Genomic DNA, 72,089 nt, shown 5'->3' with positions numbered 1-72,089 from the left:
AAAGTTTATGAAAATACACAGGTATGGGATGATTCATCATCCGACTGAGACAATAAACCACTATAGTGGTTTATTAACATTAATAGTATGTTATAGGAGATGCTGAAGCTTCAATACTTTGACCACCTGATGCTAACAGTCGACTCACAAGAAAAGACCCTGATGCTGGGAAAGACTGAAGGCAAAAGGAGAAAAGGGTGGAAGAGGATGAGATGGTTGGATAGCATCACTGACTCAATGGACAGAGACTGAGGAAACTCTATGAGACAGTGAAGGACAAGGAAGCCTGGCATGCTGCAGTCAATGGGGTCGCAAAGAGTTGGACCCAACTTAAGTGACTGAACAACAACAGGAGCGCCCAATCCGTGGTGCTGCCTTCACCTCAGTGAATATTAGTTCAAATCAGCCTAATCACCATCTAGCAGTTATTTTAGGTGCTTCCGTACAAACTACTGAACTACCGTGGGTCCGAAGACCAGAGTTAACTGTAAGCTATCGTAACTGTTACAGCGTAGCAGAACAACCCATCAGAACCATTTAGCTATTCAATCTGAAGTTTTTCATTTTTCACAACTGATACATTGTTTTACAATAGCACACAGGATATATCCCTTGTGTGCCTTTGATCTCTCCAGCTCACAAGTAAAGACCAAGGCAAGGCCTTCAGTTCAGTTCAGTTCAGTTCAGTCTCTCAGTCGGGTCCGATTCTTTGCGATCCAATGAATTGCAGCACGCCAGGCCTCCCTGTCCATCACCAACTCCCGGAGTTTGCTCAAACTCATGTCCATCGAGTCAGTGATGCCATCCAGCCATCTCATCCTCAGTCGTCCCCTTCTCCTCCTGCCCCCAATCCCTCCCAGCATCAGAGTCTTTTCCAATGAGCTAACTCTTCGCATGAGGTGGCCAGAGTACTGGAGTTTCAGCTTTAGCATCATCCCTTCCAAAGAAATCCCAGGGCTGATCTCCTTCAGAATGGACTGGGTGGATCTCCTTGCTGTCCAAGGGACTTTCAAGAGTCTTCTCCAACACCACAGTTCAAAAGCATCAATTCTTCAGCGCTCAGCTTTCTTCACAGTCCAACTTTCACATCCATACATGACCACTGGAAAAACCATAGCCTTGACTAGACGGACCTGTGTTGGCAAAGTAATGTCTCTGCTTTTGAATATGCTATCTAGGTTGGTCGTAACTTTCCTTCCAAGGAGTAAGCGTCTTTTAATTTCATGGCTGCAATCACCATCTGCAGTGATTTTGGAGTCCCCAAAAATAAAGTCTGACACTGTTTCCACTATTTCCCCATCTATTTCCCATGAAATGATGGGACCATGATCTTAGTCTTCTGAATGTTGAATTTTAAGCCAACTTTTTCACTCTCCTCTTTCACTTTCATCAAGAGGCTCTTTAGTTCCTCTTCACTTTCTGCCATAAGGGTGGTGTCATCTGCATATCTGAGGTGATTGATATTTCTCCCGGCAATCTTGATTCCAGCTTGTGTTTCTTCCAGCCCAGCGTTTCTCATGATGTACTCTGCATAGAAGTTAAATAAGCAGGGTGACAATATACAGCCTTGACGTACTCCTTTTCCTATTTGGAACCAGTCTGTTGTTCCATGTCCGGTTTTAACTGTTGCTTCCTGACCTGCACATAGGTTTGTCAAGAGGCCGGTCAGGTGGTCTGGTATTCCCATCTTTCAGAATTTTCCACAGTTTATCGTGATCCACACAAAGGCTTTGGCATAGTCAATAAAGCAGAAATAGATGTTTTTCTGGAACTCTCTTGCTTTTTCGATGATCCAGCAGATGTTGGCAATTTGATCTCTGGTTCCTTTGCCTTTTCTAAAACTAGCTTGAACATCAGGAAGTTCATGGTTCACGTACTGCTGAAGCATGGCCTTGGTTTTCTATTTAACATAAACTTTACCACTAAGCATCTCAAAAGCCAAGAAGCATGCTGGCCCAATGAGGTAAAACTGTGGAGAATATGTTCTAAATTATAGGTGATACTTATTTATGCCCTTGAGAAGCTCTCTTATCAACTGAGGTAATAAATCTGCATTGGAACCAATCAAAACAAAAAAAAATGTGGCAAGTTACAGATATATTTAGAATTGGTCAGTTCCTCAGGAATTAAAAGCAAAGGAAGGTTTAAAGAAGGTTAGTAAGGAAAAGAGAGCTTAGAAGGGCTTTGAAGTTAAAGGACAAGAACAAAATCGAACCAGTAAAGCAGACAAGAGACGAGAAGACCAGCAAGGACAGACCAGGACTCGAAGCTGCGTAGGTGAATTCCCCGAGGACAGGAGTCTATTTCAGTCTCCCAACTGCATCAGCTAGTGCCTAGCATACAAAAGATGCCCAGTAAGCATCTTTAAGTTGAAGCAAATTCTAATACTAGCCTTGTGATTTCAGATAAATCATTCTGTCTCAAGTTTCCTTGGTTTTAAAATAGTATAGTATTCACTAGGTATAAATAAATAAGATGTAAGGATATAATGTAGAACAAGAAGGAATATCCACAATATTCTAACTTTAAATGGAGTATATAATCTATAAAAATGTCAAATTGCTATGCTGTAATCTGAAATTGATATAAATCAACTATACTTCAATAAAATTTTAAGTAAATAAAATAGGAATAATACCCATGCTTTGACTATTTTCATACTATTAAGTGTATATATGAAAGCACTTACTACAATATGAGGATGTTATCAGCAAGACTAAGACTATTGAGTGGACTGTACACAAAAGACTGGACAAGACTGGAGAGGAAAGTGAGGCTAGATACAACAAATGGCTTTGTTTGATAAACCAAAACTGAGATCGAATCTGACAGGAAATCACTACATGTTCCCAATGACATTTCGTTTTTGTTTTTAATAGCAGCTTGAGATATAATTCACAAAAAAATCACTTTTTAAAAGTATGCAATTCAGTGATTTTCAGTATAATCACAGAATTATACAACCATCAACACCATATAACCATGGAACATTTTCTCTCAACGACATTTCAGCCACACGATATTTGCAGGTAAGGAGGTGAAGACAGGGGACACTAGCAATACCCTATGCAGATTTATATGAAATACAGTTCTAATGAGTATATACCTAGGAAGGAAACTTCTGGGTTACAGAGTATGACTGTGTTAAACCTCAGCAGAAAAGGCCAGTTTTCCAAATGACTGTAGCAACTGACATGCCTACCACGTATGATAGTTTCACAACCTTGCCTTCATTCAGTGTTGTCAGTCTTCTTAATTTTAGCCATTCTGGGAGGAATGCAGTGGCATTTCATTGTGATTTTAATGAAAACTTCTTGATTACTGCCACAGAAACTGAACCACTTTATATTCCTACCAGCAATAAATGAGGGTTTGTGGACAGAAGTTTTAAATATTTGTTTTGTCTCATGCTTCTTCAGGGCTTCCCTTGCAACAGTTGGTAAAGAATCCGCCTGCAGTGCAGGTGACCTGGGTTCGATCCCTGGGTTGGGAAGATCCCTTGGAGAAGGAAACAGCTACTCACTCCAGTACTTTGACCTAGAAAATTCCAGGGACTGTATAGTCCATGGGGTCACAAAGAGTTGGACACAACTGAGCGATTTTCACATGCTTCTTCAGGGTCTCTAATTATACTAATATGAATTACTCTTTCCCTATCTTTTATATCCACAATTTCCTCTTAAATTCTTTTTGTTTTCCTCTTGCTATACTTACTGTATTGCCTATTTTTTTTATGTTCCTTCCAAATTAGGCTCCATTCTAAAATAATTTCCCCCTATTTTTCCCCAAAGTTCTGCAAGTATTCTTTTTATTACTTTATTTCTGAGTTTTCCTATCTCTGAATCATTCTGGTCTATTCATAGATGAATTAACAATATTAATTTCCTTTAGTTTATATTTTACAGTTTCCAATTGGTTTGTAGCCTTATTTCTCTAACATGCTTTCATTGTCTCTGACATATCATTCTATTCATTTCTACTTTTTTTTGCATATAGTACATTTATATGGGGTTTACAGAAAAGCCTTTTCTGTTACTCATGTTGAAATGAAATGGGTTTTCATGTAGCACCTGTCAGGGAGGAGGAGACTTCCATGTTGGGGTTTAAGGTGAGCATGGGTAGCTTTCCTAGCTTCAGGCTAGTGGGTACCTCCCCTGGTCTTAAAGTGAACTTAAAACCATGGTCTCTGTGGCCAGAACCACTGTTTTGAAACCAGACACCTATGTATGTATTCCATCCCTAACAGGAAAATAAACTCTCCTCCCTTCAGACTTCATGTTTCTGCCCTGCACAAACAGGATTCTATTTTTTAGCAATGTTTCTTTACAATTGGACCTTCTTTCTCAAAAGCGATTTCGTTAGAAATTTCTGAGATTCGTCAAGTCCAGCCCAGTACTTTCTAATCTTCCTGCAGCTTCTTTGTGTCCCCGTGGTTGTTTTGCATTCCTCTGCAACCTGGAGGCAGTTTTGCCAGTTGTTCTCAGGCCCTGTGTTTCCCATCCAAAAGGATGTCTTCTCCTTTTGGGCTCTGTTAGTGACCTCTGTGTCTGGGTCCCCTTACTATTCATTCCTTCTGCCACACAGGTGCTCAGTCACATGATTTGTGTGGGTCCCATCACTTCATGGGAAATAGATGGGGAAACGGTGGAAACAGTGTCAGACTTTATTTTGGGGGGCTCCAAAATCACTGCAGATGATGACTGAAGCCATGAAATTAAAAGACGCTTATTCCTTGAAAGGAAAGTTATGACCAACCTAGACAGCATATTCAAAACCAGAGACATTACTTTGCCGACTAAGGTCCGTCTAGTCAAGGCTACGGTGTTTCCAGTAGTCATGTATGGATGTGAGAGTTGGACTGTGAAGAAGGCTGAGCACCGAAGAATTGATGCTTTTGAACTGTGGTGTTGGAGAAGACTCTTGAGAGTCTCTTGGACTGCAAGGAGATCCAACCAGTCCATTCTGAAGGAGACCAGCCCTGGGATTTCTTTGGAAGGGATGATGCTAAAGCTGAAACTCCAGTACTTTGGCCACCTCATGTGAAGAGTTGACTCACTGGAAAAGACTCTGATGCTGGGAGGGATTGGGGGCAGGAGGAGAAGGGGACAACAGAGGATGAGATGGCTGGATGGCATCACTGACTCGATGGAGGTGAGTCTAAGTGAACTCCGGGAGCTGGTGATGGACAGGGAGGCCTGGCGTGCTGCGATTCATGGGGTCGCAAAGAGTCAGACATGACTGAGTGACTGAACTTGAACTTGCTGCCTCAACTGACCCATGTTCTGAGGCTTATAGGACACCCTCTCTTCATCTAGTTTTGCTTAAGAGGCTATGACTGGATTTCTTTTTTCATAATTCTAGTTCTTCTGTTTTTACAAAAGATGTTTTAAAATTTAAAACTTAATCCATTGTGATCTTTCTCAGACCAGAAATCTTTATCTCACATTTTCACTGCAACAGAAAAACTGTGACAGGCTAGATCAGTACTGCCTAAGATAAATTTAATATGAACAACATGTGTAATTTAAATTTTTCCAGTAGCCACATTTAGAAAAGTAAAATTAAACAAGTGAAATAAATTTTTATAATATAAACCTAAAGGTTTAATCAGATTTACAGTCAGCTTTCTGTATCTATGCATTCTGCATCTACAGATTCAACCAAATGTGTATCAAAAATATTTGCTGGGAGTAGGGCAGGGGGAAACTTCAGAAAGTTCCAAAAAGTAAAACTTAATTTGCTTCATTCTGGCAACTATTTATATAGCATTCATAGCATTCACATTGTATTAGGTATTATAGGTTAACTTAGAAATGACTTAAAATACATGGGAGGATGTGCACTGCTTATATGCAAATACTGCAACATTTTCTATAGGAGACTTTAGCTAGCATCCATGGATTCTGGCATCTGCAGGGGAGGGGCTAGGAAGGCCTGGAACCATCCCCTACAAATACTGAGGAATAATGGTACTTAAATATTTGTGGCAAGAAGTACATTATGTGTTTCAACAGGTATGTATTGTCTGGTTTTCCTGTTATGATTTATGTTTCAAATCAAAAGCCTCATTATTTATTAATAGCTGAGCAAAACTTCTGGCATTAATAAAGATACAAAGAAGCATAAGTGGTATTCATGAATTAATTTAGCAGGATATCTTGGGATACTGGGCATGCATGCTAAGTCACTTCAGTCGTGTCCAACTCTTTGCAACCCCATGGACTGCAGCCCGCCAGGTTCTTCTCTCCAGAATACTGGAGTGGGAGGCCATGCCCTCCTCCAGAGGATCTTACCGACCCAGGGAAAGAAGCTGGGTCTCCTGCGTCTCTCGCATTGGCTGGCGGATTCTTTTCTTGCTGAGCTACTGGGGAAGCCCTAGGTTAGCAGATTAATATTCAAAAGGCCTCCATACTGCCCTGTTGTTCCTGCAGCATGGAGGTCTCCTGAAAGTGGCCTACTATAAACATGAACTCTTCATTAAGTGAAATAATTTCTCAAGAGACTGCTCAACTTTAAAAAAATGAAGGAAAAATTCTTTACAAAGCAAGGATGCAGTAACAAAATTCAAAGCCCAAGTTGTTTCAGGGTATTTCAAATTTACTCTAAATTTATTAATATTTAAATAAGTCTTGTCTATGATATAAACATTTTGGCTGCTAAGAAAAGTTAGTGATACATTTTATGTGAAGATTATAAATTTCCATATTTTATTCAATGGCTACCCTCCTAATACAACAGGATTTTATAATCAGAGAGATCTTAGAGAACATAAAGACTATGATTATGATGATTACTATTTAGATAACAAAATCAACACCCATCAAAGCTGATTTTCTTTCTAAGGCTATCCGAACAGACAGTGGTAGAACAGCCCTTTGAACCCAATCCTCACTCCTGGGGCAAGGAAGCAGATGTGTTATCAAGCAGTTAGCTGTAAGGAAAAAATGTTTCTACTGCTACAATACCTATTTAACTTACTAACAATATTCACAGTTACCACAAAACAAGCATTTACCTACCATATGGCAGGCGTACATGTACCATGTGTCATTTGTAATTCTTATCATCATTCTTTCTCTCTCTCCTTTTTTACTAGTTAAGGAAACTGGAAATCAGAGTTTAAGCAATTGGCCCAAGATCACACAGCTAGTAAATAAGACTCACAACTAGCTTGACCATAAAAATACACCTGAGCATCTTTCACATCACTAACCATGGCCATGCAATAACCAGAAAAGAACGAAAATTAAAAAATAGTTGATTTCAAACTTCAACTCTTACATTTCTACACTGATATCTAAAAAAATCTTTTAAAAAGCAAAATCAAAACCAGTTAAAGATTACCTTACATACAGACTTTATTTGGGATTCATTCTTTTCACTTTCCTACATTCAATTTTGGACTCATTCATGGGAGGAAAAAAAAAAAAAGCTGACCATTAGGATATTCTTTCTCTAGAACTCATAAAGAACAAAAAGACTTCACTCTAGGAGGATCTCTAAGCCTTAGGTCCTTGACTTTCACTTAAAGGTCATTTAATCAACCAATGGTGAGATTTTCTAAGGCAGTGACTCTCAAATATATTCCCTGGATGCCCATTATCAGCTAGAATGGAGAGGGGAGATGTATGAGAATTCTGGGCATATTCTGCAATATAAGAATGCAGTATTCTCAGGAATGAAAAAGACAGAAAGACAGTGTATCTAAATAACTTTTTAGGATTTTTTCAGGATTATCATTACCATTCATCTGTATATGTAGTCATTACTATTCTATTTCTTACCTCAAATTCTTTTCCATCAATTCAATTCCTTTCTAATTCTTAACTACTGGATTCCACTCTGTGGCACCAAAAATCAAAGCAATTTTTTATTCAGAGTTTCCTATTATTCCACACTGTCTAGACTTTAACCCTCTGTCCACACAATTTTGTAAAAATGTACAACAGCTGTACTTTTTATTTCTACTCGTAGGCTAGTTTCTATTTAACTGTCTTATGGATAAAAAAGGCAATTACTTTACCTTAAGCATCCCCCCAAATCTCCTGTTCTGGGGAGGATTAAACTAAGACGAGAAATGAGCAAATATCCAACAGCAGGGAACTTTGATCCAGGTCATTCATTACTTTGGGCATTTTGTACAGGTCTTTTGATAAAATTTTACAAAGTCTAAGCTAAGAATCTAAATTAAAAATCTGGTAAAACATTTTTATTTTGCACATGAAGAATTGAGGTCCAAAGAGATTAGGTGAGTTGTGCTAAATTCAAACTGTATGGGATTAAAACTCAAGACCTCCTGGCATCCTTTATAACTCTGGCAGTAATAGGAAAAATGGAAAGGAAGGAGTCCGTGAGTTCCAAACGAGATCACATCCCAAATCTCAGAATTAGAGCTCTACGCAAGAAACTACTCTGAACATACACCACATAGTCAGCCTCACCCCCCAAATATCCAAATGCATGTGCACACACACATACACAAACACACATGCAGGCATGGACAGGCATGCACACAAAAGCACACACACTCAGAGTTGTTCTTTGTAAGAATTACAAAGAAAACAGTTGACTTCAAATAGCAATTTGACTGCTGCTGATAAAGACCACATTTCCCTGCAAACACTTCTGTACTTTGTTTTAAAATATGTGTATAAAATGTAATTACATCAGTAAAAAGAAACAATTATGCTTTTAAATGTATGTTTTTACTATTTGGAAATGCAATTTAGGATGAAAGTACAGATTGGAATTTAAATCTCCAGCAATAACACCATTTAATGTCAAAGTCTAAAATTTATCACTATACCCAACTACTTTCCTCAAAGGTTTTAAAGCTCATAAGATCAATCAAACAAATGTAAAAAATAAAAATCATACACTGATGGTGGGATATGACTGGTAAAGATAAAAGCCTTACTACAGTTTATTGAGTATTAAATATTGAGCTTCCTATTAATAGGAGAAACTTTACAGATTATATAATTTTCCTTGCCTCATTTAAGCAAACAATGCTATTTTATCCAGTAAGACTGTCTTTTTTCCCCCAGGGTCTAAACTTTTAAAAGAATCTATCTTTCTTATACAAAAGGTCGTAAGCTACCTGACTGACAAGAGCATCATTGCTTCACATGGCCTTTTCCCCTCTGTGACAAGAATCAAGGGGATAATGTTACTAATGAAAGCATTTTGATCCATTCTCTTTCTTTTCTTCTACTTCTTCAAAATAGCCGAACAAAGTCTTACAGCTCATTTAATTTAACCCACACCTCTATAAAGACTCTTTCTCTATTTTCTCTTTTCTTCCTGTGACCAGGATACTTGGCGCTGCTCTAATATCCAAGATTATAAAAAGCCAATGAGTCCTGTTCTAAAGCAAAGACTGTGACCAAACAGAAAATATATTCAAAGGTTAAACATGAAGCTCTGTTAACTCAAGACAGGAAATAATATTCTCCTTTTAAATTACATATCAGCTCTTGAAACAGTACGTTCATCTGGCTTACAGAAGTTCTGTGAGAAAACTCTACCTCTCTGCTGCAATTTCCAACCCAAGCATAAAGACCCCTAACTTCATCTGTCATCACTTCTCCCCAAAGTATTCTACAGCCATTTTTAGTCTCCCACATCATCACACATTTATTCAACTATTCATTAAGCACCAATATATGCCAGGCAGTGGGCTGGGCTCAAGGGATACACTGCTAGATGAAACAAATGTGGATCCTGCCGTTCAAAGCTTAGACTGGCCTTGCGCACGAGACGGCTCATACAGAAAATGAATGACATATATAATAATAGCACTAACCATGTGCCAGGCACTGTTGTGAACAAACTCATGTTTTAATTGTCCTAATCCTCACAATAATCCTCAAAGATACTTTTCTGTATGAAGGTAAGTGAAGCAGAGAGATTAGGTAACTTGTCCAAGGTCATTACAAAGTCAGTAGTAATATACATAATTAAAAGCCATAATAAGCTGTCTGAAAGGAGCTAAACAAAGACAATTAGTGGGGTGGGAGTGTATGGCTATCCTTCTGGGAACAGTTCTGGGAACAGCTGCAGTTATTATAAGAGCAGCAGTTCTCACTGGTCTGTGTGACCAATTCAGAGCCAAAACTATTTTCGTAATAATAAAGTATTATTTGCCCTTTTCACTGTGTTGACATTCACTCCAAAGATGTTAAAGCAATAATGACTAGAAGGCTGACAACACATCAAGGCAGTGCCACCAAACTACCAGTAGTCAATGTATGCTTCACTAACATGCACTCCCAGTACAAAACAAAAAACACTTCAACATGTCCCAATAGAGCAGCAAAATTATCAATTTCTAAAAATCTCAACCCTTGAGTAAGTTTTTAATGTTCTGTGGGATGAAATGCGAAGCATGCATAAAGCATCCCTGATGCTTCCCCGATGGCTCAAATGGTAAAGAATCAGACTGTAATACAGGAGACTTGGGTTCAATCCCTGGGTCGGGAAGATCCCCTGGAGGAGCAAATGGCAACCCACTCCAGCATTCTTGCCTGGAAAATTTCAACAGAGGAGCCTGGCGGGCTACAGTCCATGGGGTTGCACAGAGTCAGACACGACTGAGCGACTAAAACTTGCCTTTTCATTTTCACTTTGCTGTGTATCAAACTATTTTTTCTCAAGAAAAAAGCACTTATGCAACTGCTTAAATTGCAAATCTTGGAACACATTTTTATTTGAAAGAAGAACAAACTGTGGTTAAGACTGATATATCTGGCAGACATGTTCTTAAAGATAAATAAAGTGAATCTGTTATTCCAAGGAAAACAACTGACAGCATTTGTTGCCAATGGTAAAAATTTACACTTTCAAGTGAAATTTAGAATTTTGGAAAATCTGAATCCATAAACCTGACAGCATCCCAAAAATTTCTCATGTGATTGGAGTGATTTTTTGATACTGTATTATGAGGTGTGTCCACATTTCGAAGATCTGGATAACCCAGCAAACCAATGTTTTCAAAATGACCACACAAAACGTTAAAATCATGCCTTGGTAAAGATTCATTCAAAGGCTACAAGAGATAGACCAATGTATTTTAATGTGACGGTATATAAAAAGTTCACTGATAGTTTCATACTCCACATTGTAACTAATCTTTAAGTAACTACCTTTTACTATCAAAGAATATCCACAATTATCTGAAATAGCTATTAAAATACTGCTCCCTTCTCGAAGTACTTATCTCTGTGAGGTCAAATTTTCTTTCTATAGCCAAAACCACATATCACAACTGTCTGAATGTAAAAGCAGATACAAGAGTCCAGCTATCTATTGAGACAGACTGTTTTTTTAATGTAAAATAATGCTACTCATAATTTTGGGGGAAGTATAGTTATTTTAACTCAGATGACCATTATATCTACTACTGCGGGCAGGAATCCCTCAGAAGAAATGGAGTAGCCATTACAGTCAACAAAAGAGTCCAAAATGCAGTACTTGGATGCAATCTCAAAAACAACAGAATGATCTCTGTTCGTCTACAAGGTAAATTATTCAATATCACGGTTATCCAAGTCTATGCCCCAACCAGTAACGCTGAAGAAGCTGAAGCTGAATGGTTTTATGAAGAACGACAAGACCTTTTAGAACTAACACACAAAAAAGATGTCCTTTTCATTATAGGGGACTGGAATGCAAAAGTAGGAAGTCAAGAAACACCTGGAGTAACAGGCAAATTTGGCCTTGGAATGTGGAATAAATCAGGGCAAAGACTAATAGAGTTTTGCCAAGGAAATGCACTGGTCATAGCAAACACCCTCTTCCAACAACACAAGAGAAGACTCTACACATGGACATCACCAGATGGTCAACACCAAAATCAGATTGATTATATTCTTTGCAGCCAAAGATGGAGAAGCTCTATACAGTCAACAAAAACAAGACCAGGAGCTGACTGTGGCTCAGATCATGAACTCCTTATTGCCAAATTCAGACTCAAATTGAAGAAAGTAGGGAAAACCACTAGACCATTCAGGTATGACCTAAATCAAATCCCTTATGATTATATAGTGGAAGTGAGAAATAGATTTAAGGGCCTAGATCTGATAGATAGAGTGCCTGATGAACTATGGAATGAGGTTCGTGACACTGTACAAAAGACAGGGATCAAGACCATCCCCATGGAAAAGAAATGCAAAAAAGCAAAATGGCTGTCTGGGGAGGCCTTACAAATAGCTATGAAAAGAAGAGAGGCAAAAAGCAAAGAAGAAAAGGAAAGATATAAGCATCTGAATGCAGAGTTCTGAAGAATAGCAAGACGAGATAAGAAAGCCTTCTTCAGCGATCAATGCAAAGAAATAGAGGAAAACAACAGAATGGGAAAGACTAGACAGCTCTTCAAGAAAATTAGAGATACCAAGGGAACATTTCATGCAAAGATGGGTTCGATAAAGGACAGAAATGGTATGGACCTAACAGAAGCAGAAGATATTAAGAAGAGGTGGCAAGAATACTGTACAGAAGAACTGTACAAAAAAGATCTTCACGACCCAGATAATCATGATGATGTGATCACTAATCTAGAGCCAGACATCTTGGAATGTGAAGTCAAGTGGGCCTTAGAAAGCATCACTACGAACAAAGCTAGTGGAGGTGATGGAATTCCAGTGGAGCTGTTTCAAATCCTGAAAGGTGATGCTGTGAGAGTGCTGCACTCAATATGCCAGCAAATTTGGAAAACTCAGCAGTGGCCACAGGACTGGAAAAGGTTAGTTTTCATTCCAATTCCAAAGAAAGGCAATGCCAAAGAATGCTCAAACTACCGCACAATTGCACTCATCTCACATGCTAGTAAAGTAATGCTCAAAATTCTCCAAGCCAGGCTTCAGCAATACGTGAACCGTGAACTCCCTGATGTTCAAGCTGGTTTTAGAAAAGGCAGAGGAACCAGAGATCAAATTGCCAACATCCGCTGGATCATGGAAAAAGCAAGAGAATTCCAGAAAAACATCTATTTCTGCTTTATTGACTATGCCAAAGACTTTGACTGTGTGGATCACAATAAACTGTGGAAAATTCTGACAGAGATGGGAATACCAGACCACCTGACCTGCCTCTTGAGATATCTGTATGCAGGCCAGGAAGCAACAGTTAGAACTGGACATGGAACAACAGACTGGTTCCAAATAGGAAAAGGAGTACGTCAAGGCTGTATATTGTCACCCTGCTTATTTAACTTCTATGCAGAGTACATCATGAGAAACGCTGGACTGGAAGAAACACAAGCTGGAATCAAGATTGCTGAGACAAATATCAATTACCTCAGATATGGAGATGACACCACCCTTATGGCAGAAAGTGAAGAGGAGCTAAAAAGCCTCTTGATGAAAGTGAAAGAGGAGAGCGAAAAAGTTGGCTTAAAGCTCAACATTCAGAAAACGAAGATCATGGCATCTGGTTCCATCACTTCATGGGAAATAGATGGGGAAACAGTGAAAACAGTGTCAGACTTAATTCTTTTGGGCTCCAAGATCACTGCAGAAGGTGACTGCAGCCATGAAATTAAAAGACGCTTACTCCTTGGAAGAAAAGTTATGACCAACCTAGGTAGTATATTCAAAAGCAGAGACATTACTTTGCCGACTAAGGTCCGTCTAGTCAAGGCTATGGTTTTTCCTGTGGTCATGTATGGATGTGAGAGTTGGACTGTGAAGAAGGCTGAGTGCCAAAGAATTGATGCTTTTGAACTGTGGTGTTGGAGAGGACTCTTGAGAGTCCCTTGGACTGCAAGGAGATCCAACCAGTCCATTCTGAAGGAGACCAGCCCTGGGATTTCTTTGGAAGGAATGATGCTAAAGCTGAAGCTCCAATACTTTGGCCACCTCATGCGAAGAGTTGACTCATTGGAAAAGACTCTGATGCTGGGAGAGATTGGGGGCAGGAGAAGGGGACGACAGAGGATGAGATGGCTGGATGGCGTCACGGACTCAATGGACGTGAGTCTGAGTGAACTCCAGGAGATCGTGATGGACAGGGAGGCCTGGTGCGCTGCGATTCATGGGGTCACAAAGAGTCGGACACGACTGAGCTACTGAACTGAACTGAGAGTTATTTTAATTAATAATTATATTAACACACAATGGGTTTATTGTTGCTTTTTTAATATATACATTTTATTGAAGTATAGTTGACTTACAGTGTTTCACATGCACAGCAAGATTATACATGTTTATATAGTTATACACATATACATATATTATCTTTGAAATTATTTCCATAATAGGTTATTACAAGATGTTGACTAGTTCCCTGTGCTATATCCTGTCACTACTTTTAACTGATATAATACTAGGTTGGCCAAAGGTTCATTTGGGAAACACTGAATCAATCTTTTCAGTTCTGTTCAATTCAGTTGCTCAGTCATGTCTGGCTCTTTCCGACCCCATAGACTGCAGCATGCCAGGCTCCCCTGTCCATCACCAACTCCTGGAGCTTGCTCAAACTCATGTCCATAGAGTCGGTAATGCCATCCAACAGTCTCATCCTCTGTTCTCCCCTTCTCCTCCTGCCTTCAATCTTTCCCATCATCAGGGTCTTTTCCAATGAGTCAGTTCTTCGCATCAGGTGGCCAAAGTGTTAAGAGCTTCAGCTTCAGCAACAGTCCTTCCAATGAATATTCAGGACTGATTTCCTTTAGGATTGACCAGTATGATCTCCTTGCAATCCAAGGGACTCTTGAAGTCTTCACCAACACCACAGTTCAAAAGCGTCAGTTCTTCAGTGCTCAGCTTTCTAGCTCTCACATCCATTCATGACCACTGGAAAAACCACAGCTTTGACTAGACGGACCTTTGTTGGCAAAGGAATGTCTCTGCTTTTTAATATGCTATCTAGGTTGATCATAACTTCTTTCCCAAGGAGCAAGCGTCTTTTAATTTCATGGCTGCAGTCACCATCTGCAGTGATTTTGGAGCCCCCCAAATAGTCTCTGTTTTCGTTGTTTTCCCATCTATTTCCCATGAAGCGATGGGACCAGATGCCATATCTTAGTTTTCTGAATGTTGAGTTTTAAGCCAACTTTTCCACTCTCCCCTTTCACTTTCATCAAGAGGCTCTTTAGTTTTTCGCTTTCTGCCAAAAAGGTGGGTCATCTGCCTATCTGAGGTTATTGATATTTTTCCCGGCAATCTTGATTCCAGCTTGTTGAATCCTTTGGCCAATGCAGTAAATATTTAGTTTTCTCAGTTTTAATTTCTAATACAGTAAATACCAGTAGATATAACCTGTATTTCTCTTTTTCATAAAAAGCTCTCTGAGGACCTTATAATTGTAAAGGAGTCCTGAGACCAAAAAGTTTAAGAATTATTGTTTTAGTTTCTGAAAGAAGACCCATGTGGACTGGGCCATACAGAAAAAATGGGAAGAATGATAAGATATGACACTGGAGAGCTACCCAGAGGTCAGATGCCAGAGAGCTCATCAGTGATAAAGAATCTGAATTAACTCAAAGTACAACTGAGGAATTTAAAACAGAATGATATGACCATATTTATGTTTTTTAAAAGGCAGCTATGTGTAATATGGGAGGCAATATGACTGAACTAGAGTTAGGGGATCTGAAATGGAAGAAAGTAGTTAAATCTGTGGTGTATTTTTAAAAGTTAAAGTATTTTAAACCTCAAAATGAAGTTCCAAACAATATCAAAATGCTTTCAGTTTTCATTTTAATGTAAAGAATTCAGTTGCTCTATGATCAAACTGGAGGTGGAGTGAAGAGAATGAACCTACCCAATATATTAGAAACATTACAAGTACACTAAATCCATACTCAGTACTCTAATACAGTGACGTTTAAAGTTACTTTCAGTCAGCTTCAACTTGTTCTTAAAATGGAATACCATGGAATAGTAACTCAGAAATCATATCTTTGTGACTGATTCAGTCATTCAATAATGTGGTGGGCACCATCTTAGACACAATGGATAGCAGAGTTGCCCAGAGAGACACCATTCCAGCTCTCATGAAACCTGTATTACAGAATGATTACTGGTAATCTCTGAGGATTCATGGCAGAACAAAATAAAGTTGTTTCAAATGATTTACTCATTCAAATAAACATTTGTAGAGTATATACACTGTACCAGGATCTGGAGGAAAAAATGGGAAGAATGATAAGATTGATAAATTGATAAATAAGACATGGATTCTGCCCTTGAGGATTTTATGTCTAACAGAATGGCATTAAAAATACATTTCCAATTATGATGTAAAGTGTTGTAAACACCTGTACAGAGGCATGTGTGATGTACCAATTCAAGAAGAAACAAAGGGAGTCAGAAAGAAGGGAATGCTGAATGGAGATCAGCTAATACACAGAGAAGGGAAAGGTCTGAGATACGAAAACCCCTAGCAGGTGACATACAGAGACAAGCAGGTCAGAAAGGTTAATATTTAATGTATGAGTTCCAAATTTCCAAAAATTGGCCCCTGAAAGGGGCCAATTCTGTGATCCACATATATAAGTCAATTTGATAACCACACTGAAAAGAATTATTGACTTCTCAATATGATGTGGGAAGAACCATGGAGAGAAGAAACTATCAACCAATTTTCAGAAACCAAAATGGGTTCACAAAGGGATACTGTTACCCTCAAAAGTCAGCTTTCACAAGCATTTGATAGTTCAGATAATCTCACCTATAACAAAATCTTGACCTTCAAGGAGCTTACTTTACAGAAGTAGAGAAATGTGGCAACCACTAGTTACAGTCCAATGCAACAAATCTTATAACAGCTTGAGTTTCAAGGTGTTATGACTAAGGCTTGCTGGGTGAGGAAAGCCTTCAAAACAAATGGTGATGTAAGCGGTGTCTTGAAAGATGAGGGTGTTTGATCCTCTAGACAACGGGGACAGAGAAGTTACTATACACAGAAGTCTATGCCGAAGTAGAAATGCCAAGAAAGAGCAGGCCTACTCAGAGAAAAGAAATTAGAACAGTTTTACTGAGGGACAAGCAGCTAACACGGGGTGAGGAGAGATAAGGACAAACAGACTGGGCACTGATCAATGCGCCAGCATATGAATTTTAGCCAGTAAGTGATAATGTGGCTGCTAAGTCACTTCAGGCATGTCCAACTCTGTGCAACCCTATGGACAGTAGCCTGCCAGGCTCCTCTGTCCATGGGATTCTCCAGGCAAGAATACTGTAGTGGGTTGCCATTTCCTCCTCCAGGGGATCCTCCCAACCCAGGGATCTAACTCACGTCTCTTATGTCTCCTGCATTTACAGGTGGGTTCTTACCACTAGTGCCGCATGGGAAGCAGTGATAAGGAGGTATCCAAAGAGAGTAACAGAGTCAGAGCTGTCTTTTTTGATATGAACCTTAATATGAATCACTTTAGAATGAATTCTGGCAACAAAAGGATGATTTGGAGGGGTGAAGAATTAGGAAACCACGTTGCTGTGCTGTGCTTGGTCACTCAGTTGTGTCTGACTTTTAGCGACCCCATGCACTGTAGCCCACCAGGCTCCTCTGTCCATGGGATTCTCCAGGCAAGAATCCTGGAGTGGGTTGCCATGCCCTCCTCCAGGGCATCTTCCCAACCCAGGGATCTAACCCAGGTTTTCCGCATTGCAGGTGGATTCTTTACTGTCAGAGCCACCAGGGAAGCCCAGGAAACTATGTTGGGAATATGCAAAAAAGGATGAAGATCTTAACAACACACAGACTCCTAAATGCGACCCATTCTCTTCTCTGCCAGTCCTGCTCCATCTTCTGGATTCCTTACTTCAGTGAGTGGTATCAGTCTCCTACGGGTGTCCTAACAAATTACCACAAACTAGGTGGCTTCAAAGAACAAAGCTTCATTTTCTCACAGCTCAGGATGCAGGACCCTGGAATCCAGGTAGTGGCAGGGCTCATGACTCCTGGAGACCCTGAAAGAGAAACTATCCCATGCCGGTCTCCTAATGCCATGGCTGTTTGACTTGTATGCCTGTCCCTCTTTAGTCTCTGACTCCATCCTCACATAGCCTTCTTCTCTGAGTCTCTGTGCATCCTCTGAGGATACTCGGTCACAATCTGCTATGACCTTATCTCCATCCTTACATTAGTTACATTTGCAAAGACCCTATTTCCAAATGAGGTCACATTCTGAGGTTGTGTGTGTAGACATGAATTTGGGGGAAGCACCACTCAAGCCACTACAGGTATCAACCAATACATTTCCCAAACAGGAATGGGATGCCACCCACAACCCTTCCTCTTCCTTCACATCTACGTGATTATCAAATACAGGTTATACTCCTTTAGAGATTATCTCCTTTCTTCATCCCCAATACCATTTTCATTTCAGTAACACTCTTGTGTGTACAGCAAACTTCCTGCTATGGCAGTGGATGAATGCAATTATTACTCTCATTACTATGTATGTTGGAGAAGACCCTTGTAAGTCCCTTGGACTGCAAGGAGATCCAACCAGTCCATTCTGAAGGAGATCAGTCCCAGGTATTCTTTGGAAGAAATGATGCTAGGGCTGAAACTCCAGTACTTTGGCCACCTCATGCGAACAGCTGACTCATTGGAAAAGACTCTGATGCTGGGAGGGATTGGGGGCAGAAGGAGAAGGGGACGACAGAGGATGAGATGGCTGGATGGCATCACCGACTCGATGGACGTGAGTCTGCGTGAACTCTGGGAGTTGGTGATGGAAAGGGAGGCCTGGCATGCTGCAATTCATGGGGTCGCAAAGAGTCGGACACGACTGAGCGACTGAACTGAACTGTTTGTATAACTGGAGAAAGTCATACAACAGGGCAGACTGGTTGTACCGTGAATTTATGGTAATTCTAGATTACCTCAGCACTGCCTGGCAGTCCTTCTATGTGACTGGCCAACTTGCTATTGCACTCTCTCATTACTATTTCAGATTTTGCTCACTGTCCTTGGGCTTTTACTTTCAACCACTTCCAGTTGTTGTCCCAGGCTGCTATTCTATACAGAATAAAGACACCATCACACAAAACACTCCCTCCCACTTCTGTGCTCATGATCTCTCCTTTCCCTTTAAGTGTAACAGCTGTCTTTTCAATATGACATCTGTCTCTCGACCTGTATTCTGACCCTCATCTTCATTTAGAAAGCTGACTGCTACTGATAATCCCCTTTTTCCCCTAGAATATTCAGATTTTCCCTCAACTAGATGCTGTTCATTAGCTTCCAAACATGTTTAACTTTATTTTTCCATTAAAAAAAAGTGAAAACAGTACGTCCCCTGAACTCCCCCTCCCGGCTATCCAGCCACACTCAACTGCTTCTGGTTGCTTTTCTCTCTACCTCCTTTCCCAACCACAGATAAATGTGTTTTTGGAGAGATTGGTTTTTCGTATTCTGTAGTCTTGGGCCCCTTACTTAATCCCTGTAAAATGGGAATAATAAACCCACCCCACATGACTTCTGAGAAATAGGTAAATCAATACACATAGAAGACATAGGACAGAGCTGGGCCCATAGTAACTGACCAGCAGTTAGCAATATAGTCATTGCTGATAATATCTCATGTCCTTCCATTTATCCAGCCAATTGACACGGTGGAATCATCCTGAATTCCCTCATCCCGCTGTTCCAACCCACCCCTAGACTCTGTTTATTTTCACTTCTCAAATCTCTCTTGTTCTGAACACTTTCCTCTGTCTCTGCTATCCTACTCCCATCATCTCACATGGATCAGAATTAAAAGCCCCCAATGGTTTTCTGCATTTATTCATTTTATTTCCACAAACTCTCTCCTTATCACAGCCAGAGTGAACTATTCTAATTTCCTATGAGATTACCACCTAACTTAAAATATTTCCTATTTTTATGATAAAGTCCTCAAATCTACTACATGGTCTAGAAAATCATAAAGATGTAGTCTCCTAGGTACTTGTTCAAACTTCTTTTGCTCTCTGCTTATAACACATTATCAACTCTCAGTTCTTCAAACAGATTAGCACTCACCTATCACCGGTGCTTCCATTTCCTGTTCTCTCCACTGGAATGTTGAATGATACTCCTATTTCTCTTGGCCTAATTAATTCTTACTCATCCTTTATGTTTTAACCAAATGGTCACTTCCTCCAAAGAAGCCTTCCTTGATCTCCTAGAACAGGTTCTCATTACTCTAAGTTCCTCAAAGTTGGAATTTCACATTTATATGATAATTATTTCAACAAATTCCCCCAACAGAATCCAAGTTTCCTAACAATGATGACTGTATCTGTTTTTGCTCTCCATTGTATACCAAGTGCCCAACACAGCACATGGCACATAGCACTCAATAAATATATATTGGATCAATATTAAAATTCAAGTTCAATGCTGCAAACAGTCCCACTGCTTGTTTAAAAACAAAATACTTCTGCACTAGTCTAGAATGCTGCCCAGTTTATCCAAGTATGGAATATGGTACTAAAGACTAAATATGGATGGCCTTGGGCAAAGGGAAATCAATGTAGTAATTACTGAAAAGAGCAAGGATGGGGAATTCCCTGGTGGTCCTGCTGCTGCTACTGCTGCTAAGTCGCTTCAGTCGTGTCCAACTCTGTGAGACCCCATAGACGCCAGAGCCCACGAGGCTCCCCATCCCTGGGATTCTCCAGGCAAGAACACTGGAGTGGGTTGCCATTTCCTTCTCCAATGCATGAAAGTGAAAAGTGAAAGTGAAGTCGCTCAGTCGTGTCCGACTCTTCACGACCCCATGGACTGCAGCCTACCAGGCTCCTCCATCCATGGGATTTTCCAGGCAAGAGTACTGGAGTGGGGTGCCATTGCCTTCTCTCCTGGTGGTCCAGTGGTTAGGATTTGGTGTTCTCACTGCCAGGGGCCTGGGCTTGATCCCTGGTCAGGGAACTAATATCCCTTGTAGACAAAACAAAACAAAAAAAAAAGAGCAAGGATGGACAAGTGAGAATGGGGGCAAGATTTTTTGGTCCGGGGGAAAGCTGGTTACTATTTTTGAAACCTACCATTTTATGGCACTACAATTGTTCATGAGCAGTTAACAGCCAATGTTAAATAAACTACAATAAAACTGATGCACTTAAAAACAAAAGAACTAAAAAGGAATAGCTTTAAAGCAGTAAAACGACAGTATATCAGTTCATTTTCAGTGAAGCTCTAGATGGCTCTGAATGGTAAATCACTTTAAAAACGATACTGACTCAGCAATTGCTGAGGGAAAGGAGGATGTGAGAGAAGATGTGCGGTGTAGCTGTTGTTTTAAAGAAGGGGTGAACAGGCAGAAAGCCGTGTTTCAAGGCAGAGAGGTGAGTTTTCATAAAGCACAGGTTGTTGACCTTTGTTCTCCAACACCCACTCCTGCAGCTCCTACCACTACTACTGTCCCAGCCAGTTCCTGTGACTCCCCACAGCTGTTCCCAGTGGCTCACCATAGCAGGGACTCTCAAGCAGGTGGGAAGTATAAGAGAGACGTGAGTGATTAAAAATGGCACTACCTCAAAATATTCTGAATTCTTTGCCCTCCCCTTCCCCTCTCTCCAAATACAACTTATGGAAAAAAGCGGTCATATAGATGCAATTTATGTATTTTTTTAAGTGCAACCTCTGATTTTTTTTTTTTTGTAGAACTGTTTTCCTAACTACTGCTGCTGCCGCTCCTGCTAAGTCACTTCAGTCATGTCCGACTCTGTGCAACCTCAGAGAAGCCCACCAGGCTCCTCTGTCCCTGGGATTCTCCAGGCAAGAACACTGGAGTGGGTTGCCATTTCCTTCTGCAATGCATGAAAGTGAAAAGTGAAAGTGAAGTTGCTCAGTTGTGTCCAACTCTTAGCGACCCCATGTAGCCTACGAGGCTCCTCCATCCGTGGGATTTCCCAGGCAAGAGTACTGGAGTGGGGTGCCATAGCCTTCTCCATTTCCTAACTACTATATTAATATTAAATTAACTACCTAAAGACAATAACTTAGCAGAAGAAGGGCAATCTGGAAGGATGCTCAATTTAAATCTAAGTTACTCTTGGAGGTATCTGTTTCTTGATTATGAAAATATTTTACTATGGTAATATGCTTTAAGTATATTAAAGCACCGAAATTTGGTGCACATCTGGTACACTACATCAGACCATAAGTGACCTCAAATATTATGTCTTAATGTCCATATTCTTAAAGCATTAAAATGAATTTAATTCACTTACTAAAAAATAAAACAGGGCAAGAAAGTATGAAATCTTTGCTAAAATTTCAAGATCTCAAAAGATTGCTAAAGGTACACAGGGCCACCTCTGAAATTCTGCAGATGATATGATGGCAGATCTACTTTGAAAGGCACTACTGACAATGACTCTCTCCTCAGCAATACACAACGGATTCCATGAAAACTGTAGAAACTTGTTAAATAGAGAAACAATAACCTTACAAAGAAGTCAACTGTAACTGAAAAAACACAGAAACAACCCCTATTTTCTAAAATCTTCAAATCAAAAGCTTCAAGGATGTTAATGGGTTAGCATTTCTTGTTTTGAGAAATAAAGCCACCTTCTAAGCCAGGACATGGAATCAGAATACATAATTTTGATTTCTCAAAAAAAAAATGCATAATATAACTCTAAATACTCATTTAAAGATGAAAAAACTGAGCATCACCTGCTCACAGAACAATCACTTCTCCAAAATTAGATTTTTAAAATCTGACAACAAAACATCAAAGTTTCCGTAAGTCTCTTAAAAAATGAATTAGATTTTGTTTCATTTTTAAAAAATCTGTATATCCTCAGTGTGTGTATGTATACTCACTCAGTTGTGTCCAGCTTTTTGCGACCCTATGGACTGTTGCCTGCCAGGCTCTTCTGTCCTCAGTAAAAACTCTCAGTTGTATAGGATGAATAGCAAAAGCTACTAAAGACCATCAAATGCAATGTCACTACCTGAATAAATAACCATCTTCTAGAAACTACAGCTGAATCAAGAAATCAAGAGACATTTTCACAGATGTAGATTAATAAATGATTAGCTTTATGTCAACACTTCCAACCTTTTCAAAAAGGATAAAAGAAATTAACAGTTCTTTCAGTGAAGAAGAATCACAAAATCTCCCATATACAATTCTATGCTCATCAAAGATAAATTATACTACCTTTTTCATGACAGACAGGAAAAAGAAAGAATGCTAACTACTAAGCAAGGAGAGAATGCATTTCTGATATTCATATTGATTTGGATCCAGTGGGCAATCTCAATCAACACAACTGATAGTAACGATTTCTTAGGAAATCTCATGTCAAAGAGCTTTGCATATCGTTTATTATCCTATTTTTATCCACTTAAAAATGAAAGACCCATTCTCTTATTTACATTATATAATTAAAAATGCTCTTTATATAATAATGTTAATCTATCATGATTTCTAAACATTGTAAAAATGTGCTAATTTAATTTTCTGCAAAACATGGTAGGTTTTTTGGGAAGTACTACTACTGCACTCACACCCACAACCAAGATGAGAGACTTAAGCAAATGATCGCTCTTCACACACTTTCAAAAACAAATCCAGATTTGGGGAAATGTAGTAAAGTACAGACACACCTCAATATTAGAAGTCATCTGAATAACCGTAGGGAGCTCTGGAGGTATGTGACTGTAATTTAAGGACTAACTGTAAACTGAGATAGACATTGATCCTATCTTGTTTATCCCATTTTCCTAAAAGCTTTGATCAAATTCCCCTAAATAGTTCATGCAGGCAAGGAATAGCGCTGTGTGCAACAATGAAAATTGACCCGAAATAGTCCAAAATAATCAGGATTGGCGATATACAAACTGCAATGTGAAACTAGATCTAAAAAACTCAAATGTTAAAAGGTGAGCTAAAATATTCTTATGACGGAGCAGCTTTGAGTTTCTGTGAAGTCTTAGGCTTCTTAACGAAAAGGCACAAGTAGACAGGTGTAATTAGCTCGTTTCCTCCTCACAGAGATACCAGGAAGGTGGCTTTCAGGACCCCAGGAGACCTACATGTCAACCTACACAGCTCTTCCTGCTCTCACCTCACCTCACTCTTTTCCTTCACACACACGCACTCCCGCCACACAGGAAGCCCAGGTAACCGAGCTGGCAGTTTTCACCGGTGCCTTAAATGAAGTCTGATGGCTGGAGCTGAATGCCACCCCCTCCAGGGCTCAAGGCTCACCTCTAGCTTGTGGTTGATTTGGGATACAGTCTGGGCTTTGTGGCAAAGCTGTGCAAAGCAGGAGCTCAGGCTGGTCATCTTCTGTCTCCCCTCATAAGTGATGTCCGCCTGGTCCGGATCAATCTCGCCCAGGAGCAGATCCACATCCACGAAGGCCTTGTCGAACTCCTTCTCCAGCACCTCCAGCCACCGGAACATAGATACTCCGCCAGGGGAGACCCCCACGGCGCAAGAGGCTCCCCCTGACCCCCCTCCGGCCCCTGCCGGGCATGGACCGCCCGCCGACATGGCGCCGTCTAGGGCCTCCCCCGACTGCTGCTGACCCCGTCGTCCACCCCGCGAGAGGAACTGCTGGGACTGCGGGAAGCCCCGCGCACGCACGCTCCGTCCGTCCCCTCTCTTCCCCTCGCGTGGCTAACGCCGGCAACGAAGCCCCGGAGGGGCAAGAGCAGCAGAGCAGAGACGGCGGCGGCGGCACACGGAAGACGCGGGCCGTCCCACCTCGCGGCCCGCCCCCGCCGCGCCTGCGTAGAAAGGACCTAGGCAGACGCAGCCCTGAGGGACGAAATGGGCGGAGCTAGGGTGCGACCTTGGCCTATGAAAAGCCTCCGTTTGGGACCGGCCTGTCAACGGCCATATTGAGAACTGGCAAACTCCAGCTTGAATCCCCGGGAGACGCATGGTGTGGGCTTCCAAGTTGGAAAGGCCCGGAGAAGAGAAGGGTGTCCACGTCGCAGAGAGGAACAGCTTCCACCCCTTTGACTTCATAGTGGGCAGGAACCGTTCTAAAGTAGTCCGAGAAAGTTGCCGCGGGAACATTCTGTGGCAGGGAAGGGTGAGAAAGGGCCGTGTGAGCATGCGCAGTGGCCACGTTTTACCTTTTCCAGTCCAGTTCCTGTTACGGGTGATGTGGGTGGGGTGGGTGGACACACTTGCTCTTCTCGGTAAACCAGGCCTTAAATTCTGGATGGAAACTGCCTAGAACTGCAAAGTTGAAGGACAGCGGCTTACCAGGTGTTGCTTAATTAAGAGGAGTCCTTTCTCTTGTGATTAAAAGTCAGACAGCCTTGGGTTCAAGTTTTAAGTCCTATCCCCTATTAGCTGCGCCATCTTAGTTGTATTTTTTAACCTCAAAGCCTCAGTTTCCAAATTTTATTTCGCTCAGTAATAAGGTAAAATGCTTAGCAGTGCTTGGCGCTGCTGCTGCTGCTGCTGCTAAGTCGCTTCAGTCGTGTCCGACTCTGTGCGACCCCATAGACGGCAGCCCACCAGGCTCCCCTGTCCCTGGGATTTTCCAGGCAAGAACACAGGAGTGGGTTGCCATGTCCTTCTCCAATGCATGAAAGTGAAAAGTCGCTCAGTTGTGTCTGAACCTCAGCGACCCCATGGACTGCAGCCTACCAGGCTCCTCCATCCATGGGATTTTCCAGGCAAGAGTACTGGAGTGGTGTGCCATTGCCTTCTCCGGCTTGGCACTTGATATTCCTTATTATCACACCACAGGTTATCCATTTCCAAAGCAACTACCTAAAAAGATGTTCTTATTAAAAAAAACACTTGGATAGTGTTCCTACATGTGACATTTCAGTGAAACAAAATTATGAAGATTTACATATTCATAGGCAGATTGAATGCAGAGCCCTGTTGAGGCATCAGGGGCACAAAAATGAATGAGATGTGACCCTCCCATTAGCAGAGCACATAGCTACAACTTTAATGTGAATATTGGGAGTATTGAGCAGCTGTTCTTTAGCATTCCATTTACTCACTCTCAATCCCCTTCCAGCCTACTCTTGAAAAGGAAGGAGAAAGTAGTCTGATATGGTAGGCTGGTGAGAACTGTCTCTCATAAAAGATACTGCCTAAGGGAATATTTCACTGGCTAACTACAGACTCTCCAAGTTAATCTCCATCAAAGTCTGCACTGTGGGTCCCTCACTAATGCCAGTGAGGAATAAAAAATCATAGCGTTAGTTTGCCCTCTGGGTCAGGGCAGACTGTTCAACGTATCAGTCAATAAGGTTTTTTGGCTTCAACAAACTTGGCTAAGCAAAACTACTCAGCTCCTTTCCTTGAGCTTAACTAGGCACATTCACACAGGTTTTACCCAGAAATAATATAAAACTAAGATTTGCATTTCCCACCCCCCAGTCTCTGCTCCCAAATTAACTTAATTTTTATCTGCAAAATTTGCAAGAACATCATTACTACAGCCACCAAGTTTCCAGCCACTTTCCCTATTCATAGTCCAGTTAGCAATCCCATTTCCAGGAATTTAAAGTGTAAAAATAATGTTAAGTTGGGGTTGAGGGGCCACGTACACATGAAACCACAGTAATAGCTTTTAGTTATTGAATACATACTATGTGTTAAGCATTTTGTTATTTGCTTTGCTTCTTTGACTCTCACAAAATTCTATGAACTAGCTGTTCTCAGTTTTTTATAAATGAGTCACAGAGAATTTAAGAATCTTGGTATATACCTAAAAATCCACTGAGGTGAGATTTCAATCTAGATGTCTTTTTCTCCAAAGTCTTCGCTGTTAATCATGGGGTATAGAAGGATGCAGAAATCCATCTCTTCACGTATAAGTTAATAAGTTGGCAAATCAATCCCAAAGCTTTTTTTTTTAAATAATTCCTTCCCAGTTACAAGCCATATACAAACAGATTAATATATAAGAACTATTCCCAAAAATTAAGTGTAATACTCATTTTCTATTGCTTTTTGCTGTTGTTGTTGTTCAGTCACTAAGTCATGTCTGACTCTTTTATGACCCCATGGACTGTAGCCCATCAGGCTCCTCTGTCCCTGGGATTTCCCAGGCAAGAATATGGAGTAGGTTGCCATTTCCTTCTCCAGGGAATCTTCCTGACCCAGGAATTGAACCCGTGTCTCCTGCATCGTCAGGCAGATTCTTTACCACTGCATCACCTGGGAAGCCCATTCTATTGCTTACCACTTTCTTTAGTTTATATAAACTACACCTGAAAATAAATTTAATATTAAAAAAAAAATTCGGCTTCATATTGTATGGGTACAACCAAAATGAATTTTAAGTATTTATGTATATCCAGTGCTCTGATCCTTGGTGAATAACTCCATTTTCAGGACCGAAGAACCCGACTCCACTTCTGTGTACAATTTTTACAACCACTCCAACAAGTCACACCGTTGTAACTCAGAACACTGTCACCTCATATTGTCCCTTCTCCTTCCGATGCTATGTAGCAGCTTCCTCATCCCTATGTGCTGCTCCTTGGTGCTACGTGACTATTTCAAATGCTCATGAGCACCCTTTTGGTAGACGTTATCTTTTGCCCACCTTGATTGGGGCTCTGCACTTTTGCAAGTCAAGCCTAGCACGGATGTGAAAGGCCTGGTTTGACATTCTAGTGCTGCCATCTATTGTCAGTGTGTTCTATCTACATGTGTTGCTTTGTGTTGGTCTTTGGAATTGTATATAATCTCAATATTTGTGGGACTTAATTTCCTGGGGTAATAAAATCTTCATACTTCTATTTGCAATTGCATTGGCATAAAATTCTAAAAACTGTTTCATGAATCATGTTTATGTGATAAAAAAGTTTATTATATAACTTAAATGTGACAGTCTTGTTTTAAGAACTTATCCCTACAGAGTTTTACCATAAGGTATTACTAAGAATACAGTGGGGGACTGAGGAAACTGGGAAAAAAGGGAAGATGTTAAAGATTTCTTTGGTGGGTAGTGGTAATTAGCTGTGAGGTTAGTATGGATTTCAACAGGCAGATTCTTTAGCATTTGAGCCACCAGGGAAGCCCAAACGTTAATTAGCACATCATTAATTGCAAAGGCACTGTAGTTGAGTGGACTTGGAAACCTACCTTGAACTGTAGAGAGAGACTACCATTTATTGAATGCTACTGTGTGCCAGGCCCTGTACTAAGCTTCACATGTTTCATTTATTCTCCAGTAATACTACCAGGAAAAGAAAAAGGTATTAAGTACCATTGGTCACTGGAAACAGTTGTATAATGAATAAGGGGGAAAATCCACTAGCATTTTACTTGAGCAGTGGGAGGAAAGTACATACATACTTATATGTATTATTTATATTTATTCATATTTGCTAATAATCTGAAGCTCTTTGATACACATGCTGAATAAGTTTGGGCATTCCAAAGTGACTTATTAACCTCATCCTCCTGGTTATTTCTGTTTCATATACAAATGAAACAACTGTTTGCCCTCTTGTTTTTAAAACTTGAGAATTCTGGTGCAGTGATGTAGGATTACCTCAGAAACTTCTTCCAAGAAGAACCTTTTTTTTCTTATGTGGGTCTGTGGACATGTTCCCTGTCTGCTGCTGCTGCTGCTAAGTCGCTTCAGTCGTTTCCGACTCTGTGCGACCCCATAGACGGCAGCCCACCAGGCTCCCCCTGGGATTCTCCAGGCAAGAACACTGGAGTGGGTTGCCATTTCCTTCTCCAGTGCATGAAAGTGAAAAGTGAAAGGGAAGTCGCCCAGTCATGTCCGACTCTTAGCGACCCCATGGACTGCAGCCTACCAGGCTCCTCCGTCCATGGGATTTCCCAGGCAAGAGTACTGGAGTGGGGTGCCATTGCCTTCTCCGGTTCCCTGTTTAGTTTTCTGCACATACCTGTTACAGCATTTACCATACATTTTTTAGTAACAATAATGGTATCTTGCTTATTTTTGAATCCCAGATCCTAACACAGGGCCTTGAATCTAGTAGGAATGCTGAAAATATGTGTGATCAGTTCAAAAATTGAGACATTACAATAGTCTACTTAGAAAATTCTAAAGACAGTCACTTTTTAAGATATACCTTTGACACCTGCTAGAGAGTAAAACTAAATATATTTTCATATTAGCTCAACAGTTAGGAATATCTATAAAATATATGTTCCTTTAAAATCCAAGGAATATTTTTCCCAACCTAAAGAGAAAAGTTCATTTAACAGTTTATTAGTGATTTCACTAATAAACCCAGCATAATTTAGGCTTCAAGAATTATTTTACTTACTCTATACTTTAAAATTTTAAGATACTAATTTTGCGTTGTATACCCAAATCTAAAACAAAACATAGCAAAAAGTAATTTTAAAAATTCCTATTATTTTTAATGTTGTCATACTACCCAAAACAACCTAAAGATTTAACATGATCCCTATGAAATTACCCATGACATTTTTCACATAACTAGAACAAATAATTTGATAATTTATATGGAACCATGAAAGACCCATTATTGCCAAAGCAATCCTGAGGAAAAAGAACAAAGCAGGAGGCACAATCCTCCCAGATGTCAGACAATACTACAAAGCTACAGTAATCAAAACAGCATGGTATCTGCACAAGCAGAAATATGGATCAATGGAACAGAATAGAGAACCCAAAAATAAACCCACATACCTATGGTAAATTAATCTTCAGCAAAGGAAGAAAGAATACACAAGGGGGAAAAGACAGTCTCTTTAGCAAGCGGTGTTGGGAAAGTTGCACAGCCAGATGCAAATCAATGAAATTAGAATATATCCTCACACCACACACAAAAATAAACTCAAAATGGCTTAAATACCTAAATGTAAGACATGACCCCATAAAACTCCCAGAATAGAACATAAGCAAAACATTCTCTGACGTAAATTTTAGCAATGTTTTCTTAGGTCAGTCTCCTAAGGCAATAGAAATAAAAGAAAATGTAAAAAGAAAAAAGAAAGTGGGACTGAACCAAACTTAGAAGCTTTTGCACAGCAAAAGAAACGATTAAGTGAAACAAAAAAACAACTGACAGACTGGGAGAAACTACTTGCAAATGATGCAAATGACAAGGGATTAATTTTCAAAATTCACAAATAGCTCATACAATTATTCAGTAACAAAAAACAGTTCAATCAAAAAAATGACTCAGTTCAGTTCAGTCGCTCAGTCATGTCTGACACTTTGCGACCCCATGGACTTCAGCACACCAGGCTTCCCTGTCCATCACCACCTCCTAAAGCTTGCTCAAACTCAAGTCCACCAAGTTGGTGATGACATCCAACCTAAATAGAACCCATCTATTTAGATTGGAAGATCTAAATAGACATTTCTCCAAGGAAGACATACAGATACCAATAGGCACATGAAAAGATGCTCGTCATTGCTAATTAATAGAGTAGTAGAAATCAAAGCTACAATCAGGTACCACCTCATATGAATCAGAATGGGCAGCATTAAAAAGTCTATAATAATAAATGATGGAGAGGGTGTGGAGAAAAGGGAACCCACTTACACTGTTGGTGGAAATGTAAATTGGGGCAGCCACTATGCCAAACAGTATGGAGGCTTCTTAAAAAACTAAAAATAGAGTTGCCATATGACCAGCAATCCTACTCCTGCACATTTAGCCAGACAAAACTATTACTTGAGGATAATTACATGTACCCTTATTTTCATGGCAGCACTATTTATAATACAATAGCCAAGGCATGGAAATAACCTAAATGTCCATCTACAGATAAGTGAATAAAGAAGATGTGATACATATATCAAATACACACACACACACACACACACACACACACACACACACACACACACACAGAGCTTCCCAGGTGGCACTAGTGGTAAAGAACCTGCCTGCCAATGCCAGAGCAGGAGACGTAAAAGACACAGTTTCAATCCCTGGGTCAGGAAGATCCCCTGGAGAAGGAAATGGCAACCCACTCCAGTATTCCTGCCTGGAAAATCCTGTAGACAGAGAAGCCTGGTGGGCTGCAGTCCATAGAGTTGCAAAGGGTCAGACATGAATGAAGCGACTCAGCACACATGCACGTACACGTACATACAATGGAATATTACTTCTTCATAAAAAGAACGAAGTAGTGCCACTTATAGCAACATGGATGGACCTAGAGATTATCATATTAAGTGAAGTAAGTCAGAGAAAGATAAATATCATATATCACCTTCATGTGGAATCTAAAAATAAATGATACCAATGAAGATACCTAGCAAGGTACCTAGAAGCAGGCCTACAGACACAGAGAGCAGACTTGTAGTTGCCAAGGGCGAAGGGAAATGGAGGAGGGAAGGACTGGGAGTTTGGGATTCACAGATGCAAACTATTATTCATAGGATGAATAAATAACAAGCTCTTACTGTAGAGCACAGGGAATTGTGTTTAATATCCTATGCTAAGCCATAATGGAAAAGGATATGAAAAAAGAATATATGTAGGTATAACTGAATCACTTTGTTGAACAGCAGAAATTAACATTGTAAATAAACTATATTTCAATAAAGTTTACAGAAATCCATATTACTATATTTCTATTCCCCTACATGCTCAAAGACTCGCTATAATTGCTTTCCCACTGTAACCTGATCTACATTCTTCATTTACCCTCTCCCACAGATCCAGGTTTGGGTAAGCACTATCTAAAACCGCCATTTATCGACAATGCTATCCGAGTTTACTAATCACTGATTCTTCCTCATTCATCCACTGGCAAGTTACTGTTTACATCTCAGATGGTCAGACTTTACAGATCAGACAGACTACCCCCTCATCAGCTTGCCATTTGTATTTCTTTTGGATTCGTTCTAAAAGGGACCCAAAACAATTGGATTCTGAACAATTAATTAATTATCTTTTTATAATGTATATTTAAAAGTACAAACTTTTTTGAAATGAAGAATTTGTATAGCCTTCTAAATGAACAAGTCAAAAAGGTATAGTAAACAATTACGCAAAAAGCCATGTCACAGCCATTGTTAAAAGTATAATTTGTTTGACCCTCAGGTGGTTGAAACTCACTCAAAACTCTTTTGTGGTCATGATGAGCAAGAGTGAGGGTGAAAAGACTTCTAGTGTGGACATTTGTCACTAAAAAATAAAGTTTGAACCCCAGGACCTCCCTGGTGGCTCAGATGGTAAAGAATCTGCTTACAATGCAGATCAAACCGAGGTTTGATGCCTGGGTTAGGAAGATCCCCTGGAGAAGGGAATGGCAACCCACTCAGGTATTCTTGCCTGGAGAATTCTATGGATGGAGGAGCCTGGTGGGCTACAATCCATGCAGTCACGAAGAGTCAGACCCGACTGAGTGACTAACACTTTCCCTTGGTTGGGGAATTGTCTCCTCATGTGACTAGAATACTGGAAGTTCAGTCCTCCTTCCATAGTGAACTGAAAACATCAGATAACACTTTCCCAGCTCTGTGCCAGCTAGAACACAGGCATATGACCCAGGGTCACCTAACCAAACAATCATCCACCTGAAATTTGTAACATGCAGATTGTGAGGCAGGGATTGAGAGAATTCTGGCTGATAGGGAGGATAAGGTGAGGGGAGCAGCATCCTCTTGCAGTAGCCACAGTGTCAGCAAGCATATCCACGTTCCAGTTCAGTGGTGGAAGCAAGGGCATCTATGTTGTGTGGACACTACACTGCAGTGTGTGATTCTGGCTGAATACATACGTGCATGCGAAGTTGTTTCAGTTGTACCTGACTTTTGCGACCCAGTGCCATGCCCTCTTCCAAGGGATCTTCCTGACCCAGGGATCCAGGGATTGAACTTGGGTCTCTTACATCTCCTGCTTTGGCAGGCAGGTTCTTTACCACTAATGCTACCTGGGAAGCCCTCTGGGTATGTAGCCTTCCTTTATTCTTGTCCACTTTAAAATCTGGTTCTCCAGGTTTTCCTACAATTCTCTGTGCTACACAACTTCCTTTCAATAATTCCTTTTCTTCTTAAATTGGTCAGAATTTGTTTCCATTGCTTGCAACTAATAACCTAGAGAGATATAACTATTTCTTTCATTTCTTTGGCCACACACAGCTTTTGGAATTGTAGTTCCCCAACCAGTGGTGGAACCCATGCCCCCTGTGGGGGAATCACAGAGTTCTAACCACTGGACTGCCAAGGAAGTCCCACAACTGTCATTTATTGAGACCCTCTCTTTGCCATTTCAAAGCCTAGGCAGACAAAAAAAAAAAAAAGGGAAAAAAGGTTTGTTTTGGAGATAGGACTAAAGTTTCTTTTTTCCTCCTCCTTGCTTCTTTTTCCAAATTTTCTTCTACTGAGCATTGCTTTGCTATTGGAAAATTCTAAAAATTAAAAAAAAATTCTATTCTATTCTGAAATTCCTATTACTGGACAAAAGAAATAAATAATAAAGCTTCTTGAAAATCAGAATATTGACAGAAATCTCTTATCACTTCCTGTCTCTGATAGTAAAAGAAAGCAGAGGACAAACAGAAAAGAGGAGTAGAAAAAGTCTTTTGGGAAAAGCACACAAAATCCTTACTCTGGAAATAGACTGAATTGATTATTAGAGCCAAGAAACTTTTGCCTTCGAAATGACATCTGTAGCAAAGTAAGGTTGAAGAGGAGATCAGAGAAGATTTTCAATATCAGAAAGGGTTTCTAAGAGCAATCAGCTGAAGCCACATGGGGAAATTTAGGTCTTCCATTTTGGGGGAAAGAGTTTCTCTATATAATCTTCTGCTTAAAATGCTTTCAAATTCCTTCAGCAGGGATGAACACAGCAAGACAAGAAGTCACAACTATGGGGCCCCCGGGGACAAAGGAAGCTTTCTATCACTGGTAGGAATTCACAACCAAGTCCCTCTGAAGAAACTAAATAACTTTTCTTCCCTTATTACAAACAAACAAAGATAATAGACCTAGTGTGATGTTTTATTTTCATCTGAGTCTGTAACATTTTTGAACAACAAAAATATTTTCTATATGTGATATGAGGGTGATCAAGTGACAAGATGAATCAAACAAGTTACCTGTGGCTCTAAACATCTCTCCATTGTATCCCCCCATTGTTTCACTAGCAATAAAATACTGAAACAACAATAATAAATAGAAAACCTGTCTATTTTCCCATACTGGTTAATGTGAGGAGAAAACACCTGCCCATTGCAGTCCCACAAAAATGGTTTTAATACAGGGTCACAGAAAATTCAATGGTTTTATAGCCCGCTATAAAACAGCTCTTTGTCTTTTCCCCCTAATTCCCGAGTGTCACATTTAACAAAACAAGGAAACTACAGATAATAGAGGTGTTTGCAGATTAGCCTTTCAAGCCATAAATAACATAGGGTTTTGCTCACCTACAAATATTAAGGCAGCTTATCAATGTTTAAGTGCCTTCCTCTTCGTAATAGTTGCTAACATTTTAACCCAGGCAAATTGGGAATTTTTTCTCTCCTGTCTTCTTACACTGACAGAGTACACATTCATAAGGTTCTATGATCAGATTTCACGGTATAAAAAGTGAGACATTGCCTGAACACTTGCCTGCTACGTGAGAGGCCCTGTTTTGGGAGATGTGTCTGCTCTACACTTTCCTTGCTCTGCTCTCTCTCTGCTATGGTTTCGATCCTCGCTGTCCTGGACGATGCAGCTGTGACTCAGAGCAGTCGGTGCAATGCTACAGGCTAATGGAGGTGCCATCGGGCATTCCTTCCACCACCAAGAAGCTCTACATCAGCCACAGCAAAATTCAACACCTTCAGGTAATCACTCATTCTCCTGCAACTTTATTTTGTGAGACAGGGTGAAGGGGTGACTGTGGGGTTGTTAAACTTAATGTAAATAATCGAAACTTAAAAGCGATGATTATGAAATTGTGTCTCTGTACTAGCTACCTGTTGGCTCTGTGTAGTATATGCCTCTGGATATTTCATTTTAGGGAAGGAGCCCCCCCCAATAATAAAATAATATTTTGTTTTAGTTTTTTAAAATTTTAATTATGTTGTTGCAGAGTAAAAGTAGAGTAATGATTCTTAACAAAAAGAGTTTGAGAGCATTGGCTCCTTCATATCCCCGTTTTAAAAAGAATTTGTCGGGGGGGGAAAAACATACTTTTGTTTATGCCATAGAAGGCAGATGATACTTATAACATTATAAGGCTATCAAGATAAACATAGCATGTGAGAATTATTCATACAAACCCTACAAACCAGCTGGGCATTAATGTCTTTATGGAAACTTATACAGAAGAAATACACGTTTTTGTTTTGCCACATTACTGAAATTCTCATTCGATGTGCTTTTATTTTTTAATTTATTTATTTTTAGTCGATCTATGTGCTTTTAATTATGGTTTTTATTTTCATGCTTTCCTATTCAGAGGGCACTTGAAAAGAGAGCTATAGATCTGTCTGACTTGTATAACATGAAGAAACTTGTTTTTGACCTTTGGTATTTTGAAAGGTATCAAGAGACTAGAGTTCTCATTTTAGTTTTCTCACTAGAGATAGAATTACCTTAGACAAGCAGTTAAAAAAAAAAATCTCTGGACCTTATTTGTTACTTTTATGACATGAGAAGGCTGGATTAGATTGGGGATCCCAGGAGTTTTCTAGATGGAAAATTCTCTGACTCTCTGGTCACTGCTTCTCCCTCCCCAATCCAAACCTTAAGATAAGGAAATACCTGTCTATGATCCAGGTGCAGAGAGTCACCAGGTGAATGTACTTTTCCTTCAAACAGAGACACCTCCCTGTCCCCCTGTTTTATTTTGTCAAGAAATTTTAATGTAGATGCACACACACACTGGGAGTGTGAAATATGTGGCATGATATTTATTTCGAGGTTCAAAAAGCACCATTGCCTAGTCGTCATCTGTTTACTTTCCTCTTCTAATCCAGTAGTGCCTAATGCCTGTCAGGTCTCAGCATTCAAGCAAGACACCTGGTTAAAGGGCAAAATGCTTAAATATTTGTCCTGAGGACTTGAGATACTGAGAGGTGGAGTGTCAGCGAAGCCTGGTAATGATCCCCCACTGTTGCTCTGCAGTCAGTAAGATGAAATTATGTCTCTCATCAAATTCACTTACTGATTGAGTTCATTTGTCATTGGTTTAGGTTCACTGAACAGCAATATTGATTGGTTTAGGTTCATTGAATAGAAATATTGCCACTTCCCTGACTTTAACCTAGTTAATTATCTCTAGAAGGGACTGTTCGCAGCAGAAAAGTTAAAGAAAGAGAGGACTGTTTGGTGAAGGAAGTAGAAAGTTCTGAGCAATAATACTTCTCTTTTCCCTTTTAAAAATCCTTTAGGCTTTAAATGCCCATATTTTACTTGCATTTAGTGAATGCAATGTTATTCTGTTTATCTGGTTTGAATTATAGAATTGGGTGCCTGTATTTTAAACAAAAAGACTTAAGATGGATCTACAAATTAATAACGATAGAAACTATATATATATATACACATATACATATATATCTACACATACATAACATATATATGTATGCATGCATAGCATGTTTATATATACATATATAATGTATGTGTATGTGTATACATACCACAATTTTAAATGTTTCTATTACTTGTTCATGTGATTCAATTGTCTTTGGGTCTGTGAATGCTATGGTTGAGACTGCAGATAAAAGATGAAAAATTCAGTTCTAGGAGTTCCTTAGTGGCCTAGTGGTTAGGATTCTAGGCTCTCAACTGATGTGGCCCAGTTTAATCCCTGGTCGGGGAACAAAGATCCTACAAGCCACACGATACAGTCAAAAAAATTAAAAAGTATTAAAAATTCACAGTTCCTGCCCTTAAGAAAAGAGGGATTTTATTCATCCTTTTATCCGTAAAAATCCCTACCTCTTTGAGGTGCACACCATCAGATAATAACACTCTGTTCCTCTGTGAGTTTTATACTGTGCCCCTGTCTCTTTCATCCTAAATCTCCTAGTCTTCCTCTCCATCCTAAATTCTGCATCTTTTGGGGTGCCTTTAGTGTTCAATATCCTAGTCCCACACTTCCTTGAACTCATAAAAATTATCTATCTACATTTTCAGTTCTCCACAGCTGTCTACTCTCTTGTTTATATCATGGGAGAAGGCAATGGCACCCCACTCCAATAATCCTCTTTATACCTGAAATTTTTCTAATCAAAAATCTTTAATTCCCATATGCGCTCTCTTGCCATTATCTCCTTTCTATTCAGCTGCCATATGCTGTACTTATCATTCTACCTACAAAGAATTCTAATTCTAGATCTACCCACATTCTCTCAGATAATCAGTTCATTTCTTATTTATCTTCTTTCCCTGCCCTTTCCCCTTTTGCATCCCACAATTAAGTATCTCAACACTTATTCAGCAAAGCCTCAGTCTCTATTTAACATGATCACTTTCCTTTGTTTCTCCTATACCTGGACAACTGGTGCTGCTGGAGAGGATCATATCTGGTGTCATACCCAAGATAACTTTTACCAAACCCAAGGTCATGACAATACGTGCCTGTATTTTCTTCTAAGAGTTTTACAGGTTTAGCTCTAACATGTAAAGGACAAATAGAAACGTCTTTGGGGTTCTCCAGTGACTCAGTGGTAAAGAACCTGCCTGCAATGCAAGAGCCACAGGAAATGCAGGTTCAATTCCTGGGATGGGAAGATTCCTGGAGGAGGGCATGGCAACCCACTCCAGGATTCTTGCCTGAAGAATTCTGTGGCCAGAGGAACCTGGCGGGTTATAGTCCATAGGGTTGCAAAGGGTTGGACACGACTGAAGCAACTTAGCATGCTCACAGAAATGTCTTTCTGGTGGCAGTCAGGGAGAATAATCGTTTTAATGCATCTTTTGTGGAAGAGAAGAAGGTACTTCACATTCTTCTTGTGTAAGAAATATATAGGGACTTCCCTGATGGCCCAGCAGGTAAGACTCTGTGCTCCCAATGCAGGGGTCCTGGGTTTGATTCCTGGTGAGGGAACTAGATACCCAGTGCCTCAACTGCAGTCTCAGTGCTGCCCCTCAGTTGTGTCTGGCTATCTGGGACCCCATGGACTGTAGCCTGCCAGGCTCTTCTGTCCATGGAATTTCCCAGGCAAGAATATTGGAGTGGGTTGCCATTTCCTTCTCCAGGGGATCTTCCCCACCCAGGGAATGAACCTGCATCTCTTGTGTCTCCTGCATTGTCAGGAAGATTCTTTACCACTACCCTACCTGGGAAGCCTCCAATTAAGACCTACTGCAGCCAAATAAATAAATACATGGTTTTTAAAAAGAAATATATAAGTTTATCAACAAGGGAGAGGTTATGAATTCTTTTTATATTCTCTCCATACTTTCCAGAATTTTTAAATTTTTCACAGAGAGCAAATGTTGCTTCGATGATCAGGAAAAATTCCAGCATAGTTTAGAAAACTCATTGCTGGCTTGGTTCGCATATGTCTGAGGCAGTCACTGTGAATGTGTCAGATTCCTGTGTGCATTTGACCTAAACAGAGCCTAAGGAAGTTCTGTGACCCTCTAGTGCTTGGAGAGGGGGCTAACTGAAAACTGAAACAAAGCCTTTTCATGGAGAGACCAGCAGAATTGGCCCCTCTGCCCTGTTTCATTTTACTTGGCTTGCTTTTTTTTTTCCTTTAACTTTTCATATTATATGGTAACTTTTATCTCCATAAGTATTAGGTTCACCAAACTGTAAAACTGTGATGGCAGGAATTTTACTTAGCTAAGCTTTCTAAGTCTGTTTTTCTTTTTTTTCCCCTAACCCCTAATTGTTAACATCAAGCCACACTTGCCTTGCTTTTTAACCAATGTTGACAAACGGCCAACAGTTCCAAGGTTAGCTCCAGGGCAAAAGCATCTCTTTCCACGTCTCTTGAGCACAGCCCTGCTCAGCCCACGGAAATGGAAAAAACAAGTCTGGCAGATTTTTTTTTTGCCTTTGTCAGCTCTGCAAACTCAACTGATAAGTTGAAAATCAATGAATGTCTTTCTCATTGTGGCACCAGAACTCTATACACTTCAGCTAAATTCATGTTCTAAACAGTAAAGTTAAAAATACATGTGTTCACATTTCTCCAAAGAAGACATACAGATGGCTAACAAACACATGAAAAGATGCTCAACATCACTCATTATCAGAGAAATGCAAATCAAAACCACAATGAGGTCCCATCTCACACAGGTCAGAATGGCTGCTATCAAAAAGTCTGCAAACAATGAATGCTGGAGAGAGTGTGGAAAAAAGGGAACCTTCTTACACTGTTGATGGGAGTGCAAACTAGTACAGCTACTATGGAGAACAGTATGGAGATTCCTTAAAAAAACTGGAAATAGAACTGCCTTGCTGCTGCTGCTGCTGCTAAGTCACTTCAGTCGTGTCCAACTCTGTGAGACCCCATAGATGGCAGCCCGCCAGGCCTCACCGTCCCTGGGATTCTCCAGGCAAGAACACTGGAGTGGGTTGCCGTTTCCTCCTCCAGTGCATGAAAGTGAAAGTGAAGTCACTCAGTTGTGTCCGACTCTTAGCGACCCCATAGACTGCAGCCCACCAGGATCCTCCGCCCATGGGATTCTCCAGGCAAGAGTACTGGAGTGGGGTGCCATTGCTTATGACCCAGCAATCCCACTGCTGGGCATACACACTGAGGAAACCAGAATTGAAAGAGACACATGTACCCCAAAATTCATTGCAGCACTGTTTACAATAGCTAGGATATGGAAGCAACCTAGATATCTGTTGGCAGACAAATGGATAAGGAATTGTGGTACATGTACACAGTGGAGTATTACTCAGGTATAAAAAAGAACACATTTGAATCAGTTCTAATGAGGTGGATGAAACTGGAGCCTGCTATACAGAGTGCAATAAGTCAGAAAGAGAAAGACAAATATTGTATATTGACACATATTATGGAATTTAGAAAGAAGATGGTAACTACAACCCTATATGAGAGACATCAAAAGAGACACAGATGTAAAGGACAGACTTTTGAACTCTGTGGGAAAAGGTGAGGGTGGGATGATTTGAGAGAATAGCACTGAAACATGTATATGACCATATGTAAAATAGATGACCAGTGCAAGTTCCACGTATGAAGCAGGGCCCTCAAAGCCAGTGCTCTGGGACAACCCAGAGAGATGGGGTGGGGAGGGAGGCGGGAGGCTCAGGATGGGGGGAGACATGTACACCCATGGCTGATTCATGTCGATGTATGGCAAAGACCACCACAATACTGTAAAGTAATCAGCCTCCAATTAAAATAAATAGATTAACTTTAAAAAATATATGTGTTAGGGTGAGATAAACCTGGATTGGAAGCCCAATCCTTCCACTTCCTAGCAAGAAATACTTGGACAAATTGTTCTGCCTTCCTGAGCTTTAGTTTCCCTCAGTGAAAAGGGAGTAATCCTGTTTACACACAGAGCTTTGTAAACATAAGCACTGTGTGTGTCAGTTCTAGTGACATGATGAACCCAGAGGCTGTTATATAGAGTGAAGTAAGTCAGAAAGAAAAACCAAGTATGTGTACTAACACATATATATGGAACCTAGAAAAATGGTAGGTGAACTTATTTGAGGGCAGGAACACAGACACAGGCGTAGAGAGCAGTCTTGGGGACACAGCAGAGGAAGAAGAGGGTGGGACAAGGGTGACAGAGTGGCACTGACAGATATAAACTACCAGATGCAAAGCAGATGGCTAGTGGGGAGGGGCTGCACGATTCAGGGAGCGCAGCTGGTGCTCTGTGACAACCTAGACGGGCGGGATGGGAGGGAGGTTCAAGGAGGGGCAGACATCAGCAAACTTAGGCTGTGTCAAGTTGTTGTATGGCAGAAACCAATACAAAATTGTAAAGTAAGTATCCTTCAATTAAAAGACAAAAGATAAACATAGTAAATATTTAGAAAATGGTAGGCCATTTTAACTAATAATCAGTTCAGTTCAGTTGCTCAGTCATGTCCCACTCTTTGCGACCACTGGATTGCAGCACGCCAAGCTTCCCTGTTCATCACCAGCACCCGGAGCTTGCTCAAACTCACGTACATTGCATCGGTGATGCCATCCAACCATCTCATCCTCTGTCGTCCCCTTCTCCTCCTGCCCTCAATCTTTCCCAGCATCAGGGTCTTTTCAAATGAATCAGTTCTTTGCATCAGGTGGCCAAAGTATTGGAGTTTCAGCTTCAGCATCAGTCCTTCCAATGAATATTCAGGGCTGATTTCCTTTAGGATTGACTTGTTGGATCTTGCTATCCAAGGGACTCTCAAGAGTCTTCTCCAACACCACAGTTCAAAATCATCAATTCTTCGGTGTTCGGTTTTCTTTACAGTCCAACTCTCCCATCCATACCTGACCACTGGAAAAACTATAGCTTTGACTAGACGGACCTTTGCTGGTAAAGTAATGTCTCTGCTTTTCAATATGCTGTATGAGTTGGTCATAGCTTTTCTTCCAAGGAGCAAGCGTCTTTTAATTTCATGGCTGCAATCACCATCTGCAGTGATTGTGGAGCCCCCAAAATAAAGTCTCTCACTGTTTCCATTATTTCCCCATCTATTTGCCATGAAATGATGGGATCAGAAGCCATGATCTTAGTTTTCTGAATGTTGAGTTTTAAGCCAACTTTTTCACTCTCCTCTTTCACTTTCACCAAGTGGCTCTTTAGTTCTTCTTCACTTTCTGCCAAAAGGGTGGTGTCATCTGCATATCTGAGGTTCTTGATATTTCTCCCGGCAATCTTGATTCCAGCTTGTGCGTCATCCAGTCCAGCATTTCTCATGATGTACTCTGCACAGAAGTTAAATAAGCAGGGTGACAATATATAGCCTTAACGTACTCCTTTCCCAATTTAGAACCAGTCTGTTGTTCCATGTCCAGTTCTAACTGTTGCTTCTTGACCTGCATACAAATTTCTCAGGAGGCAGGTCAGGTGGTCTGGTATTCACATCTCTTGAAGAATTTTCCACAGTTTGTTGTGATCCACACAGTCAAAGTCTTTGTCATAGTCAAAAAGCAGTAGATGTATTTCTGGAACTCTCTCGCTTTTTCGATGAGCCAACGGATGTTGGCAATTTGATCTCTGGTTCCTCTGCCTTTTCTAAATCCAGTTTGAACATATGGAAGTTCACAGTTCATGTACTGTTGAAACCTGGCTTGGAGAATTTTGAGCATTACTTTGCTAGTGTGTGAGACGAGTGCAATTGTGTGGTAATCTGAGCATTCTTTGGCATTGCCTTTCTTTGGGATTGAAATGAAAACTGACCTTTTCCAGTCCTGTGGCCACTGCTGAGTCTTCCAAATTTGCTGGCATATTGAGTGCAGCACTTTCATAGCATTATCTTTTAGGATTTGAAATAGCTCAACTGGAATTCCATCACCTCCACTAGCTTTGTTTGAAGTGATGCTTCCTAAGGCCCACTTGACTTCACATTCTAGGGATATCTGGCTCTAGGTGAGTGATCACACCATTGTAGTTATCTGGGTCGTGAAGATCTTTTTTGTTTAGTTCTTCTGTGTATTCTTACCACCTGTTCTTATTATCTTCTGCTTCTGTTAGGTCCATACCATTTCTGTCCTTTATTGTGCTCAGCTTTGCATGAAATGTTCCCTTGGTATCTCTAAGTTTCTTGAAGAGATCTCTACTCTTTTCCATTTTACTGCTTTCCTCTATTTCTTTACATTGATCACCGAGGAAGGCTTTCTTATCCCTCCTTGCTATTCTTTGGAACTCTGCATTCAAATCGGTATATCTTTTCTTTACTCCTTTGCTGCTGTCGACGGAATGAAACACCAACACTGCAGAGTGGTTTAAATCTTTATATTTTAACACTTGCTTCTTATAGCTACTTTATTTTATATCCCTTGCACAACAAGCTACAGGGCAAGCTGCCAAGCACTATGATTCAGAGACTATACAGTGCGCAGGCGCAGGGCGAGATAACCTTTACCTTGACTTCTTTACTGCAGCTAAGACTGTGTTTTGGGGAACTTCTTTATCAACTTAGAATCCGTTTTGTCCCAGGGTCTGTTCCTTTTGAGGAATCAGAGAAACATCCTTGTGTGCAAGAAATGTTCTTTTCCCACGGGAACAAACAGGATTCTTAGCTGAACATCTCGTTTGCAAGAATGTTCAGCTCAGGTTGAGAGTCTCGTTTGCAAGCACTTCTCAACCTTCCTTATACCTAGTTCCCTACACTGGGCAGAACATCTCGTTTGCAAGAATGTTCAGCCCTGGTTGAGAGTCTCGTTTGCAAGCACTTCTCAACTTTCCTTATACCTAGTTCCCTACACTGGGCAGAACATCTCGTTTGCAAGAATGTTCAGCCCTGGTTGAGAGTCTCGTTTGCAAGCACTTCTCAACCTTCTTTATACCTTGTTCCCTACACTTTGCCTTTTGCTTCTCTTCTTTTCTCAGATACTCAAGCCCTCCTCAGACAACCATTTTGCCTTTTTGCATTTCTTTTTCTGGGGGATGGTCTTGATCACTGCCTCCTGTAAAATGTCACGAACCTCCATCCACAGTTCTTCAGGCACTTTGTCTATCAGATCTGATGCACTGAATCTGTTTGTCACTTACATTGTATAATTGTAAGGGATTTGATTTAGGTCATACCTTAATGGTCTAGTGGTTTTCCCTACTTGCTTCAGTTTAAGTCTGAATTTGGCAATAAGCAGTTCATGATCTGAGCCACAACAGCTCTCTGTCTTGATTTTGCTGACTATATAGAGCTTCTCCATCTTTGGCTGCAAAGAATATAACCAACCTGCTTTCGGTATTGACCATCTGGTGATGTCCATATGTAGAGTCTTCTCTTGTGTTGTTGGAAGAGGGTATTTATTATGACCAGTGCGTTCTGTTGGCAAAACTCTGTTAGCCTTTGACCTGCGTCGTTTTGTACTCCAAGGGCAAATTTTCCTGTTACTCCAGGTAGCTCTTGACTTCCTACTTTTGCATTTCAGTCCCCTATAATGAAGAGGACATGTTTTTTGCATGTTAGTTCTAGAAGGTCTTGTAGGTCTTCATAGAACTGTTCAATTTCAGCTTCTTCAGCATTACTGGTTGAGACATAGACTTGGATTACTGTGATTTTGAATGATTTGCCTTGCAAACAAACAGATAATTTTGTCATTTTTGAGACTGTATCCAAGTACTGCATTTTGGACTCTTTTGTTAACTATGATGGCTACTCCATTTCTTCTAAGGGATTCTTGCCCACAGTAGTAGATATAATGGTCATCTGAGTTAAATTCACCCATTCCAGTCTATTTCAGTTCGCTGATTCCTAAAATGTTAATGCTCATTCTTGCCGTCTCCTGTTTGACCACTTCCAATTTTCCTTGATTCATGGACCTAACATTCCAGGTTCCTATGCAATATTGTTCTTTACAGCATCGGACTTTATTTCCATCACCAGTCACATCCACAACTGGGTGTTGTTTTGGCTTTGGCAAAAGTAATCTGCATTCACCTGATAAAGGGAAAAAGTTCCCTATGCTTATTAACACAAAATGACTATTCCCTGGATTCAGTTAAGAATATAACTGGTATTTACTATGTAGGCTCGACTATATACTTTATAAATAAAAATGGAGACAAATTGAAGCTCCCACACCACACTTTGTCCTCAAAGAAACTGTCCATTCAGATTCACGTCATCTCTGAGACTGGCTGCATAGTCAGCAGTCTTTTTAGGGTTTGTCGTCACACAGATAGAAGTGGAAGCATTTGCAACATCAAGGTCTTTTTTTTGGGAGATCAACAGTCGCAGAGGTGCAAATCTATGTGTAGAGTCATTTGTGACTTTATATGAAAGAAAGCCTAGAAAAAGGCACTTTAAAATGAAGAATAGATTAAACACCCTGAGTCTTGGACAGGTCATTTATTTTATTTTTATTTTTTGGCCTCATTCAGTTCAGTTCAGTCACTCAGTCGTGTCCGAATCTTTGCAACCTCGTGGACTGCAGCACACCAAGCTTCCCTCTCCACCAGCTTCTGGAGCTTGCTCAAACTCGTTACCATCTCATCCTCTGTCATCCCCTTCTCCCCCTGCCCTCGATCTTTCTCAGCATCAGGGTCTTTTCCAATGAGCCAGTTCTTCACATCAGGTGGCCAAAGTATTGGAGTTTCAGCTTCAGCATCAGACCTTCCAATGAATATGTAGGACTGATATCCTTTAGGATTGACTGGTTTGTTCCTCTTGCAGTCCAAGGGAATCTCAAGAATCCTCTTTAACACCACAGTTCAAAAGCATCAATTCTTCAGCACTCAGCTTTGTTTATAGTCAAACTCTCACATCCTCACATGACCACTGGAAAAACCATAGCTTTGACTAGATGGACCTTTGTTGGCAAAGTAGTGTCTCTGCTTTTTAATATGCTGTCTAGGTTGGTCATAGCTTTTCTTCCAAGGAGCAAGTATTTTTTAATTTCATGGCTGCAGTCACCTTCTGCAGTGATTTTGCAGCCCAAGAAAATAAAACCTGCCACTGTTTCCATTGTTTCCCCATCTATTTGCCATGAAGTGATGGGACTGGCTGCCATGATCTTGGTTTTCTGAATGTTGAGTTTTAAGCCAACTTTTTCACTCTCCTCTTTCACTTTCATCAAGAGGGTCTTTAATTCTTCACTTTCTGCCTTAAGGGGGTGTCATCTGCATATCTTAGGTTATTGATATTTCTCCTGGCAATCTTGATTCCACCTTAAACCATCTCTTATATGGAAGATCTGTACTATATAATCTCTAAAATTTCTGCTTTTCTAAATTGTCCAGATCTTGTGTCTCATTTGAAAAACATTAATTATAGACCACAGGCAGCAGAAAATGTATTAGAAAATGATGAGTTGAGGAAGAAAGGGCTTTGGAGTTCTGTAGACCTTGTTGAAATTCAAACTTGTGGGGATATAAGGAGAACTAATGATAACATATAAAAAAGCACATGGAACTTGTAGATGCTCAACAAATGCAAAAAAAAAAACCGTATTATTCTTGGGACTATGACTAATTAATGCATCTGATTAATCATTAAGAAAATATCAAATGTTAGCAACAATATATAAGCTAAGGCAGCTACCAAAAATTTTATGATTAAAAATATTTGTTTACTGAATTTTTAACATGAGATTCTTCAACTAATGTACCATTTTAGGCGATGCTTTCAGTTCAGTTCAGTTCAGTCGCTCAGTCGTGTCCGACTCTTTGCGACCCCATGAATCACAGCACTCCAGGCCTCCCTGTCCATCACCAACTCCCGGAGTTCACTCAAACTCACATCCATTGAGTCGGTGATGCCAACCAGCTATCTGATCCTCTGTTGTCCCCTTTTCCTCCTGCCCCCAATCCCTCCCAGCATCAGAGTCTTTTCCAATGAGTCAACGCTTCACATGAGGTGGCCAAAGTACTGGAGTTTCAGCTTTAGCATCATTCCTTCCAAAGAACACCCAGGACTGATCTCCTTTAGAATGGACTGGTTGGATCTCCTTGCAGTCCAAGGGACTCTCAGGAGTCTTCTCCAACACCACAGCTCAAAAGCATCAATTCTTCGGCACTCAGCTTTCTTCACAGTCCAACTCTCACATCCATACATTACCACTGGAAAAACCATAGCCTTGACTAGATGGACCTTTGTCGGTAATGTCTCTGCTTTTCAATATGCTATCTAGGTTGGTCATAACTTTCCTTCCAAGGAGTAAGTGTCTTTTAATTTCATGGCTGCAGTCACCATCTGCAGTGAAATATACCATACTTCACATCACAGGTCTTCCTATAGAATAATCACATATAACAAATATGTGCTGCAGAATTAACCCACTTTGAAGGTATTAACCATATACTCGTATTAGAAAAGGGTTCAACTGCACAATTAAATCAACATTTATAAGCTGTAGACAGTAAGACATAAAATTGTGCATTGAAAATTCCAGCTACCTGAATTCTGTTTGGGAACACATGTAAGAATTAAAGATTTTAAAATTAAAAAAAATAATAATAATAATAAAAAAAAAAAAAAAAAAAAAAAAAAAAAATCAGGTTGAAAATTTTGTGAAGATTTATCAAGCTGAGGAAAATCTGGAACAATTCTTCGTTTACCTAAACATGATTTTACTCTGAGAAACAAATACCAAAAATTACATCATCCTAAAAAAGACCAGATGTCAAGCTAGGAGTTTGGAGGGTATGTGGAAAGATAGGGGTGCTTGAACTTGCAAACCATGGAGAAAGTGTATCAGAGTCCTAAAACTGAGGAGAGGATTTGCATTAGGTCTGGGGTACATGCATGAATGGACTCCTTGCTCTACTGACATGGAGACACATGTATCCTATTTGTTTCTTCATGAATCTTTTTCATCAATGAAACAAAAATTGGGGAGTGGGAACAAGGAGACTAGTTTTCCAAACTGTAATATTCTTGAAAATGTCTTTCTGATAGGCCCATCCAACTGATAGCAGTATCTAGGACATTAATTTTTTTTTTTTACTTTTAATGCTTAAAATTGTTTAAATGTAATTAAAAAATTTTAAACATCTAAACAATGCGAAATGTAGATAGATAATGAAAATTCCCTATAACCTTACCCCCTAAGAGTTAGCAACTCTAGTTAACAGCTTGGTGAAATTTCCAGATTGTTTCCTTTTTGGCTGTTACAAGATGATGCAACAAAGAACATCCTGTCGATCCTGTCGCACACATCATTGTGCAATTTGTAAGCACTTCTACCTAGAAGTAAACTTGCTGGGTCATAGAATACACAGCAAAAGTTGGCCAATTTTATGTCTACCAATAGTGTATGAAAGTTCTTAAAATATTTTAGACCTCTTACACTGCTAGCAGTTGTGAATAAAAATGGTCAGGACCTGAGTTTCTATCCTTTTCCAAGAGATAATTTAAAACCACATGGAGCCCAGCCCATGCTCTGATGACCTTGAGGGAGGGAAAGGGGTGGGGAGGGAGGTTCCAGAGGGAAGGGTATATATACATATATGTATATAATTATGACTGATTTGTGTTGTTGTATAGCAAAACCAATACAATATTGTAAAGTAACTTTCCTCCAATTAAAACAAGTTTTAAGTAATTCTGGTAAAATAAAATAAAATAAAATAGATCCTGAAGGAAAAAGCTGAAGTATCATTAGTATTGAATGATAACGTATATGCCTTTTTAAAAATAATAATCCTAATTTACTGCTTTTCTCCTCTCTTCCCCACCCCTTCTTTTTTTTTTTAATAGCTATCTAACTTTACCCAAATGTTAGCTCTAGAAGATTTTCTTCTGCTGGCCAGTGGAACAGAGTCAGTAGAAAACAACACTTTCAAAACTCTGAGTACTTTGAAGACCTTGGAACTTTGGAAAAATAAGTTAAGACGGGTCCCCCATGCTCTCCCGGCCAGTCTTGAAGTGTTAAAACTAAATGATAATTCAATATATGTCCTTCACGGATCTGATTTTGAAGGACTGAAGAAATTAAAAATCCTTGAACTGAAAAACAATCTGATCTCTTCTGTCTCTCCCAGTATGCTCTCCTCCCTTGTCAGTCTGCAAAGCTTGATGTTAGACGCCAACAACATCGAGAATGTGGAGGGACCGCTGGCACTTCCCCATCTGAAACATCTGAGCATGGAGAATAACAAGCTACATCTCATACCAGCTAGCTTCTTCACTTCCCTTCAGTCTCTGCAATTTCTCAGTTTCAGTAGTAACTTTCTGACTAAAATTCCTATTAACCTCCCCAAATCTTTGCTCTCTTTAAAAATGGAGAGAAACCGGCTCAAAGCGGTGAGGTTTCGAGATATGAAACACTTAGAGAATCTTTCCCATCTTTACCTGTCAGAAAACTCACTCTCTTCCATCGAGGGGGCACAGCTCCTTGCCAATTTAACCACCCTTGAGGTGTCCCAAAACCAACTTCAGACGTTGCCCCTCCGACTACCAGCCCGGCTACAAAAGCTGGATATCAGCAATAATCTGATTCGGAAAGTTACGGCGCAAGAGTTCCGGGACCTCCGAGATTTGAAACACTTGTTTCTGGACAACAACACTGTCAGCTTGTTTGAAGCTGGAGCCCTGCAGAAGTGTTCCCAGCTCTCCAATTTGGCCTTGGAGCAGAACCTACTCCTGTCTATACCTCTGCGGTAAGTGAGCTTTATCATCTATGGAACTTACCAGAGAAGTCTTCCAAAGATGGGGGCAACTAAATACATTATAAAAGAAAGAAAAGTAGTCCAAGTAAACGTAATTTATCTAATAAAAGCTATCCAAGAGTTCAGAGGCAGAAGTTTTAAACAAGGGTTTGGAATCTCCAGCCCTCAAGCTGACTCCTACACTAACTTACCTTGCCTGTGGGACAAGATACCAACAAGAGATCTGTATTAGAAGTGACTGCAGCTTCAGGGAAGTATGCTAACGAGCATCACAGGGGGCTACTGCTTGTAAAAATGTGTTCTGGTTTTCTAAACTATGGCCTGGATCCAGCAACAGGCCCACTAGGCATGTGCTTAAAGGGGTGCATCCTTAGTCCTGTCTGACTCTACGACCCCATGGACTGTAGCTGCCAGGTTCCTCTGTCCATGGAATTTTCCAGGCAAGAATATTGGAGCGGGTTGCCGTTTCGCTACAGGGCATCTTCCCGACCCAAGGACAGAACTCGTGTCTCCTGCATCTTCCGCACTGGCAGGCAGATTCCACTGCACCATTTGGGAAGCAAGGCATGTGTTTAACCACTAGCAAAGCAAGGACCCCAGGAAAAACTGAGCGGGGAAATGTAGTAAGACATTTATATTTTTAAAAGCATTGGGATAGTACATAAGGGAAAAATCAAAGCCTTGCAATCTAACATTGCGTTTATTTTGAATTACGTGTTTAGGAGCCGCATGCTTTTCTCCGTGCTGCTGGGTGCTGCTCAATTTTCTGTGGGCCTGTCTGTGAGTGTGTGAGTCAGTTTGTGTTGGTCTTTGCGTTTCCAGTTGTTTCTTCTATTCTCTTTCTCTCATGCACAAACACACATATATCCTCATCCTCTGGCACTTCATAATCTTTTCCCAGATATCCCTACTTCTATCCCCAACCCACTGTGCTTGTTCCCCTCTAACCAAAGGCATAATCTGTTACTAATATGTTCATGCTGATTGACTCTATTTATTTAACTTTTATCCCATGTTTCACATTTTAAAGTAGAATAAAAATAGAAGAGTAAGTACTATTATTCTCCTAAAAAAGAAACTATGTTGTTTATTAAACGTGCCTATCAGCAGATTCTTTTTCTTTTCAGCACTTTATAGAAAAAAGGCTTCCTACCCTATTATCATTATTAAATTTCTCACAATTAATATATCAACTTCTGGCTTCTGTAGGATCCTGTGGCACTAGATTTACTTATTGTCATTGTTCATTATGATAAATTTTCTTATCAATGAGAAAGGAATAAAATTATATTTTATATGGACAGATGTTCATTTTTTTTCCAGTTGGTAAAGGGATGTTAAAAGTATATGGTATGTTAACTATCCTCAGTGCAAAACATCAAAAAGTGATTTTTCAAACTGAACTCTGTATTTAAAATTCTATATTGAGAATGATTTGAAAGTAATCAATTTCTCTTAATAAATAAACATGCATATACAATCAATTTAATTCAACAAGTATGTTTTGGCATTCACCACGTGCCAGGTACTTTACCAGGCACTTGGGATACATCAGTCTAATAGAGAGATAAAACTTCTTGCTCTTAAATTCTAGCAATGAAAGAATGACAACATAATATATAAGTAAACTATATAACATTTAGATATTGTTAGGTGTTTTAACTAACAACAAAAAACAAGCAGGGTTACCAGGTTCAAGACTGTAAAGAGTGGGGGTAGCTGGTTGTAATTTCTAATAAGGTAAGAATGGTACTCCCCTTGTAAAGGTAAGCTTTAAGCAAAGACTGGAAGAAGCTGACAGATTTAGCCATAATGCAATTTGCAGGGTGGTGGGCAGGGTGTGCGGGGGTGGGAGTGTTCTAGACACAATAGCCAGTACAAAGGCTCTAAGGCTAGAGCATGTGGGCAGTATTTCAAGACTCTCATTTTTAAGACCAAGATCATGGCATCCTATCCCATCACTTCATGGAAACAATGGAAATGGTAACAGGTTTTTTTTTCTTGGGCTCCCAAATCACTGCAGATGGTGACTGCAGCCATGAAAGTAAAAGATGCTTGCTCCTTGGAAGAAAAGCTCTGACAAACCTGGACAGCGTATTAAAAAGCAGAGACATCACTTTGCTGACAAAGGTCTGTATAGTCAAAGCTATGGTTTCTCTAGTAGTCATGTACAGATGTGAGAGTTGGACCATAAAGAAGGCTGAATGCTGAAGAATTGATGCTTTTGAACTGTGGTGTTAGAGAAGACTCTTGAGAGTCCCTTGGACTGCAAGGAGATTAAATAAGTCAATCCTAAAGGAAATCAACCCTGAATATTCATTGGAAGGACTGATGCTGAAGCCGAAGCTCCAATAGTGTTTGGCTACCTGATGTGAAGAACTGATCATTGGAAAAGACCCTGACTGCTGGGAAAAATTGAAGGCAGGAGGAGAAGGGGATGACAGAAGATGAGATGGTTGGATGGTATCACTGATTCAATGGACATGAGTTTGAGCAAACTCTGGAAGATAGTGAAGGACAGGGAAGCCTGGTGTGCTGCAGTTCATGGGGTTGCAAAGAGTCAGACATTACTGAGTGACTGAACAACAACATTCTTGTTATTTTAATAATTTCTCTACTATATTTTCAATTACTGCATGCTCCTCAAAAAAATATGCAGAAAGTAAAAAGTCACAAAACAAGTTAGGGAGTGACTATATCACCTAAGGATTCTCAGCGAGCTGTGACAGCCATGGACAAAACTGTGAACTTGGTGAATTTTTTTATTCAGGTGACTTTTAGGAAGCATTTGGGGAAGTAATCCTGCCAAGTTTAATGAGTGAAAAGTAGCTTAATTATTCTTAATTACTTCTGACAGAGTATCTGTGCCTTAATAAGTGACTACAGAAAGCACAATGCTTTTACCCAACAGAGTGTATAATGGGTTTGCAAGCCTGCTGCTTAAAACTCAACATTCAAGAAACTAAGATCATGGCATCTGGTCCCATCACTTAGTGGCAAATAGATGGGGAAACAATGGAAACAGTGAGAGACTTTATATTTTTGGGCTCCCACATCTCTGCAGATGATGACTGCAGCCATGAAATTAAAAGACACTTGCTCCTTGGAAGAAAAGCTATGATCAACCTAGACAGCATGTTAAAAGCAGAGACATTACTTTACCAACAAAGGTCCACCTAGTCAAAGCTATGGTTTTTCCAGTAGTCATGTACGGACGTGAGAGTTAGACCATAAAGAAAGCGGAGTGCCGAAGAATTGATGCTTTTGAACTGTGGTATTGGAGAAGACTCTTGAGAGTCCCTTGGACTGCAGGAGGATCCAACCAGCCCATCCTAAAAGAAATCAGTCCTGAATATTCATTGGAAGGACTGATGCTGAAGCTGAAACTCCAATCCTTTGGCCACCTGATGTGAAGAACTGGCTCATTGGAAAAGACCCTGATGCTGGGAAAGATTGAAGGCGGGAGGAAAAGGGGATGACAGAGGATGAGATGGCTGGATGGCATCACTGACTTAATGGACATGAGTTTGAGCACACTCCGGGAGTTGGTGATGGACAGGGAAGCATGGCGCGCTGCAGTGCATGGGGTCGCAGAGTCGGACACTTCTGAGCCACTGAACTGAACTGAAGCCTGCTGCTGCTGCTCCTCAGTCGCTTCAGTCCTGTCCGACTCTGTGCAACACTATGGACTGTAGCCTGCCAGGCTCATCTGTCCATGGAATTCTCCAGACAAGAATACTGGAGTGGGTTGCCATTCCCTCCTCCAGGGGATCTTCCCAATCCAAGAATTGAAGCCAGGTGTCCTGCATTGCAGGCAGATTTTTTTTTACCACTGATCCACCAGGGAAGCCATTGCAATCCTGAGCTAACCCTAATTTTCAAATCTTATTTCACAATTGAATTATCTGGATAACTTTAAAAAAGCCCATTCATGCCTAGACCTCACTTCAAACCAATTATGTCATTACCCCAGGCATCAGTGTTTTTAAAAAGCTCCCCAGATGAATTTAAGGCATAGCCCAGGTTGAGAACTACTGGGAAAGGACAATGGGGCAAGTAGTGAGCTACCAGGGGGTATATGCCCATGAGGCATAAATGAAGCCACCCAGCCCTCTACTCTGTCAGAGAACTTGGCCTGTGTTCTTATAGAAAGTGATTTTTAAATTCCCCATCAGGACCACCAAACCCCTACTCTGCAATTTGTATTTGAACTGGAAATTTGGAAGGACCCCCAAAAGTTTTTCCATGGTTTCCCTCCTGTAAAGAATTAAAATACAATACTATCTATTCCTTGGGCTTCCCTGGTGACTCGGCCATAAAGAGTCTGCCTGCTAATGCGGAAGATGTGCGTGTGATCCCTGGGTCGGGAAGATCCCTGGAGGAGGAAATGGCAACCCAATCCAGTTTTCTGGCCTGAAAAATGCCATGGACAGAGGAGCCTGGCGGCCTATAGTCCATGGGGTCACAAGAGTTGGACACGACTGAGTGACTCAACCACAACTTAGAATTTAGACTACCCAGAACCTGGGTCTCACTTTTTGCTGCTTCTCATTTCACCAGTCTGCATCTCAGGGAACAAAGATAAGTTACACCACTCCTTCATTATTCACAATTTGGATAATTCAAATCCAGAATAGCTTTCTACAACTTAGCATTTTCTCTTACACTGAAGTGCCCTCTACTGACAAAATGGGGGTTTGCCTCTTTTTACTCTAAAAAGGGATACTGCCCAAAGAACAAACAGCATTTCTAGACACGTTTGTCTTAAAATCAGGGCTACATTTTTATAGAAATCAGACTTATAAAGACAAATTATATCAAAGAAATAAATGACTGCCAAAAGATCACAAAAGAAGGAAATTACTGATTTCTTTTATAATACCATTTTGATTATCCATAATAACATGAAAGAAAAAAAAAGAGTCCTAAGAATAGGTACAGTTTTTGGCTACCCAGCTGATACCTGAATAACTGTGTTTGTTTAAAAGAAAAGCTTGGCTTGCTTATTTTCTTTAGTTGACATTTTTATGTGACTTCTGTGCAGTGAATACTTGGAAAATCAGAAGCTTTAAAAAGCTAAATAACTGGGACTTCCCCATGACCCAGTGGTTAAGACTCCACTTCCAATGCAAGTGGCTGGGTTCAATCCCTAGTTGGGGAACAGAGATCCCACATGCTGTGGATGCGGCCAAAATAAAAGAGCTGAATAATTAACCTGAAGTCACATACTAGTAGATAGAATAGCCAAAGTTAGAACTCAAAGTCTTAATAAGGAGACTTGACTCTTGAATTTACCGTATCTTTCCTCAGCTGTGCCCCTTGTACCCTCAATATTTACAGAGCCTTGGTTGCCGCTTCATCACTAATTAACAGTGCATTTTTTCTTGGGGAAAAAAAAAAAGCTACACACAGGTTTTCTGTCTAAATTTGGAGATGTAAGCTGGATAAGCTGGTGTGTGCACAAAGTTACATCCTCTCACGGATTAATTTCAAACTGAATTTAACTGTGAATATCAATTCAAAAATTGTTAATTGTATTAACAACAAACTTATTAAGAGAAAATGTCTTTGCAGAAGCTTATACCACACTGTTAAAATGTATGAAGTGATTTTCCCTGGTAAATTAACCTCTTTTGTTAGGTAAATTTAATTCCAAATTTTAAAAAAAGTCATTTTAAACAAGCATGACTTTAAAATATTCAAAAGCACAAACACTTATGTATGTATATGCATTATATGGTTTAAGAGATGAATACAAATATAAAATACATAAACATAAATATATACAACTATAAAATGTAAATATCAAAGAAAAAAATCAAGGGCAAAATTTGGGCTAAGTGCCAGTAACCGTGGGCTTCCCTGGTGGCTCAGATGGTAAAGAATCTGCCAGCAATGCGGGAGACTAGGGTTCGATCCCTGGCTTGGGAAGATCCCCTGAAGAAGAAAATGGCTACCAATTCCAGTAACCTAAAAGATTAACTTTTAAGAATTAAATTCACCTAAAAATAACACTATAAAAAACAAAAGGTAATATTGTTGTAAAATATGGTTAAATTCATTTGTTTCTTTCTCTTTGGCATAGCAATCATATGACTGAGACCACCATAAAAAATTCCACCGAATACTAAAAAGCATGAAAGAGAATACGTTCAGATGGCATGAAGATAGCATTTGGGTGGTATTTTGCGGGACTTTTTTCCCATAAAACTTTTTCACTTATTGCACTTCATAAAGAGAATAGCACTTAATGGAAAGTTGTTGATTGACAGAAAGATTTTCAGTTCACAACTGTGATCCTTTTTTATTTTTATCAACAGTCGTTAGCATGAAATTTTTCAAATTGGTATCCACAGTTGAAAATTTTTTTTTCTTGATTATACAGCAATACCTGTTCAAGGTTGAAAACTTTGTGTGCTGAGAAATAAAGGAGTCATCCATAACTGCTCAAAAAGAACCCATGTCTAGCCATAAGTTGTTTTTATGTATTTCAGATCAGTCAGTTTTGTCTTCTATTTTCCCCATTTAACATTATTGTGTAGCTTTTTTCTCTCTCTTTTTCTGTTTCTTTTTTTTTTTTTTTTAATAAATATTACTATGGACCCAGAGATCTTAATTCATTCAGTGAGTTATGGTTATTTATAGTTGCTAGTCTCTCTTGATCCTCAAATTTCATTAGTAGGAGCCTCTCCAAGCTAGAGACACAATTCCATTATCTCTATTTAAAAAAAGAAAAATTGTGGTAAAACACACATAACGTGAAATTTACCACGTTAACCATTTTAAAATGTACAATTCAATACTGAGTATATTTGCATTGTCGTGCAACCAGTGTCCAGAACTTTTTCATCTTGCGAAACTGAAACTCTGTACCCATTAAACAGCTTATTTCCTCTCTCCCCTAAATCTCTGACAACCACTATTCTACTTTCTGTTTCTATGAATTTGACTAATCTAGACATCTTATTTAAGTAGAATCATACAGTGGTTATCTTTTGAAGTGAAATGTTTGTCAGTCAGTCATGTCAGACTCTCTGTGATTCCATGGACTATAGCACACCAGGCTTCTCTGTCTGTGGAATTATCCAGGCAAGAATAGTGGAGGGGGTTGTCATTCCCTTCTCCAGGGAATCTTCCTGACCCAGGGATCGAATCTGGGTCTCCTACACTGGGGCAGATTCTTTAACGTCTGAGCCACCAGGGAAGTTATCTTTTTATGACTGGCTTTTTTTCCCACTTAGCATAGTATCCTTATTCATGTTGTAGCATGAGTCAGAATTTCCTTCGTTTTAAGGCTGGATAATATTCCATTGTAGGTACTTATATTTTGTATTTTGCTTACTCATTCATCAATCAATGGACATTTGGATTGCTTCCACATTTTAACTATTGTGAATTTGACATGGGACTATAACATGGGTACATAAGTATCTCTTTGAGAACTTCCTTTCAATTATTTTGAGTATATACACAAAAGTGGAATTGCTGGATCATATGGCAATTGTATTTTTAATTTAGGGAGGACCACCATACTGTTTTCCATATTGTCTGTACCATTTATACTCCCATCCACAATGCACAAATGTTCCAATTTCTTCACACTCTTGTTAACACTGTATTTTTGATAGCAGCCATCATGATGGGTATTCCACTAATCTCTGAACACTTCATTGCATTCTGGTTCAGATGTTCTAGCTTACTTTGCCCCAGACTTGGAATTAGCCATTTTTTCAAGATTTTCACTGGAGGAGAAAAATACATGAATATAAAATAGAAGAAATCAGAAGGTTAGAAAATAAGTCCTATGAGAAAGGGTTAAAGGCCAATAGGTAAGACTGCGGTTTGTACTTTAAATTAACTTTTCAAAAGAAAGCTTGTTTTCTAGCTTCAGAGGGAACAGAACGGTACAGCAGAGGTAGACGTTGCTCAGTCTGAGTTGCCTCGGCAGTTTGGAATGACGGTCACAGCCTCCTCTCACATCCTGTTCCCATGCTTTTGCAGGCTCCCAGGAACCTTAGCCAGGCTGGACCTAAAAGGCAATGCCATCCAGGACATTGCTGAGAGGGAGGTCAAGGATCTGAAGCAGCTTCAGGTTCTAAACCTCAGGAACAACAAGCTTTCCGCTTTAGACCTCAAAGCCCTGGAGATGCTGCCTCGCCTCCGGCACCTGTATCTGGATGGAAATCCGTGGAATTGCACCTGCAGCCTCCTGAGAGCCAGAGAGGTCCTGAAGGCCAAGGGCACAGATGTGAGGGGAGGACAGTGCGTGGCACCAGCTGAACGACAAGGGGAGAGCTGGATGTCTTCCAAGAAGATCATGAAGCAATGTGAGCATCACTTACATCTGACCGAGAAAAGCAAAGAGACCAAAAAGAAACCAAAGCTGGAGGAGCAAGCCAGCATCAGAATCAATGTGGATGAGGATTACTATGATTATGAGATAGATTAAGGATGAGCTTTGTTTGCAGTTTAGGAAAAGGTTTTGTTTCTTTCTTTCTTAAAAGTAGACCTCATTTTTAGAGCAGTTTTAGGTTCATAGCAGAATCGAGAGCAAAGTATAGAGATTTCCTGTATACCTCCTCCCCCTACACAAACATAGCCTCCCGCATTACTACATGTCACACCAGATGCGGAACATTTATTATAGTTGATGAACCTGTATCAGCACATCATAATCACCTAAAGTCCACAGTTTACGTTGGGGTTCTCTTTTGGTGTTGTACATACCATCAGTCAGTTCAGTCGCTCAGTCGTGTCCAACTCTGTGCAACCCCATGGACTGTAACACGCCAGGCCTCCCTGTCCATCACCAATTCCCAGTTTACTCAAACTCATGTCCATTGAGTCAGTGATGCCATCCAACCATCTCATCCTCTGTCATCCCCTTCTTCTCCCACCTTCAATCTTCCCCAGCATCAGGGTCTTTTCCAATGAGTCAGTTTTTCTCTTGAGAGAAGACCTTTTCTGAGAGTTCAAAAGTATCAATTCTTCTGTACATACTATGGGTTTGGACAAATATATAATGACATGTATTCACCATTATAGTATCACACATAGTAGTTTCACTGCCCTAAAAGTCCTCTTTGCTCCACAAAAAATGCTTTTTAATGTTCAATCTCTTAAGCAGAAATATATAATACATTTAGAGATGCAATATTTTTAAATAAGTTTTTCTTTTTCTTTAATGAATGAAATGACAGTTAAGTTGAAATGACGGTTAAGTTGAGGTGGGAGGAGTAACGTAAAAAAGATCAATGGTCAGAAGAAGGTGTAAATTCCTACCATGTTAAAAATAATTTGTGTTTTATTCTGAAACCTAGACAAACAGTAATGCCCAATAAAACTGCCATCTAACTTCCTGCAAATTGAGCAGATTGTTTTATCAAATAAAAAGTGATGATTTCATATATGAAGCTGGTACCTAAAGGCCTACACTATACACTTTTGCTTACAAGAAATAAAAACTGACTCTAACTTCAAGCAGGAAAGAATTTATTGGAAAGATTGGGACTAGCTCACAGAATCAAAGGAAAAACTAGAGCATATGGTAAGGATGGAGATCAAGTCTACCCCCAGGGCCCCAGGGAAAAAAATGTAATGGAGAGTCCCTGAGCTTTTTCAGGGTTCTCTCTGCAGAACGAAGTGTTCCACTATTATCAGTGTTATTAATAGCTCCCCTCTTCTCAAGAGTCACATCCTCAGAGGGAGAGACTAATTGTTCTAGCTAGAGTCACATGTTTGCCTTTAACTAAGGGACAGAAGCCAAGGCTACTTTGACAGTCTCCCCATGACCAAAGGGAAATCAGAAAGGGAAATATAAACTGGCACTGTAATTACTGCAGATGTTCCTATACGAGGCTTCCTGAAAAGAGCACGCTTTAGTTACATTCAATTTTCTCCAGGGACCATAGCCTCTGCTGTGCCTCCCTTGTGATTAACTGCATGCATTTGAGAGCTGCCTGACAGAGGCTATAGGTGTGACTGTGGGATAATTTTCTATCAACCTACCTGTGAAAATGTGCTGTGTGCTTAGTCAGTCAGTCATGTCTGAATCTTTGCGACTCCATAGACTGTAGCCTGCCAGGCTCTTTTGTCTACGGGATTTTTCAGGCAAGAATAATAGAGTGGGTTGCCATTTCCTCCTCTGGGGACTTGTGAAAATGATCTACTTGCAAATAAATTTAAAACCCCATCAAAATCAGCTGCTGCTCTAAACAATAAAATTTATCAGCTATAGTGTTCTGCAAAGATTTTCATCAAAATGACAAAGAAAGAAACTGTAGCAATTGAGCGGATGAACAAAGATGCCCATAAGAAGCTAAAACTTTCTCCAGAATGGTATGTTTTAAGTTAATCTTTTGGCAAATTTTGCATTACTTGCTTTATATCTGTATTTTCTTCTCCCCAGATCTTTATAACATTGATATTCCTTGGAGAAGAGCCTACTAATATTGTCATTTCTAGTACTCCTTGGCACATTGACAAGTATCCCAAATACATGTGCACAGATGTGCAGAAATCAGGGAAGTCATATGGTTTTCCTTGCTATTGTGTGGAGCTTCAAGTCTTCTAATGAGTTAGAAGATCTAACAAAGATGAATGATGCTTGATGTGTAATGATTTGTATGATTTATAAATGATTTATACTCGCTGACTGCATGGATATTGATAATCAGACATCTCACGCAATGAGGACCTTGAGAAAGAACCTAGTCTTGTACAGGTGAGGGAGTTCAGTCTTACAGGGGTGAAGTGACTATTCAGTTCAGTCGCTCAGTCATGTCCGACTCTTTGCGACCCCATGGACTGCAGCATGCCAGGCCTCCCTGTCCATCACCAACTCCCAGAGTACTCAAACTCATGTCTACTGATGGTGATGCCGTCCAACCATCTCATCCTCTGTCATCCCCTTCTCCTCCCACCTTCAATCTTTCCCAGCATCGGGGTCTTTTCAAATGAGTCAGCTCTTCACATAAGATGGCCATTGTGACTATTGGGTTCACACATATAGGAAGTGGGAGAACCAGAACTTGATTGCATCCAGGCGTTTTGACTTCAGTCCAGTACCCTTTCTACTATAGCATTCAAAACTACGTTAAGATTCCCTTAGCACATTCTACTCACAGTGTCTCGAGTGGTAATAGGTTCAATAAAGTATCTGTATTCATCTGCTTGGGCAGCTGTAACAAAATCTCACAGGCTAGGTGACTTAAGTAACAGAAAATCTGTTCTGGAGGCTAGAAGCCCAAAGTCAAGATGTTGTAAGGGCTGGGTTTTGGTGAGGTGTCTCTTCCTGATTTGAAGAGGACTGTCTTCTCACCATGTCCTCACGTGGCTTCTTGTCTGTGTGCACACACATGGGAAGAGAGAGATCTCTGACATCTCTTCTTCTTCTAAGGACATCAGTCCTATTATATTAGGCCCCACCTTTGTGACCTCAATTAACAGTAATTAAGGGCTTCCCTCTTAGCTCAGTTGGTAAAAGAATCTACCTGCAATGCAGGAGACCTGGGTTTGATTCTGGGGCCAGAAAGATCCCCTGGAGAAGGAAATAGCAACCCATTCCAGTTTTCTTTCCTGGGGAATCCCATGAACAGAGGAGCCTGGCAGCCTACAGTCCATGGGGTCGCAAGAGTCAGACATGACTTAGCGACTAAACCACCACCACCTCCCTAGAGGTCCTGTCTCCAAATACTATCACATTGGAGGTTAAGGCTTCACATATGAAGGAAACTTGGGGACACAATTCAGTCCATGAGAGTATTTATTCAACTTTCTATCTACCTATCTACCTACCTATCAATTTATCTCAATTTCTGACTCTTGATTAAGTTTGTTGATGAATTAACATAAAAAAGAAAAGGATAGCAGGTTGAAAGGCCAAGAAAGGGAAATTCTAAGGCCCAATTATTACACATTTACACTTAATGTACACATTTTAAAAGATCAGACAATTATGGATAATCATGGAAAACAGCTAGTGACCAGGACTGAGATATTAGATGAGTGAAACTGGGAAGGAAAGATGAAATATGGAATATAAGAGACTGCTTCAACTGGAAGGTGAATGTAAATGGAGTTGGAGAAGGGGTGGTCATCCTAGCACAGGGTACATTCAATGCCTAGGAGAGAATTACATGGTATATGAAGGTAGATAAACTGTCAGAGACCAGTTTTTGCTCTGTTAATTTTCAGTGCCTGTTTCCTCATGCATAAGATGGGGATTACATACAACCTCCCAGAATTAGTTCTTTCGAATTAAACCTAATATATGGAAGAAAGATATTTCCATAATTTGCAAATCTGCCTCTCTCTACAAATGGAAACCTTGCTCTGTACCCCAACTGTCAGTCATATGGTGGCATTTGTAAATGGCATCCATCCACGAGGGCTTTGCAGTGGCCAGCATGTATCCATAATGCAGGCCCTTCTCTTCCCTCACTAAATCCTCCCAACAATTCAAAACACACCTGTTTAGTCCTACCAAGCCTCAGAACCAAGCCGCTCACTGCCCGATCACACTCCTCCTACTGGTTGCTCCCTCAGTAATACAAATCATGGTGGCAGCCTATATAAAGCCTATTTAAAGCTACAGTTTTGGAGAAGGCAATGGCACCCACTCCAGTACTCTTGCCTGGAAAATCCCATGGACTGAGGAGCCTGGTGGGCTGCAGTCCATGGGGTCACGAAGAGTTGGATGTGACTGAGCGACTTCACTTTCACTTTTCACTTTCATGCACTGGAGAAGGAAATGGCAACCCACTCCAGTGTTCTTGCCTGGAGAATCCCAGGGACGGGGGAGCCTGGTGGGCTGTCATCTATGGGGTCGCACAGAGTCGGACACGACTGAAGTGACTTAGCAGCAGCAGCAGCAGCAGCAAAGGTGCAGTTTAATGCATCTGGTAAGGGCTTGACTGTTCTTGGATGAAAGACCAGTCTCCCACTCAGCCCATGGGGAAGGCGGTGAGAAGTTCATCCTAGTTTGGAACCTGAGAAGGAAAGACTGAAGTGAATAATCTGAAAATGAGGGAAAGAGGGCAGCAGTTTCTCCTTTCTGACGCACACTCACAAGGTCACACGTGAATATACTGCTTTTTATCACAGCTGATATTTTCATTCAGGACCATGTCTAGTTTCTACTGTGAATTGCTTAGAATTCATAAACTTTACAGAGTTTTTCCTCTCAGACTTTATAAATTTCTGTTATGCCATATGTGTAATAGCAGGAAAGTGTAGACTTGTATTCTTTTGATGTGTAGGATTTCACTCTATGCCGTGGCAAAGGGGCTCACGAGTCTTTTCAAAAATCTTTGGTTCAGTTACATCTGTGAATGCCTCCCTCATTTCCAAAGGAGGAGACTCATGGAGAAACTGGTTTGAGACGGGAACTGTGTCCTGGTTTTAGACAAGAACTAGGCCTTTCCAGGTGGTCAGACGGTCAAGAATCCACCAGCAGTGTGGGAGACCGGGCTTCAATCCCTGGGTCGGGAAGGTCCCCTGGAGAAGGAAATGGCAACGCACTCCACTATTCTTGCCTGGAAAATTCCATGGACAGAGGAGCCTGGTGAGCTAAAGTCGATGGGGGTCGCAAAGAATCAGACATGACTGAGAGACTATCACACCCAGACACACACACGTTTTCAAGGCTGATGCTGAGAAAACCCTTCTTCCTCTGAATGTGAAAGTTGCTCAGTCGTGTCCAACTCTTTGCGACCCCATGGACTGTAGTCCATGGAATTCTCCAGGCCAGAATACTGAAGTGGGTAGCCTTTTCCTTTTCCAAAGAATCTTCCCAACCTAGGGATTGAACCCAGGTCTCCCACATTGCAGGTGGATTCTCTACCAGCTGAGCTACAAGGGAAGCCCAAGAATACTGGAGTGGGTAGCCTATCCCCTCTCCAGATCTTTCCGACCCAGAAATCCAACCAGGGTCTCCTGCATTGCAGGTGGATTTTTTACCAACTGAGCTATCAGGGAAGCCTCCTCCTCTGAAGGTGTCGTTTTCTTTCTCTAAAGGTTTGTTTGTTTGTTTTATTAGAACCCATCATCAAAAAAAATGCTCTGGTATTGAGGCTGTAGCCAAAAATGTTCCTTCTCATAAAACAGCCGTGTATGTGTGTGTGTGTAGGTGGTGAAGGTTGGATATGGGCATCCACTGACATTTGACTGTTTCATCCCTTTTATATATAGGTTATATAGAATTCACCAGCCCTGAAAAACTGAATAATAATAGTAATTTTTGTAAAGTTCTAGCTTAACCAGGCAGAGAAGGCAATGGCACCCCACTCCAGTACTCTTGCCTGGAAAATCCCATGGACTGAGGAGCCTGGTGGGCTGCAGTCCATGGGGTCGCTACAGTCAGACAGGACTGAGTGACTTCACTTTGACTTTTCACTTTCATGCATTGGAGAAGGAAATGGCAACCCACTCCAGTGTTCTTGCCTGGAGAATCCCAGGGACAGGGGAGCCTGGTGGGCTGCCGTCTATGGGGTCGCACAGAGTCGGACACGACTGAAGCAACTTAGCAGCAGCAGCAGCAGCTTAACCAGGAGTCATGGCTCAGTTATATCATTCATTACTTGGTTAATTAGATATTTTGCTGTTCAGTTCAGTTAAGTCACTCATTCATGTCCGACTGTTTGTGACTCCATGGACTGCAGCATGCCAAGCTTCCCTGTCCATCACCAACTCCCAGAACCTACTCAAACTCATGTTCATTGTGTCAGTGATGCCATCCAACCATCTCATCCTCTGTCGTCCCCTTCTCCTCCTGCCCCCAATCCCTCCCAGCATCAGGGTCTTTTCCAATGAGTCAACTCTTCGCATGAGGTGGCTAGAGTTTCAGCTTTAGCATCATTCCTTCCAAAGAAATCCCAGGGCTGATCTCCTTCAGAATGGGCTGGTTGGATCTCCTTGCAGTCCAAGGGACTCTCAGGAGTCTTCTCCAACACCACAGTTCAAAAGCATCAATTCTTCGGCACTCAGCCTTCTTCACAGTCCAACTCTCACATCCATACATGACTACTGGAAAAACCGTAGCCTTGACTAGACGGATCTTTGTTGGCAAAGTAATGTCTCTGCTTTTCAATATGCTATCAAGGTTGGTCATAACTTTCCTCCCAAGGAGTAAGCATCTTTTAATTTCATGGCTGCAATCACCATCTGCAGTGATTTTGGAGCCCCCCAAAACAAAGTCTGACACTGTTTCCACTGTTTCCCCATCTATTTCCCATGAAGTGATGGGACCAGATGCCATGATCTTAGTTTTCTGAATGTTGAGTTTTAAGCCAACTTTTTCACTCTCCTCTTTCACTTTCATCAAGAGGCTTTTTAGTTCCTCTTCACTTTCTGCCATAAGGGTGATGTCATCTGCATATCTGAGGTTATTGATATTTCTCCAAGCAATCTTGATTCCAGCTTATGCTTCTTCCAGCCCAGCGTTTCTTATGATGTACTCTGCATATAAGTTAAATTAACAGGGTGACAATATACAGCCTTGACATACTCCTTTTCCTATTTGGAACCAGTCTGTTGTTGCATGTCAAGTTCTAACTTTTGCTTCCTGACCTGCATATAGGTTTCTCAAGAGGCAGGCCAAGTGGTCTGGTATTCCCATCTCTTTCAGAGTTTCCCACAGTTTATTGTGATCCACACAGGCAAAGGCTTTGGCATAGCCAATAAAGCGGAAATAGATGTTTTTCTGGAATTCTCTTGCTTATTACTATGAAACATAGTGACCTATATTTCAGTATTCTATATTACTTAGAAATTATCTATGGAACTCAAATAGATTCATCACTTAACCCTATTTAATATTATTTCCAACTGCTAGAGTTAACTAAGAGTCTTTGAAATTCTATTTAAAATGACACACTAAATGCTGACATAGTAAGTTCATCAGAATTTATATCCAGCTGACCCTTGAACAACATGGATTTGAACTGTGTGGATCTACTTTGATGTGGATTTTTTTCAACAAATATATACAGGACTCCATGACTGGTGGTTGGTTCAATCCAGAGATGTGGAACTATGGAAATGGAAGGCCAACTATGGGACTTGAACACTGTCAAATTTTGGTTTCCATGGTAGGTCCGGAACCAATCCCCCATGGATAGTGAGAGATGACTAGAGTTCTAAGTTTACATTTTTCCTGATTTCCACCTTATGTGGTGGTAAACTTATCTAATCAATAACATGGTATAAAAAGTTCAGGAAGTTCAGATTAACTAGTGTCTTTATGAGAAGACAAATCCAGGGAATAAATTTACAGATTAAAAAAAAAATTCCAAACTGTCAAACAAGGATAATTTCCCCAAGGATTTTGGATTCCTGTATAAAAATGATTATGATTTAGCAGTTTCTCTGAGAAAGTGATTTTTTTCCCCCTTCAAAAGCTAGTACATAGTTCACTTTCTTTATGTTCTGGAAATTCTAGTAATATTAGATTTATGTAAGTACTTCTTAGCCTCTGTAAACCAATCAGAATAAAGCTCCTTTTACTTAAGACAGTTTATAATTTGAGTCAGGTGTTGGCCAACTTTTCATGTAAATGACCAGATAGTATAAATTTTAGATGTTGTGGCCCATATGGTCTCTGTTGCAACTATTCAACTCTGCCAGAGATGATTCATAAATGACTGGACATGGCTACCTTCCAATAAAACAACAATAAAAATGGTGGTAGACTTCCAGTTTACAGTTCAGCATATAAGGCATGTGGACGTTGTAACCACAAGTGACAAGCTAAACAAACTGAACAAATCAACAACTCTTCTTAGATCCACAAGAGCAGTGAGGTCACAGGGCAAACTGCTGCCCCCAAATTGAAGAGACAGACAGCAGAAAACAGAGAATTACAATTTATCAGGGCCGACGCCTCCACGGGAGCCAGCGCTCTGGTAGGAACACCTGACCTGTAATTGATGAATTGCTGGAGGCTCAGAGTGGACAAGTCTGAGAATTAAAAACTCTGGGTGGGGAGGCCCAGATATACGGAGGCCCCTCTTTTTGTGAGTTTTACCATCAGGAACTCAACCAGGCTCACAACTGAATACTAGAGGAATAGTCCGTCATACTTCTGGCAAGAGGAGGAGGAAAGGACCATTTTGAAATGCGCCAGAAATTCTACTCCTAACAAGACCTGCTCTCAACAGGCTATTTTGCCAGAGCCTCAACTGTTGGGGTTTTATCAGAACCTCACTGACCTAGGGGAAGGGAAATACTCAACTCCAGCCCACTCCAGCCTTTCACATGCAGGAAGGGAAATACAGTTGGCCCTCTGTATTTCCCAATTCCACATCCATGAATTTAACCAACTGCAGATTGAAAAAATATATGTATTTTTTAATTCAGAAAGTGCCAGAAGCAAAACTTGACCATTTGCTGCACTCCAGCAACTATTTACACTGCATTTAAATTGTATTCACAACTATTTACATAACACAATATGCTACTGGAGATCAGTGGGGAAATGACTCCAGAAAGAATGAAGGGATGGAGCCAAAGCAAAAACAATACCCAGCTGTGGATGTGACTGATGATAGAAGCAAGATCCGATGCTGTAAAGAGCAATATTGCCTAGGAACCTGGAATGTTAGGTCCATGAATCAAGGCAAATTGGAAGTGGTCAAATAGGAGATGGCAAGAGAGAATGTCGACATTCTAGGAATCAGCGAACTAAAATGGACTGGAATGGGTGAATTTAACTCAGATGACCATTATATCTACTATTGTGGGCAGGAATCCCTTAGAAGAAATGGAGTAGCCATCATAGTCAACAAAAGAGTCCAAAATGCAATATTTGGATGCAATCTCAAAAATGACAAAATGATCTCTGTTCATTTCCAAGGCAAATCATTCAAAATCACAGTAATCCAAGTCTATGCCCCAACCAGTAACGCTGAAGAAGCTGAACTTGAATGGTTCTATGAAGACCTACAAGACGTTTTAGAACTAACACCCAAAAAAGATGTCCTTTTCATTATAGGGGAATGGAATGCAAAAGTAGAAAGTCAAGAAACACTGGAGTAACAGGCAAATTTGGCCTTGGAGTATGGAATGAAGCAGGGGAAAGGCTAATAGCGTTCTGCCAAGAAAATGCACTGGTCATAGCAAACACCCTCTTTCAACAACACAAGAGAAGACTCTACACATAGACATCACCAGATGGTCAACACCGAAATCAGATTGATTATATTCTTTGCAGCCAAAGATGGAGAAGCTCTATACAGTCAACAGAAACAAGACCGGGAGCTGACTGTGGCCCAGATCATGAATTCCTTATTGCCAAATTCAGATTTAAATTGAAGAAAGTAGGGAAAACCACTAAACCATTCAGATATGACCTAAATCAAATCCCTTATGATTATACAGTGGAAGTGAGAAATAGATTTACGGGACTAGATCTGATAGACAGAGTGCCTGATGAACTATGGACAGAGGCTCGTGACATTGTACAGGAGACAGGGATCAAGACCATCCCCAAGGAAAAGAAATGCAAAAAGGCAAAATGGCTGCCTGGGGAAGCCTTACAAATAGCTGTGAAAAGAAGAGATGTGAAAAGGAAAGATATAAGCATCTGAATGCAGAGTTCCAAGGAATAGCAAAGAGTGATAAGAAAGCCTTCCTCAGTGATCAATGCAAAGAAATAGAGGAAAACAACAGAATGGGAAAGACTAGAGAGCTCTTCAAGAAAATTAGAGATACCAAGGGAACATTTCATGCAAAGATGGGCACAATAAAGGACAGAAATGGTAGGGACCTAACAGAAGCAAAAGATATTAAGAAAAGGTGGCAAGAATACTGTACAGAAGAACTGTACAAAAAAGATCTTCACAACCAAGATAATCATGATGGTGTGATCACTAATCTAGAGCCAGACATCCTGGAATGTGAAGTCAAGTGGGCCTTAGAAAGTATCACTACGAACAAAGCTAGTGGAGGTGATGGAATTCCAGTGGAGCTATTTCAAATCCTAAAAGATGATGCTGTGAAAGTGCTGCACTCAATATGCCAGCAAATTTGGAAAACTCAGCAGTGGCCACAGGACTGGAAAAGATCAGTTTTCATTCCAGTTCCAAAGAAAGGCAATGCCAAAGAATGCTCAAACTACCGCACAATTGCACTCAACTCACACGCTAGTAAAGTAATGCTCAAAATTCTCCAAGCCAGGCTTCAGCAATACATGAGCTATGAACTTCCAGATGTTCAAGCTGGTTTTCGAAAAGACAGAGGAACCAGAGATCAAATTGCCAACATCCTCTGGGTCATGGAAAAAGCAAGAAAGTTCCAGAAACACATCTATTTCTACTTTATTGACTATGACAAAGCCTTTGACTGTGTGGATCACAATAAACTGTGGAAAATTCTGGAAGAGATGGGAATACCAGACCACCTGACCTGCCTCTTGAGAAACCTATATTCAGGTCAGGAAGCAACAGTTAGAACTAGACATGCAACAACAGACTGGTTCCAAATAGGAAAAGGAGTACGTCAAGGCTGTATATTGTCACCCTGCTTTTTTAACTTCTATGCAGAGTACATCATGAGAAACGCTGGGCTGGAAGAAACACAAGCTGGAATCAAGATTGCCTGGAGAAATATCAATAACCTCAGATATGCAGATGACGCCACCTTTATGGCAGAAAGTGAAGAGGATTTAAAAAGCCTCTTGATGAAAGTGAAAGGGGAGAGTGAAAAAGTTGGCTTAAAACTCAACATTCAGAAAACGAAGATCATGGCATCTGGTCCCATCACTTCATGGGAGATAGATGGGGAAACAGTGGAAACAGTGTCAGACTTTATTTTGGGAGGCTCCAAAATCACTGCAGATGGTGACTGCAGTCATGAAATTAAAAGATGCTTACTCCTTGGAAGGAAATTTATGACCAACCGAGATAGCATATTCAAAAGCAGAAACATTACTTTGCCTACAAAGGTCCATCTAGTCAAGGCTATGGTTTTTCCAGTGGTAATGTATGGATGTGAGAGTTGGACTGTGAAGAAAGCTGAGTGCCAAAAAATTGATGCTTTTGAACAGTGGTGTTGGAGAAGACTCCTGAGAGTCCCTTGGACTGCAAGGAGATCCAACCAGTCCATTCTAAAGGAGACCAGTCCTGGGTGTTCTTTGGAAGGAATGATGCTGAAGCTGAAACTCCAATACTTCGGCCACCTCATGTGAAAAGTTGACTCATTGGAAAAGACTCTGATGCTGGGAGGAATTGGGGGCAGGAGGAGAAGGGGACAACAGAGGATGAGATGGCTGAATGGCATCACCAACTCACTGGACATGAGTTTGGGTAAACTCCAAGTGTTGGTGATGGACAGGGAGGCCTGGCGTGCTGCGATTCAAGGGGTTGCAAAGAGTTAGACGCGACGGAGTGACTGAACTGAACTGAACTTTGTATTAGGTAGTAGAAATAATCTAGACATGAGAAAGTGTATGGGAGAATTGCTTAGGTTACACCATGCCATTCCATATAAGGGATTGAGCATCTGAGAATTTTGGTATCCACACGTGGTCTTGGAACCAAATTCCCGTGGATATTGAGGGATGAGTTACCCAACTCTTGCCCACTCTAGTACTCCCAAAATGAAATACTCAGGTATAAATCTAACAAAGTACATATGAGATCTCTATGAGAGAAACTACGAAACACTGATGGAAGAAATAGAGGAACTAAATAAATGGGGAGATATATCCCGTGTCCATGTATTGTTGTTGTTGTTCAGTCACACAGTCATGTCCGACTCTTTGGGACCCCATGGACTGCACCACACCAGGCTTCCCTGTCTTTTACCATCTCCTGGAGCTTGCTCAAACTCATGTCCACTGAGTCCGTGATGCCATCCGACCATCTTGTCCTCTGTCATCTCCTTCTCCTCCTGCCTTCAATCTTTCCCAACATCAGGGTCTTTTCAATGAGTCAACTCTTAGCACCAGGTGGCCAAAGTATCAGCTTCAGCATCAGTCCTTCCAGTGAATATTCAGAACTGATTTGCTTTAGGATGGACTAGTTGGATCTCTTTGCAGTCCAAGAGACACTCAAGAGTCTTCTCCAACACCACAGTTCAAAAGCATCAGTTCTTTAGTGCTCAGCCCTCCTTATGGTCCAAGTCTCACATCCATACATGACTATTGGAAAAACCATAGCTTTGACTATACGGACCTTTGTTGGCAAAGTAATATCTCTGATTTTTGTACAGCAAGAGTCAATATTGTTAAGATGTTCTTCATAAGTTGATCTATAGATTCAGTGCAATCCCAGTAAGAATGCTTGGAAGTCATTTTTTTGATATAAAAATATATCCAAATATGTATTTACTAGATGGACATGAGTTTGAGCAAGGTCTGGGAGATGGTGATGGACAGGGAAGCCTGGCTTGCTGCAGTCCATTGGGTCACAAGGAGTCAGACACAACTGAGGGACTGAACTGAACTGAACTGAATCCTAAGGTTTATATGGAGAGACAAAAGACCCAGAATAACCGCCTAAATATTAAAGGAGCAGAACAAAACTGAAGAACTGATACCAGTCAGTTTTATAGCACAGCAGTAATCATGACAGTTTGGCAGTCATGAAAGAATAGACAAGCAGATCAGTGGTGCAAAACAGAGAAGTGTTAGTCCATCAGTTGTGTCTGACTCTGTGTGACCCAACAGACTGTAACTTGCCAGGCTTCTCAGTCCATGGGATTCTCCAGGCAAGAATACTGGAGTGGACTGCCATTCCCCTCTTCAACAAAATGGAGAACTCAGAAATAAATCCGTATAGTTAACCCATCTTTGACAAAGGAGGAAAGGCAATTCAATGGAGAAATGATAGTCTTTTTAACAAATGGTGCTGAAACAATAGGACACCTACATGCAAAATTCAAATACAGAAAGAGACTTCACACCCTTCACAAGAATCACTCAAGATATATCATAAACTGAAATTAAAACATAAAGCTATGAAATGCTTAGAATATCACACAAGAGAAAACATAGTGAACCTTGTGTATGGCAATGACTTTTTAGATAGTGAACAACCCTATCCATAAAAAAAATAATTGGCAGATAAACACAATGGAATACTACCCAGTCATAAAAAGAATACAATAATGCCGTTTGCAGCAACACAGATGGACCTAGAGATTTTCTTTTTTTTTAAAGAGATTTTCATACTAAATAAATAAGTCAGAAAGAGAAAGACAAATACCATATATATCATTTATATGTGAAATCTAAAATAGGACACGAATGAACTCATTTATGAAACAGAAATGGACTCATAGATACAGAAAACAAAGTTATGGTCACTAAAGGGGAAACAGAGTTGAGGAAGAATAGATTAGGAGCTTGGGATTAGCAGATACAAACTACTATATATAAAACAAATAAGCAGCAAGGTCCTACTGTATAGCACAGGGAACCAGATTCATCCTACAATAAACCAAAAGCAAAGTGTATGAAACAGAATATCTATATGTATAACTGAATCACATTGCTGTACATCAGATACTGACACAATATTATTAATCCACTATACTCCAAAAAGAGAAAAAGAATGTGGAGCAACAGCAACTCTCAATCTTAAATGATGGGAATGCATTATGGTACAGCCACTTTGAAAGATACAAAGCTGGAGATACTCTTACCACATGATAAGAAATTGGGAAAGGAGTACGTCAACGTTGTATATTGTCACCCTGCTTATTTAATGTTATGCCTGGTGTCCGAGTCCCCAAAACTGAGAGAATAAGACGTCCACAGCAATGCAAAAGCATAAAGGGGTTTATTGCTAGCTCGAGTTAGGGCCCCAGTCTCATCCAGCACAGTGGAATCTTGATGAGGGCCCCGAGCTCTGAATCACAGCTGCTTATATACACGTGGTCTTTTGTCTCAGCAATAGTGTAGTTGGCGTGTGGTGATTGACTCAACCTTGGGTCATCGTGGTGATTGATTTAACCTTGGCGTCATCGGGGGGGACCTTGGTGTTATCGGGGACCTTGGTGGGGCTTCCTAGAATTATGACTCATGCTTAC

General features: G+C 40.4%; 2 protein-coding genes across 2 annotated transcripts in view; one reads left to right on the top strand and one right to left on the bottom strand.

Annotated features, from left to right (window-relative positions):
* The window catches only part of GOPC (golgi associated PDZ and coiled-coil motif containing), a 42,044-nt gene extending 17,596 nt beyond the window's left edge, over window positions 1-24,448 (bottom strand). The window contains exon 1 of the mRNA XM_052645496.1: window positions 24,161-24,448. Within this exon, the coding sequence (XP_052501456.1) occupies window positions 24,161-24,448 (288 nt within the window). The remainder of the gene's footprint in view (window positions 1-24,160) is intronic.
* Window positions 24,449-34,495: 10,047 nt separating this feature from the next.
* LOC128053590 (nephrocan-like) lies at window positions 34,496-57,510 on the top strand. Its single transcript, XM_052646101.1, has 3 exons — window positions 34,496-34,684; window positions 48,151-49,052; window positions 57,063-57,510. Exons 1-3 carry the CDS (start codon window positions 34,496-34,498, stop codon window positions 57,508-57,510), a joined length of 1,539 nt encoding a protein of 512 aa, XP_052502061.1.
* Window positions 57,511-72,089: the final 14,579 nt, after the last annotated feature.

This window comes from Budorcas taxicolor, chromosome 9 (assembly GCF_023091745.1).
Source record: "Budorcas taxicolor isolate Tak-1 chromosome 9, Takin1.1, whole genome shotgun sequence".
Classification (NCBI taxonomy): Eukaryota; Metazoa; Chordata; class Mammalia; order Artiodactyla; family Bovidae; genus Budorcas; species Budorcas taxicolor.
This window is presented reverse-complemented; position numbering and strand designations above follow the sequence as displayed.

Bases quoted from the DNA above. Each gene is read 5' to 3' on its own strand.
- LOC128053590 (XM_052646101.1), top strand. From the start codon at position 34,496: ATGTGTCTGCTCTACACTTTCCTTGCTCTGCTCTCTCTCTGCTATGGT. The intron at 34,685-48,150 runs GTAATCACTCAT...TTTTTTTAATAG, and splicing joins GCAAAATTCAACACCTTCAG to CTATCTAACTTTACCCAAAT. The intron at 49,053-57,062 runs GTAAGTGAGCTT...ATGCTTTTGCAG, and splicing joins CTCCTGTCTATACCTCTGCG to GCTCCCAGGAACCTTAGCCA.